At 42.0% G+C, this 72,089-nt stretch overlaps 1 protein-coding gene and 2 long non-coding RNA genes across 3 annotated transcripts; all 3 read right to left on the reverse strand.

Annotated features, from left to right (window-relative positions):
• Nucleotides 1-9,840: 9,840 nt before the first annotated feature.
• LOC306941485 lies at nucleotides 9,841-10,933 on the reverse strand. The gene is made up of 4 exons (XR_013792164.1): nucleotides 10,900-10,933; nucleotides 10,725-10,816; nucleotides 10,548-10,616; nucleotides 9,841-10,391 (listed from the first exon to the last, which is right to left on the reverse strand). It is a non-coding gene; the product is annotated as an uncharacterized lncRNA (long non-coding RNA).
• Nucleotides 10,934-10,949: 16 nt separating this feature from the next.
• On the reverse strand, nucleotides 10,950-11,315 carry LOC306941493. Its single transcript, XR_013792165.1, has 3 exons — nucleotides 11,245-11,315; nucleotides 11,078-11,152; nucleotides 10,950-10,993 (listed from the first exon to the last, which is right to left on the reverse strand). It is a non-coding gene; the product is annotated as an uncharacterized lncRNA (long non-coding RNA).
• A 15,188-nt stretch (nucleotides 11,316-26,503) lies between these two features.
• LOC306934285 (E3 ubiquitin-protein ligase TRIM21-like) lies at nucleotides 26,504-30,067 on the reverse strand (the record flags this gene model as incomplete). Its single annotated transcript, XM_079516856.1, has 2 exons — nucleotides 26,504-27,479; nucleotides 30,018-30,067. 2 exons carry the CDS (start codon nucleotides 30,065-30,067, stop codon nucleotides 26,504-26,506), a joined length of 1,026 nt encoding a protein of 341 aa, XP_079372982.1.
• Nucleotides 30,068-72,089: the final 42,022 nt, after the last annotated feature.

Consider the following 72,089-nt stretch of genomic DNA (forward strand, 5'->3'; position numbering starts at 1 on the left):
CATATCTATATAATGACACTATACATATAAACTATAACTAGAACATATCTATATAATGACACTATACATATAAACTATACATATATGCTATGCTATGCTGTACATATATACTATGAAGTGCTATGACTACATACAATGCACTTATTGTGCTGTCTACATGACATGCTATAAGTCTGTTTCAAATGCTATATAAGTCTAAGAAGTGCTGTCTAAGGGGGGTAGGGTAAGTGCTATGGGCCATGATGGAGTCTGAAAAGGTGGGTTTTCAGACTACGGCGGAAGATCGGGAGTGATGCTGCAGTTCTGATTGCAACGGGAAGTGCATTCCACAGTTTTGGGGCCAGAAGGGAGAAGAGTTTGGGACGTGTGGAGCGTTGTCCCGGCGTTTTTAGTGAGGGTACTTCCAGCTTCCCTGCGTTGGCTGATCTGAGTGCGCGGGAGGGTTTGTAGGGTTCAATCATGCTGGCAAGATATGGGGGAGCCATACCTTTGGTTGCTTTAAATGCCAACATCAGAGTTTTGTATTCTGTGCGGGCAGCGACCGGGAGCCAGTGCAGGGAGCGGAGCAGGGGGGAGACATGTGAGAATTTTGGCTGGTTGAAGACCAAGCGAGCTGCGGCATTTTGGATCAGTTGGAGAGGCTTCAGTGCACATGCCGGTAGGCCAGTAAGGAGAGAGTTACAATAGTCAAGTTTTGACAGGACTGTTGTCTGGATTAGGAGCTGGGATGATTCCTGGGTGAGGAACGGTCTAATTCGTCGTATGTTATAGAGTGTGAACCTACAGGATCGAGTGACAGCTGTGATGCGAGTTTTGAACGAGAGCTGACTGTCCAGGACAACACCAAGGTTCCTGGCTGTTGGGACAGACGTTACCAGGGCGTTGTCTACGGAAATAGTTAGCTCCCGCATCGGGCAGGACTTAGCTGGGAAGAAGAGAAGCTCAGTCTTGTCTGGGTTCAGCTTGAGGTGGTTGGAGGACATCCACTGTGAGATGTCAGCCAGGCAAGCAGTGATGCGCTCTTCCACCTGGGTGGCAGAGGGGGGGAAGGATAGAAACAGTTGTGTGTCATCGGCATAACAGTGATAGGATATATTGTGAGCAGAGATGATAGTGCCAAGGGATTTAGTGTACAGTGAGAAAAGGAGGGGACCAAGTACAGATCCCTGTGGGACCCCAGTTTGGAGGGTTCGGGGGGATGATAACAGACCTTTCCAGGAGACCTGGTAGGTCCGGTCGGTGAGGTAAGAGGAGAACCACTTTAGTGCCGTCCCGCCGATGCCTAGATCCTCTAGGGTGTCTAGGAGCAGCTGGTGGTTCACTGTGTCAAATGCTGCTGATAGGTCTAGGAGAATCAGGACTGCAGAGTGGGAAGCAGCCTGGGCAGCATGTAGTGCTTCTGTGACTGCCAGCAGGGCAGTTTCTGTGGAGTTGGCCTTTTTGAATCCGGACTGGTTGGGATCCAGCAGGTTGTTATGTGAGAGATGGAGAGAGAGCTGGTTGGAGACAACACGTTCAATGCTTTTTGATAGAAATGAAAGGAGTGATACCGGTCTGTAGTTCTTGACATCTGAGGGGTCAAGGGTTGGTTTCTTGAGGAGTGGTGTTACTCTGGCTGACTTGAGGGGAGATGGGACGCAGCCTGAGGTTACCGAGGTGTTGATGATGGAGGTGATGAAGGGGAGCAGATCAGGTGCGATGGTCTGGATGATTGGAGACGGGACAGGGTCGAGAGGACAGGTGGTAGGTCTAGTGGAAGTCACTAGTTGTAGGACCTTGTCTGGGGAAAGAGGAGAGAAGGAGGACATGCATGGTATGTTGGGGTTAGTGTTGGTTGAGTCAGATGCCACTTTATGGGGGAGGGGGGGAAGGAGCTGCTGATATCGTCAACCTTCTTCTCGAAGTAGTTGACAAAAACATCAGCAGTGAGGGATGAAGGTTGAGTGGGGGGAGGGGGCTTAAGGAGGGAGGAGAAAGTGGAGAAGAGCTTCCTTGGGTTAGAAGTACAGGATTGGATTTTGGTGTGGTAGAAAGAGGTTTTAGCAGTGGTTAGTGAGAGGGAGAAGGCAGAGAGGAGTGAGTGAAAGTGGGATAGGTCATCAGGTAGCTTTGTCTTGCGCCACTTCCTTTCGGCTGCCCTTAGAGGTGTTCGTTCAGATCTGAGAGTTTCAGATAACCAGAGAGCCGGTGGACATGAGCGAGCTCACACAAAGACAAAGCCCAATAGGAGGAGCTAGCGCCCCTCAACAGAAATTCAATATCATCAACAAAATATATCATTACAGGAAATAATGAAACACTAAATGTACAGAGTGGGAGAAAGTTAGGAGGGGGCGTGGTCACCTGTTTAAAGGAGAAGTGATCATTTCCTCTCCATTGGGCCTGCTGAAAGGTGGACTTTCAGGCCTGTTTTAAAAGATGTAAGTGATCTGCATTTTAGAAGGAGAATTTTGCCATATTTGTTTTGAAATATAGGAGCAGTATAATAATCCATAATATTGTCATTGTCTATCGACCTCCCTACGAACATACAGCTGTTTAATTTGATCCTTACAGTGAGCTCATTTTTCATTCATTCAAGTTTTGTTTATTCTCGAAATTACACTGAGTAATCAAACTCATTGTCAGTGTCGTCGAGTAATACAATATCATATAGAAAAAACAATACATCAGAAGATCAGGAAAACAAAAACAAAATATATACATGTGAATTACATAGGTTTACAAATAAAAAGATAAGACAAATTTCAAATCGATCTAAAAACAGTTACATATTGTGGGGGTCTGTATGCTCACCAACACTTACTAATTCACACCAGCATTTTCCCATTGAACTCTTATTTTGAAAAGCCACATTTCCAAACTACCGGTACTGAACATAAACTAGTAAGTCAAACGGGTGGGTGATTATGGCCACGATGATTTTAATCCTGTGTTATTGAGAGCACCAGCAGCAACCAGATGCTAACGTAAGTAGCATTATGGCTTGATCGATCGAAAGCTCTATAACAGCGCAATTGCCATTGATCTACGGCAACGGCGTTGAGGGTTTTATTAAATAATGAGCTTTAATTAACGTAGATCTCGGCCAATGGCGTTCTAAGTGTTATGGGTACCAATGTCAGTTTCAATGTCGTTTTGTCATTCCATGTATTAGGGCCACAGAAGCCAAAAGCAAGTTCAGAGCTAACTTTTGGTACCTTGAATTTGGGGAAACTACTTGACCGGGTGCGGGTGTACTTCAGAAAAGATGAGATGTATTTAGGACAATCTCCAGGCATAGCTTTATACAAGAACAGGTGCCAATGCAGTTCTCGTCTCTCTGTTAGGGAGGACCATCCAACCTTGTTATATAAGATACATTGGTGAGTACTAGGCATGTCCCGATACCGATACTTGTATCGGAATGCCCTCCGATATGCTCTTATTTGGTCATATCGGAATCGGCAAGTACGCACTGCACCAATCCGATACCACATTTTATTTAATCACGTGAGCCATCTCCAGCCGTAGGTGTGAACGGCTTTGCCGACGTGCAAATGGGGGACAATTTAAAACAAAGGCGCCTTGCTGTAGTTTGCGACTAACAGAAATGTGCATGCACAAGGGCTGCCAAGTAGGCTATATTTTGTTGTTTTTCTTTCTCCCCCTCTCTTCGAAGTTAGACTGGACAAATAAGCTCTAAACTGTCTGACTGGGACACAGTGGACTGACGCGCATAGTAACTTGCTCCGTGGGTGGAACGGGTGGAATAGTTTGGTTTTTTTTAAAAGACAAGAGGGGAGCTAAATGCAATAATGTAGCACGGTTGTTAACTTAATTAGCCTAGCATGTAATAATAACCTAGCTCCTTCTAAAGCTATATGGACCAGATCAATAATCATAACCATTATAAAGACCAAAGGAACTGTGGTTGTAACTTGTTGTGAACATTTAGGCTTGTATGAATTGAATGAATAACATCCCATCGTTTTTCAACCAGCTGTCCTCTCCTCCTTGCCTGTATAATTCCATTCCAAAGTAACGTAACATGCTAATGCTATGCTGCTCCGTAGAAAGGTCTTGCGCAACGAAAATAGCAGATCTACAAGCTCACAAGGCGTCCATCAGTGAGGCAGTGTAGACTTGTAACTTTGACAACAGCTGTTGTGAATTTTGGCCAATCAGAACGGCAACAAAACAAATCACACCTGTGTGAAGTGAGGGGCGCTAATATATTAAAGTCTAACTCATGTTGATTAGGTGATGGAATGGTGATTATGATGTAACATGTCTATTTGCTCAGACACTATGACATAAAATTGTCAATGAGAATTAAATATTTTTGTAGGACGGAAATCTACACTAATAGCTGAATATAGGAGGGCATATATAGGGGTGCATTTCATTTTGAAAAAAATGCCTTATGTGCCAAAACATTTTATTTAAATGTATTCAATGTATTATATTGTTAACTTGAATTAAAAATAACTTATTTTGAAGTTTAGAAGTTTTTAAAATGTATTTTTTATTATTTTAATTGATTACTAAACATCGGTCCAAAACATCGCCATCGTATCGGCATCGGTGGTGTAGGTCTCCATTGTCTGGAATTTGAATGTATGCAATGAATTAATTCAAAAGTGCTGAATAAATGTTTTATGGACCCATAAGTGTTTATTATTTAAGTTAGGTTTTGCCATAATCAGGTAGCTTTACAACAAAGATGTAAAATGTAGTGCACTGGCTGTTTTGGTTGGTTAAAAAGAAAAATATGCATATTGAGAGTGTGTGTGTGTGTGTGTGTGTGTGTGTGTGTGTGTGTGTGTGTGTGTGTGTGTGTGTGTGCTTGCAAAGTGGAACATCACCAGGGCTAAACTTCACGTTATTCTACGTGATAACGCAACCAACATGAGTACATGTACATGTACACCTTTTTAAAAAAAGCACTGGTATCGGTATTCGGTATCGGCTAACACAGAAATTGTTGGATCGGAATCGGATCGGAAACGAAAAAAGTGTATCGGGACATCCCTAGTGAGTACCATAGCTATCACCCGTAATACATCTAATCGGAGTGATAAACAGAGTCTAGGGATTTAAGATGCTGCTGCATGTATATAGATTGTCTAACCCATGGTGTGAATGCAATGGTGTCTTAGCAATTAAGTGACCCAAGTTATTTAAACTTAGGTCGCACAGTTTAAAGGACATATTTTGTATTGTCCTATAAGAACTGAGGACAAGAAGGTGGTAACGAAGATTACTTGAATCCTTGAAACTCTTGTCACAATGTTTACATTGGAAAGATTTTTCTTCAGTGTGGACACAAAGGTGTGTTTTCAGGGAAGATGATGCAGTAAAATTCTTGTCACAATGTTTATATTGGAAAGGTTTTTCTCCAGTGTGGACACGAAGGTGTGTCTTCAGGAGAGATGAGGTTCTGAAACTCTTGTCACAATGTTTACATTGGAAAGGTTTTTCTCCAGTATGGACACGAAGGTGTGTCTTTAGGGCACTTGAATGACTGAAACTCTTGTCACAATGTTTACATTGGAAAGGCTTCTCTCCAGTGTGGACACGAAGGTGTTGCTTTAGGTTACCTGACAGACTGAAACTCTTGTCACAATGTTCACAGTTAAAAGGTGTTTCTCCAGTGTGGACATGAAGGTGGTAACGAAGATTACTTGAATCCTTAAAACTCTTGTCACAATGTTTACATTGGAAAGGTTTTTCTCCAGTGTGGACACGAAGGTGTGTCTTCAGGAGAGATGAGATTCTGAAACTCTTGTCACAATGTTTACAATGGAAAGTTTTTTCTCCAGTGTGGACACGAATGTGTGACTTCAGATTACCTAACTCATACTCGTGTCTGTTCAAGTCACCTGACACACTGAAACTCTTGTCACAATGTTTACATTGGAAAGGCTTCTCTCCAGTGTGGACACAAAGGTGTTGCTTTAGGTTACCTGACTGGCTGAAACTCTTGTCACAATGTTCACAGTTAAAAGGTTTTTCTCCAGTGTGGACACGCTGGTGTTTCTTCAGGGAACCTGAGTCACTGAAAGTCTTGTCACACCGTTCATCATCATCGTCTTCACTGGTCTCTTCCCAATCATCACTGTCTTCAGTGACTTCAGTGTCAGATTCAAGTTCAACTTCAATCTCAGAGCAGTGGGAAGATATGTGTTCTTCTTCTTCATCATCATAATTTTGTTCTTCACCTTTCACTGCTAGTAATGTCAACGTTGACCCAACAGGTTCCTCTGGTCTTTGAAGTAGTTCCTCCTGTTCCGTTTTAAGCTCCTCCTGTTGATCTTTAATGTGTGGAGGCTCTGGTTCCTCCTGGAGCAGACTGGGGCTCCTCTCCTGTTCAGGAGCAACCTCCTCTTTACACACAACCATGTGCAGGATTTCTAGGAGCAGAAAGATAACATGATGGTCAACACTGGATTCCTAATTTCTTCTTCCATGTTCCATGTACAAAATGAGCTATTACCTATCAAGATAGGATTGACTAAACCGTTACTAACTACAGGTTATTACTGTTCTGAAAGATTTTAGCAAAATACATTGTTTCTTCAGGAACAATATTTTCTTTCACATGAAACTTACTGAGGTGTGGCTGGTCTTCAGCGTCCTGTTTAATAGAAACGTCTTCAGCTTCCTGTTTAATAGAAACGTCTTCAGCTTCCTGTTTAATAGAAACGTCTTCAGCTCCCTGTTTAATAGACACATCCCTGGCTGAGTTTGGAGAGTTCATCTTAACCTGGGAGTGATGCATCATGGGTATTGTAGTTCTTATGAGTCTGGAGAGTTCGTCTTCACCTGCAGTCTGGACTCCGGTCTGAAATCAAGTGAATAAGGAAGGACTTTAATAACTGGAGCACTATAGTCCGGCAGCCAGGGGTGGGGAGTGGGAAATGTTTTATTGGCCTAAAATATTGCCTATATACTTAAATTAATGAGTCCACTTGCTGACCGGCTGTCGGTATTGATCAATGTATTTTATAAGGTCTTATATGTGACCATACCATTACCTATATACGGCAAGATGTCAACATTTCATTATGCTTTAACGATTAGGCCTCCAGCATTTATTGATAACTTGTGATATAATTCATGCCAGCATTTTTCCCTGTTTAACTCTTATCTTGAAGAGCAAAAAACCCAGACCGGAAGTTATGATCTTATGTTAGGGTGTGTGACGATGCATCATCATTCTATGTTTACCGCGGGTGCTGCTAAAACATAATGGAGGCGCATCACAGTGCCGGCTCTGGGCCGTGGAATTAACCTTATTTGGACCAAAAATGCCATCTGGGACAAGGAATAGGAGATACAGGCGATTTAAAGAAACAGATAGAATGGATGTTTATGGGCACGACGATCAAGATGACGCGATTCAGTGTTATTAACAACACCAACTAGCAACCCGATGCTAACGTGAGTAGCATTATGGCGGACTAAGTGTTAATAGTTTAAGGGCCCCAGACGGAGATCAGTTGCCCGAGACGGAGATTGATAAATGGGACGGAGATTAATGATATCAAAACCGGTCGCATCGCTCCACAGCCTAGGAGCGCTTGTTGCCCAATCATGTGTTGCACAACAGTGACACGTCATCGAAAATGTTCCCTGCCTGTTTAGTGGACGAAAACGAGAATCTTAAAACGTTCATAACTCGCAATCTAAATCATCCTGTCTAATCATGAAAAAAGATCCTGTGTTAGACGGTGCTCCGCGGTCCAGCCGCTAGTCGCGAGAGATGTATTCTTACCTCCCGTTGTGGTCGATCGAATAGAGTGGTGTGGCTATTGTTAGCTGCTACACAGACATTCACAACAACTTCCGGTCCGCCGGTAAAAGTAGTCCGGCCGCTATAAATTATGGGCACATTTTATTAATGGATTAAATAGGCCCGAGCCCTCAAGGTGTTAAGTAGCATGGGATGTGTCAAACTAGGGGGTTGTCATAATTCTGAATCCATTCCAAGCATTAGTTGGCTTTCATATACTTTTAATATATATACGCTATATTTGTTTTTTGTTTTGAATATTTTCTAGGTGTTAATTTAAACCAATTCATACATTAATCAAGAACACTTTAACAAGATACAATACAATGTAGATCGGGTGATTTTTTTTTAGAGATTGGTAATATGTTAAATCGGTTTATTGAAAATAGCTGATCTGCAATCTCACTAATAGGTTGTAGATGGATTACAATTATACGAATAGTGGTATATAAATATATAAATAGAATCATGACATGACCAGCTAGACACTAAGGCTGTACCCTAGCCCTTTTTAGGACTCAAACTTCGGCAGGAATTTTCGAGCGAACATCCGGACCATTTGTTTCTATTTAATTTAAAAAATAACCTTTGAGATATCCGTCTCGATCAGAGCGCAGCGCGTCTCCCCTGCTCTTTATCAATCTCTCTCGTCTCTCCTAACACACACACACGCTCCGCGAAAACAGCTGATCTGCGAGCTTGCTGGCAGACGACAGCGTAGCTTGCTCGTTCATTTGTTCCACCTGTGTAGAAGCGCATTGAAGTGGGCACAGGGCAAAAGCAGAACCTGTCACCGTGACCGTTTTGCTTAACAATGATCAGAGTTCACTTATTTTTAGCAATAGGCTATGTGATGCTAGAGAGCATATGCTAATATATTATGGCTGCTATGAACGGTTCCCTCTATCAGCGATCATGCTGGGGTGTGTGTGTGTGAGTGAAGGCTCATACATATGTAACCAGGTGGACTTTAATGCAGTTTCTCTCATTTCCCCTATGGTGTGTTTGTCACTGACACTAATGATTGTGTCATTGAGTGCAGGTGCAAGTGGCTCCAGACCAGCCAATCATGATGCAGTACTCTTTTCAAAAGCAGGAAATCCTAGTGCAATGGCAGATCTGACTGATTCTCCACAGGCGAGCAGAGTGGTTCTCAGTGCTACCATGGTATGGTATTTTAATGTCTTTTAAATAATGAAGTTTATCCAATTGGTGACAATGCAAGTTGGGCCAGTAGCTGTGAGGCAGCTTTCTGCCAGAGGTGCGCTTCCACTCTGCTTGCCCTGTGTTAAGGTATATTATGTGCACATAATGTTATCGTTTCCTTTGTGATGTATGTATTTTATTTTGTAGTTCTCAACCCACTGTAAGGCTTGACCTCCTCTTCACTGTTTGCATGTTTAGACATTAAGAGTAGTTAAACTAATTGTGTGTTTTTGTTGCAGTGAAACTAACCTACTTGAGTTGATACTCCTTTTGATGTGATGTGCCTTAACTGCTCATGATGTATGGAGAAGAAATGTGTTCTACAGTGTTGAGAACTGCCATTTTGTATTAAGCCATGGTGCTATTTATAACTAAGTTAATGTGAAATAAATGTCAACCTTTTGTAAACTCTGGTGTCTTCACTCAGCTCCTCCTCATCCCAGTTTCTTAAGCTCTGTTTTACGAACCTGTTTAAGCCTTAATTGGTTGTTGGTGCAATTCCAACTGGCGTAGTCTGTAGTGTTAAATGCATTTTAGTACCTCCTATTTCGGCCATCTGGTTACATTTGGCTACAATCATGCAGTTCACGTTTAGACAGGTGCGAGAAATGTTCATGAAAGCAGCTGTGTGATACCTATGGCATTAAGAAAACCAGGACTACCCCATACCATCCTGAAGGTAACGGCCAATGTGAGCGGTTCAATCGGACGCCAATTGTAACCAGATGGAGTCGCTACGTACTCCTAATGTCACAGTGATACTACGCCACTCCCAATTACAGGGTGGGAGACCCGGAATACATATGAAGGTAAGTGTTCAGGTTGAGTGAACAATAATTGTCGGTTGCTTCATAGGAATATAACTTTATTCGGAGAAAGTACAGAGTATTGACATTTCCTTTAAAACGTATATTCACTATTCACAGTATTGACATTTCCTTTAAAACGTATATTCACTATTCACAGCGTTACCAATAAAAGGTTATCAAGTCTTCCACTACACAGATAAAAGGGATTTGAATCAATTGCACTAGGATGCACTCATTTCCTATGTCCATAGACACACCGTTAAGCACTGCAAAGAAACGCAATAGCACTCTGAGCCAAATATGGTTGGCATTAAACACTGCAAAATAACACTAAAAGGCTAAAAGCCAAAAAGAACACCACACTGTAAAAAGGGACAGTAGTCCTTGAGTGCAACTCTGCAATATAATCCTTAAACCAATATATCCGTCTTTGGCGGTTAACTAGTTAACTCCTTGGTTAGAGCAGTAAAAGTGAGGACACTTATAAAAACACCACTTGGGTGTGATCTAGTACAAAAACATAAAAACTATAGCAGCATAGACTTGAATTCAAAACAAAAAAGATAAAAAGAACAGCGGTTCACAGTATGAGGTCCAATCTGTAATGGAACACAAACCTCAATTAGCCTCATGATTTACCATATAGTTAAAGCGCTTTCATGGTTGTACTCAGATTCTGAGTACAACGCTGAGGTAGCCAAACAATCATACATAACATGCATTAAATGTACTTTGTACTGCTAATGAGCACATACCCTGTTAAGGTGATCAGGGCATCCAGGTTGTTGGTAAAACAGTCAGTGTTTGCTCGGTCGGGACACCGTCTGTGTAATATAAACATGTCATGAGGACTAATATAAACATATCATGAGGACCTGCATTTTACTCATAACAAAGACTGCTATGCTGTCGCAGTATGGACGTAAGCCTACCTCTAAACTCTGGTGTGTAGGCTTACACACACGCACAACGGACACCACGCTAGCCAGGCTCTTGTCAGTGTATTACTGGGTAGAAACACCGTCTGTGTAACAAACGTATCATGAGGACTCACGTCATTCATCAAACACAAACTTTTATGCTGTCAAAATACGGACGGAAGCCTACCTCAAGACTCTGGTGTGTACACACACACACACACACACACACACACACACACACACACACGCACACACATTAGCCGGCTCGTTCGCCGCTGCGTCTAACAACGAGACAAGCATTTGCATAATTAACTGGGAGACAATTTAATGTAACGGTGTGCTGTTGCGGTATGAGGCAAGCCTACCTTGGTTTCTCTGAACTGTGTACACACACACACACACGCTGACAGGGCTGTCACTAGATCAGAGCTCCACAGTCTCTGACGAAGAAAAAGAATAAATAAACTGGAGGTTGTTGACATAAATCAACCTAGAGACAGGTAACCCTATATTAGTAAAACCAAGAGCTTACCTCGATGCTACGAGCACAAACAAAACACCACCCAACAGCCTGACTGGAACAGGAAACAACCTGGGTAAAACACCGCCTATTCCCTATGCCTGGCCAGCTACCCTATATGCTGAGCTGAGGGGGTGGTGCTATGAAACGTATTGGTTCCCAGTCCCACTGGGACTGTCCCACTGATTACATTCGCCCCTCCTAAATTGAATCGGCGTCCCGACGATGTATCAACCTGGTACTGGGACGAGCAGGCCCCCATTCTCCCCCCCTGTGCTGGTGACACAGTTTGTCTGTATGGTAGCCGGTGAGGGTTGGGGTGGAAACCAGCATTACGTCGGCTGCTGCGGCGCAGGCCAGGAGAAGGTGGTGATAAATGTTCTTCCGAGCCGTCAGTTGATCTTGGGCTACCTCCCTGGTCTGGTACCGGATGCGGTGGGCTCCCATGAGCCTCCGGTTCTGGTGTTCGTACACCTGGGTCTCCTCTCTCATTATGCTCTACTACCAGAACGATAGACTCCTCAGAGTCACTTGTGGCATCAACTGGAGGTGTATGGTCTAGAGTGACCTGTACTGGAGTCACCGGTTGGGCATCGGGCCCCCCTCCCTCTGGTGCAGTCCGCAGCTCGGTCCGGTGTATTCGCAGAGCAGGGCCATCCTGGTGGACAGGGGCGATGGTATACACCATTCCCTGATCAAGGGGTCTATTCACGACTCGATAGAGGCAGGGGTGCCAGAGGTCTTGGATCTTGTTCCTGCCTCTAACCTGGTGGTTCCTCCTGTAGACAAGCTGACCCTCTTCTAGACCAGGATTGGTCACCTGCTGGTTGTGCTTTCGGTTCCGTTGTTCTGCTTTGGCCTGCAGTTGCTGTCGGACATGGTCATACACTGTCTTTAGGGATTCTTGATGTTTCTTGACCCATTCCTCTGGGGCCTCCTCACCAGAGCCTTCGTCAGCACCAAGGAGAAAGTCGACCGGTAGCTGGGGTTCACGGCCAAACATGATGTAATGTGGAGCCAAACCGGTGGTCTGATGAGCAGTGGTATTGTACGAGTAGGTTACCTGGGACAGATACTGGGGCCAACGCCTCTTCTTCTCTGGTGGCAGAGTGCGAAGGAGGTCGTGGAGCGTCCGATTGAACCGCTCACATTGGCCGTTACCTTCAGGATGGTATGGGGTAGTCCTGGTTTTCTTAATGCCATAGGTATCACACAGCTGCTTTATGATCTTGCTCTCGAAGTTTCTACCTTGGTCTGAATGAATGCGGCTGGGGACTCCGAACAGGTGGAACCAGTGTTTGACCAAGACATCTGCCACTGTGCTCGCCCGCTGGTCTCTTGTTGGTATAGCTTGTGTAAACTTGGAAAACACGTCCGTGAGGACTAAGACATTTTCCCGTCCATCACTGGCTGGCTCTAGTAAGGTGAAGTCCATAGCCAGTAGCTCGTTGGGTCGACATGCCTGGAGGCTTCCTCTGTATGCCTTGATTCGAGGGCCTTCTTTTGCTAGCATGCACCTCCCACAGCTACAGCACCAATGTTCAATGTCTTTAGCCATACCTGGCCAGTATCCACGATCCCGTGTCAACTGTAAGGTGCGGTCAACGCCCTGGTGTCCGTGGCCATCATGCACGCTCTGGAACACTTTTTCTCTAAGACACTGGGGTAATAGTATTTGGAATAGTTCTTTACCACCTCCGGGGGGGTAGATCTTCCGATACAGCACTCCATCCCTCTCCACCAGGCGTCCCCACTGGCGAAGTAGCTCCCTACTCTCCTGGCTCAGATGTTCACGTTCCTCTCGTCCGGGGGTCTGTCCTTCCTTCCAGTACTTCAACACCGGGCTAATGACAGGGTCTTGCTTCTGTAAAGATGCCAATTCAAGTTGTGAAAACCCTGGCATAGCAGCCATCTCACGAATGTGAGTTTCCTGGAAGACAGAGGAATCCGACAGTGGGTGGCGTGGGGCTGGGGGAACTTCCATCCCAGTGGTGAACCGGTCCAGGTACTGTCTGGATAAAGCGTCAGCATTTCCATTACTACGACCTGGACGGTATTCTAAGGTGTAGTCGAAAGAGGCCAATTGAGAAGCCCATCGCTGCTCCAGTGCACCAAGCTTGGCCGTTTGGAGGTGCCGGAGAGGGTTGTTATCTGTGTAGACAGTGACTTTGTTGCCTAGGTGGTATTCTTTAAATTTTTCAGTAACAGCCCATTTAAGAGCCAGGAACTCGAGCTTCATGGAGCTATAATTATCCATGTTTCGCTCAGTTGGCTTAAGTCCTCTGCTCGCAAAGGCTATCGGCCGGCGCTTCCCATCATGGTCTTGTGAGAGTACTGCGCCCAATCCACCATGGCTGGCGTCGGTCTCAAGAATGAAAGGCTTTTGGAAGTCTGCATAAGCCAGGACTGGGGCTGTAGTCAGACCTTCCCTCAGCGCAAGGAATGCATGCTCGCATCGCTCATCCCAGAAGTCTGATAGGGGGGTTTTAGGGGTCTTACCCTTCTTGTTGGGCCCACTCAACCTTGCCACCAGGTGATGGAGGGGAGCTGCTAGCTTGGCAAACCCCTCCACAAACCTTCTATAATAAGAGGCGAAACCAAGGAAAGAGCGTAACTCGGCCAAGTGCGAAGGCCGCTTCCACTCCCGCACCGCAGCCAACTTTTCTGGGTCGGTAGCTACCCCCTGTTCGGAGACAACATGGCCCAGGTACTTCACTTCCTTTTGGAAAAAGTGGCATTTGGACAGTTTTACCTTCAACCCTTGTTGGTCAAGTCGCGAGAACACTTTTTCCAAGCGTTCCAGGTGTTGGTGAACTGTAGATGAGAAAACAATGATGTCATCAAGATATAACAGGACCGACTGGAAACGTTGGTCCCCAAACATGCGCTCCATTAAGCGCTGGAAGGTCCCGGGCGCATTGCATAAACCAAAGGGCATTCGGTTAAATTCAAATAGCCCAAAAGGAGTGCAAAAGGCTGTTTTGGCCCGATCAGCTTCAGCCATTGGCACCTGGTTATATCCACTTGCCAAGTCTAGTGTGGAAAACCACTTTGCTCCAGTTAAGGCGTCCAAGGACTCTTCAATTCTTGGAAGTGGATAGGCGTCCTTCCGTGTCTTCGCGTTCAGTTGCCGATAATCAACGCACATACGTAGCCCTCCTCCCTTCTTCATCACCAGCACAATGGGGGAAGAATAGGGGCTGCAACTCTCTCTGATTACTTGGCTATCCAGCAATTGCTTAATGTGTGCCCTGACTGCCTCATACTGTGAAGGGGGAATACGCCGGTAGGGTTGTCTTACTGGTGCCTCTTCTAACAGTGGGATTTCATGGGTAATAAGGTTAGTACAGCCTAAGTCACCCTCATTTTTAGAAAATACATGCTGGTATTTAGTTAGTAACCGCCTAGCCTCAACCGTGTCACTGGGATCGAGGCCAGGAAAGTTAAACTGTTGTACATCGCTCACAACATTATGGTCAATGTGCACAGACTGCACTGAAACGAAAGCTGTACATTCTCTTGTGGACTCATCTAAAGAGAGTTCAACATGTGGTGCATCACCAGTTACAACGTCCCTTTCCTCTACAACTTGAACCGTTCCTATCACTCTACGTGGCACTAGCCACACATCAGACTGTCCTACATTAGTGATAGGGGCATGGAGGGTACCTCTCTCAGCATGGACTAATGCAGGGGAGACGAGCAACCCCTCCGGGAGGCCAACGTCCAAGGGACCAAGGGGTTCCAGCAAAAACTCCATAGGTGGGACCTGGGGACAAGTAACAGGGATCATGGAAAGGGTTCCAGCAGCAATACATATGGGGCTTTTACCCTGAACCCTAACGTTAAATGCATTTTAGTAACTCCTACTTTGGCCATATGGTTACATTTGGTGTAGTCGGCAGGACAGAGCACTGGGTGAGAGCTGGGTGATCATGGTGAGACCAAGTGTGGAATTTGCTCTTTTTCCAGACCAGCAATGATTTTAATTGATTATCAAATGTGTTAATTGTCTGCCCCACTGCCTGTGTGTGTGAGATGTGTTGTGTAATCTGGGGGGAGAGAGATTGACGGTTGGCCTCTGCAGCTCCCAAAGGCGGGTCCAGGCTTTCCCATCAAGGGACTGGGTGTTAGGAGGCTTGATCGGGTTGGTTACATGTCCTTAAAGGAAGTTTGGAGGTGGTCCAAAGGGACCACTTCCCTGGAGCCACTCCTTTCTGCAATGCCTCTGTGACTGAGCTGTGAGGAGGGGCTGGAGGTTCAGGTGCTAAGGGGCAATGGCCATGCCTGCGGAGGCACCCGGTGGACCTGTCCCTGCCCAAGTGATGTCAAAGCGCCCATGAAGAGAAGCTACTCCATAAAGGGAGAGGGACCACGCATGGTAGGAGTGCAGATGGCGTCGAGCTTCCCCACGGAGCGTGAGTGTGTGATGTGACTGCCACTGACCAGAAGCCATGAAGGCCTCGGGACCGTTCTGTATCCCGGCTATAGTCTACGTGAGCCATGAGGACATGGCTGTGTTAAAGCTGGGGTGGATGTAACCAGGTGGACTTTAATGCAGTTTCTCTCATTTCCCCTATGGTGTGTTTGTCACTGACACTAATGATTGTGTCATTGAGTGCAGGTGCAAGTGGCTCCAGACCAGCCAATCATGATGCAGTACTCTTTTCAAAAGCAGGAAATCCTAGTGCAATGGCAGATCTGACTGATTCTCCACAGGCGAGCAGAGTGGTTCTCAGTGCTACCATGGTATGGTATTTTAATGTCTTTTAAATAATGAAGTTTATCCAATTGGTGACAATGCAAGTTGGGCCAGTAGCTGTGAGGCAGCTTTCTGCCAGAGGTGCGCTTCCACTCTGCTTGCCCTGTGTTAAGGTATATTATGTGCACATAATGTTATCGTTTCCTTTGTGATGTATGTATTTTATTTTGTAGTTCTCAACCCACTGTAAGGCTTGACCTCCTCTTCACTGTTTGCATGTTTAGACATTAAGAGTAGTTAAACTAATTGTGTGTTTTTGTTGCAGTGAAACTAACCTACTTGAGTTGATACTCCTTTTGATGTGATGTGCCTTAACTGCTCATGATGTATGGAGAAGAAATGTGTTCTACAGTGTTGAGAACTGCCATTTTGTATTAAGCCATGGTGCTATTTATAACTAAGTTAATGTGAAATAAATGTCAACCTTTTGTAAACTCTGGTGTCTTCACTCAGCTCCTCCTCATCCCAGTTTCTTAAGCTCTGTTTTACGAACCTGTTTAAGCCTTAATTGGTTGTTGGTGCAATTCCAACTGGCGTAGTCTGTAGTGTTAAATGCATTTTAGTACCTCCTATTTCGGCCATCTGGTTACACATAGTCTGGATTTTCGGTGGTTAGGTGACCACCGGACTACAACATGACGTCATGAGCCGCGGTGAAGAGCAAACCACCGCCACCGCCACCGCTCCAGCCCTTCTCTCTGTTTTTACTCACCACCGCTCAACGTTATTTCAGCCTTGGTGGTCAGCTCACCACCGAAAATCCAGACTATGAATAGGCCTTTAGTGAGACGCGTCAGACATTCCATTCAATGGAACTCTTTTGTTCTCACAGAACAAGGTTCTGTGAGAGGTGCACCTCAGCTGCAGGCCAATCACCAAATTAATGTGCAGTTGTGCACGGGAGACTTTGGAGAGGGACAGAAGAACAAGGAGATATTTCTTTAAAAAATCATAACTTCTGACAGGAATGCACTAGAAACTAGAAATAAAAAAGGAAAAAAATAATATTTTTGTTTTAATAAAAATAAAAAAACCGAAAAACGAATGGTTCAAGCCCATTAATTAAGATTCGAGTGCCAACCCTAACGAGCGAACATTCGAACCTTGAATGTTTGGGGACAGCCTTACTAGAAACCCAATTAAAATAGAAACCTCATAGATTATATAAATGTGTATGTGGCTTCATTAAATGACGAGTGCTTGGCTGTTATGCATCCACGGTTCTGTGTGCCATCACGCCCGTCAGTGCACATTTGCTTGATACTTGATTGTTTTGATAGAAAGTTCAGACAATAAAATCCTTCCTTCTAAAGTCCCTCTGTTATGGGTTATGGCACAAGTATGAACTGAGCAAATCTGCACCATTCTAAGTGAATAAAGTAGTATGTAATTCCATGGAAAAGTCACTGTTTACAAGCTCATCATGTCACACAACAGGGCTCCCAAATGACAAATGTTAACGCCCTCCCCCCACATTCTGCTGGACCCTCTTGTAAACAAGTGTAAGGCTTTATGGTGTCGTCCACAGTTAACAGTTTATGCATTGTTATTGTGCTTGAAATGTACCTATTCTGCATACAGTTAATAAACACTTCAATCAAAAGCATCTCGGTAGCTTAATGCTAGCTGACCACACGTCCAGTCCCTTGTTAACGTAGCATTTCCAAACCACTCCATATTAGGTCAGAATGTTAATCTGAACACAAACAAGACAACAATGTGTTCAACCATTCGGGGGCATAAATACTCATTTTGTAAGCTACCTGAAAAGTGTAGATTTCAATGAAGCTTCTGGAACACCATCTCTTAGTCTAAGATCATTTAGAATTCAGCTCTAAGAGTCTTAGAGCTGAATTCTAAAGCCACTCGGTCAGTCCAGTATGACGGTGACGTCACGGTGACATTGGTGACCCGCCGAAATGTGTGACCATCGTCTCTAGACGTCACGTGACGTCAGTGTCCGAACGTAAATCACTGCGGTTTGTTTATTAGCAGAGTTCAACCTAGCGGTATTTAGGCAGGCTCGTATTTAAAGATCACCATGTGAGTTATTTATTATGTCAAGTCCACAAGACGGTCACATATTTCGTCAGGTCACCAAGTTCACCGTACCACCTCTCTCTGCGGGAGGGTCCAATCTCCAGTGTCGAGTCAGCTAGGATAAGACTTCCGGTGGCCGAGTTCTTCAGAATAAAAGTACCCGCTAAAGTAAACAAAAACGATTAATTTGATTGGTTTCACATAATTTTATAGGACTTATATATGCATTTCATTTACAACATTGATGGATTGTAAACTGTATTCACATGATGTAGAATAGGTACATATACTACATACTGCTACGAGGATAAAACCATAAAAAGCACTAAGACTTGTTTGCATCATGGTCGTCCATTTTAAATTAATCAGAAAACAATGTAGCCTATGTCGTGTATTTTCACACAACTAACCTCAGTAAACTCACTAAACTGGAGAGAAATGAACTAGACTAAAGCAAACCGTAGTCAAAACCTTACATCAGATGAAGAACGCAGGCTGAGAGAGTTTTCCTCGAAGTGTTGAATCGACCATTTATTTCAGACCAAAGACACAGAGCTTCGCCGTGGGCCAGGCCGGCCCACGAGAGCACACGGCCAGCCCAAGACTACTAACTTTAACATTGACAACATGAGACAAAATATACCTTCACATTGAATTCTGGGTGTGGTTAAGATTTACATACAGCATTTGTAGCAGATAGCTGTCTCTCACAAACATCCTGGAGGTTCCTTGAGACAAATATAGGCTAAATTTCTCCAACACCTGGCACGGCTTCAAACAGTAAAGAACAATGCCTGGCCACAGGGTACTTGGCTGAGGACCTCTTAGTAAAGGAAGACCCACAGACCAAGCTCTTCTGACTAGACACTGGCCACAGTTACATGCACAAAATGTATTCAGAATGAATGACTTCATTCCGAACAGAGATTCATACTCAACTGTTTACATGGAACTTGAATAAAGGTATTCCTCATTCCTCATGTGTTTACATGCATGCTCATTCCGAATAACTTTGGACATGCGCAGTAAGTGGTTTGGGGTGTAACCTGCTCAAGACAAGTTTGACATTTGAGTTGACAGGGAAGTGAAGTGAAGATGATGTAGATGGACGCACGACAGCGTATCCTGGCTACTGCCATTTGTATTGACATTTTGTTTTTAGTTAAGCAGCAATTTGAACAGCTATTTTTTTTACTTCAGGCTAAAAAAAAGAGTCGGGTGAAACGTCACCAGTTATTGCGTTTAGCCGCGACAAACATTCCCCGGCAAGTTGCGCCTCTGCCCCCACCGCCAAGAAAGAGCAGGAGAGAATGGATGAAAGTCCGAAGCCAAGACTGGTGGGAGCGTATAGTTCTTTTAGAATATACAGACGCCGAATGGAAAAATGACTTTCGGATGAAACGTGCGTCTTTTGTCAGACTCTGCACACTAATGGAGAGATATATGGCCCCTGAAGAGGTTACGGTCAGAGCGCCCATTCCTCTAATGATGCGAGTGGCCATAGTGCTTTATAAATTAGGGAGCTGTGGGGAATACAGGCTAGTAGCAAATCAATTCGGCATACACAAAAGCACAGTCCATAAATTCACATACATGTTTTGCAAGGGGATGGTGGGTGGGCCGATTCGACAACTTGTCCGTGTCCCAAATGAGGAGGAGGCCATGGCAATAGCGGAGCGGTTCCAGGCAGCACACCGCATTCCCCAAATTATGGGGATTATAGATGGGACACACATCCCTATCCTCCCTCCCTCAGATGGGTACAGCGATTTTGTTAATCGGAAAGGATGGCCCTCCTACGTGCTGCAAGCTGTGGTTGATGACAGGTGCTGGTAGGTAACCTCTCATAATCATTTAATAGGCTATAGGCCTATACGCACCAGTTTAAAATAATTTGGAATGAAACTAACTATATACTGTATGTACCATGACGTTACACACAATAGCCTATAGGCTCTAAATATAACCAATGATATAATAGCCTATACATTTCGATCCCAACAACACATTCCCATATAGCCTAACATTTACAGCAGCAGTCAGTTGTCACAGCGGCCTGGCCGTCAGAACACTAAAATACATTAGCAGCATTTGGAAAATAAAATATAACTGCGGTGACCGCAGTCCATCTCAGAACATACAGATAGCTGTCACCCTCGTAATCTTCCTCCTCAACAACCTCGTCAACGCTATAGTAGCCTAGGCTAGGCCTACTACTAAATGATGTAGGCTAGCCTATTCTTTTTATTTTATTTGATTTGGGCCCACCAAAGAAATGAGATATTCGTTTCTGCTATAAACAACCTGCAGTTGACAGAATCGAATGGGCATTGCTCCCCGTGCGTAATTTGCGCTCCGCAGCACCCTTATTTACCGCAAACACGCATATAAATTAGCCTAAAATGTTCCAACGAGAACTTTTGGATTAATTACATTACAGATCTGTATAACCTCGAGGTGACTTCTGCAAGTTAAATGTAGCCTATGACAACACTAAAGTGTCCCATTATGCAATCAAATAGAATAACATAACACACACGCAATGACACGTTAATGTTTTCCCAAGTTTCTGGAACATCAGCTGTAAAATGCCAGGTAGAGCCCATGACGCAAATGCGCTTAACCACTCCAACCTCTTCCAAAGATCTGACCGGCTGCCAAAGGTAAGGACAGTTTAATTGACATTATGCTGGAACACTACAATACCTGTTACTGCACCTTCAAACAACATATATGTAATAAAACATACAAAAACACTGCAGAAAGCCTGGGGCACCTTCATTCTTAACTAATGTATTAACTAACGTCCATAGTATCACACACTGCATGCTTCATACCTTTACCTTACCTCACTATTGTGTATCTAATATGTAAAGATAATTTGTTTGTTTTCCCATTTTGACTTCTGATAATAAAGCTGATTCTGTTTCTTCCTGTTTTATAGTGTGCGAGGAACATCGAAGGAGAGGAGATCAACCTCATGATTGTGGGAGACCCAGCATACCCCCTGCTGGATTGGAAGCTGAAGGGTTACATCAAGTCCCCTCGCCTGACTCCAGAGCAGGAGTCCTTCAACGTTTACCTTAGCTCGCTCAGGGTTGGGGTAGAACAGGCATTTGGGATGCTCAAGGCGAGGTGGCGGGTACTCCTAAAAAGGAGTGACTTTGACTTCACCTTTGCACCGACAATGATTGCCACCTGCTGTGCACTGCACAATTTCTGTGAGAGGGAGAGAGATTTCGCCTGTAACAGTTGGTTAGAGGAGGCTGGTGACGATAGCCACACTCTCACATACAGGCAGCCTAACCAGCCAGTGAATTTACAGAGCAGTGACAGAGGAGGCCGTGCAAGGGCAGCTCTGACTACATATATGGCCACTCACTTCCCACTCCGCACAGGGCTGAGACACAGATGAAACTGTGGGACGCCCACAATACACATGTGGTCGAGATCCATGTGGGCCACGAGACCATTTTATGGGTCAAACAAATATCGTTTTCTTTTTTTTCTTACAATGCAATTATTTCAAAACATTATCAAAGAGTCGTGAAAATAAATAGTTGTATTTTCATTATTTTGGGTCCCAGGGAGACCAAATTTCTCTTTTGGGTCTCGAGAGGTTTGGGAACCCCAGTGGTTTTCAACCCTTTTCATATCAAGGCCCATTATTTATTCTGCATTTTTTGATGACATTTAGCCTTGCAGACCTACAACTTAGAAGATTTTTTGTTATTGTTGGATAAGATTGTCCACAATTCCATGCTGTATTGATTATGGTACCATTAAGAGATAACAGGCAAACGTTGATCAAAATAACATTCTCTAATTATGTTGACGGTTTGTAAATTAGGTAATGCATGTTTAACAATATAGTTTAACTCTTGAGTGTCACATTTGGTTCAAGTAACTCTCCATTTAGCTGGGGACCCATGCACCTGGAACCCCCTCAAGGACCACTGGTTGAAAACCACTGCTATAGTGTATATAGTTTCAATGTGCAGTTTGTTAAATTACTGTTTAGACTGATAGGTTATTGGTTATTGATTTTTATATGCATTTTATGACATGAATTATTAATTTATCTTGTGTTTTTCCTTGCTTACAGTAAATAGTTCTAAACTGTTCTTTTTCATACAGCTTTAGACTTGTTTGACAATCATCAGCTTTACATGTATTCATGTTGATTTTGAAACATTTACATAAATTCAATACCGTATAGTAAACTTAACCTTTGGCTCTGAACTTGGTCTTCTGTTTTCTCCTTCTAAACCAAACCTCTTTGCAGAAATAGCTGATCAACAAGCTTGAATCTGCTCTTTTTGGCTTAAGTTCCCAAAATAGGGATGCTAGGGTTCAACTGGTTAATGTAACAAAAAACCACAAATATTTGGCAGCCCCCCCCACCCCTCATTGAAGACCCCTGACATAAAACCTCTGAGACATATAGGCAGTATCAAAATAATTTATTTTCAAAGAGTGCAAAGAGAACAATGCTTCAATAGCAAAATAAGAGAGTGCAAACAATGCCATAGAAAAGTACTACTTAAACATAAAACATTTAACTGTAATAGTTCTGTAAAGCCAAACTATTCACACCTCGATAAGCCTAGGTTCCGAGTCCTGACTGTGAGAATATTATTTTCCAAATTCAGGTGTGAATAGTTTGACTTTAACAGAACTGTTACAGGTGCACTATTCACAGTATTTCTTTCCCTGCGAAAATATTCAACTGTTAACTGTTGATTGTCTCAATTCAATAGCTTAGGTCCTGGCAATTATACTAAACATAAAATACTCTCTTTGGCTGACTAAACATTCAGTTTTAACCGTTTTCTTACCGTTAACAAAAACAACTCACAAGAGATTTCTTCAATTCAACAGTAATGTTAAAAACAAACAGCCACAAACAGCATTTGGATACTGAAAATGCTGACTTATTTTGTATTTGGATATTAAAGGGTAGAGCTTTCACTGCAGTTTGGGTTGTTCTCGGAATGGTGGGCAGGCTGGGAAGTTTGGGAACGGTGGGAAGGTTGTGAATGCGGCTGAGAATGGTGGGTAGACTGGGCCGGCACGGAATGGTAGGCAGGCTGCGAATGGTGGGCAGGCTGAGAGTGGTGGGCAGGCTGGATCAGCTGGGAATGGTGTGTAGGCTGGGCAGACTGCACTGGCTGGGAGTGGTGGGTAGGACCGCTGTAGCCTGGGTAGGGATGCTGGGGCATCTGAGGAGGGTATGAGAATGCTGGAGCTCTGGCCTGAGGATATAGAGGGGCTTGAAAGACAGACTTAAGGCCATCAAATAGTTGAGACACAAGACGCTCATTTGAGCGGGAGCTTTCTTCCATGAACCTTGAGAGGATCCTCTCTTCCCTTTGATGATTATTTTCCTGTTGTTCTTCAATCCATCTGTGTTGAGCCTCTTGCATCTTCTCCTGGAAGGATTGTTGTTCAGTTGACCAAGTGTGCATAGCTTTTGCATAAGCACCTGATGGTGGTCTTTGTCCTAAAGGGGCATTGTGGAATATAAATGAGTCTGCATGATATGACCATGATCATTTTCCACATTTATTAAAACACACACACACACACACACACACACACACACACACACACACACACACACACACACACACACACACACACACACACACACACACACACACACACACACACTAAAAACAACTGAAATTGATTCCTGAGAGAGAGAGAGAGAGAGAGATAGAGAGAGAGAGATTTTAATTTTACAGCACCCATTTATTTAACTAACACACAAACATACTTTGTTTGGTGGCCCGTGGCTGTGCAGAGGTATGAGGAGTGGGACCACTGCCTTCTGTCGTGGTATGCAGAGTAAAGCTGCCAGCTGTCTCTTCAAACTGTTCAGAGCTGGAATCCTGATCTGAGAAATGGAGGGGGGGACGGTTATAACTACCTAACTAACCAGTAGTTGTAATCGCCGTCTCTCGTATCTAGACTATGCAGCTAAAATATTGTCCACTAGAACAGTTCTGTAATGTCTGAAAACACACACTGCACACACACATACACTACACACACACGTGACACTTTAAAGTAAAACACTACGCCATTATGAGCAACAATAACGTATTGTGTTTGAACTTACCAGCAATGCTGTCAATTTCTGGAGGAGATTCCACCGTGTTATCATCGCCGAAACCTATATCCACACCATGGATACCCACGTTGGCCATTGGGCGATGCCCTAATAGTTCGTCCATTCCATCGAAAAATTGAAAAGTAGCTGGGTCGGAACCACTTATACCATTTTTACTCTTAGCCTTGAAATAGGCTGACTTCAACACCTTCCACCGGTTTTTTATTTGTTCAACTGTTCGACAGAAACCAGCCTCGACGAACATATTGAAGACTTGTTGGAACAACTCGGTGTGTCTGACTTTACGACCATCAAGGTGTTCGTTTATCCCCAACTCTTTTAAGATATCCAACAAAAAAAAAGTTTCACCCTCGGCCCAGTTTTGTTTGGACGATTGTTTTGGCACCGCGCCGGTCCCGGCCATTCTTCGTCCTCTCTGTTCGATCCTCCAGTGCTCCAGTCCAGTGTCAGCTTGTATTATTGTGCCCATGTGCTGCTGTTTCTCTTCCTGTTTATGTGTAACGTCACCGCATGGACATGCAAAATAATTAATGTATTCCAAACGGGGAAGCGTTCGGAATAAGGTGTTTATATGGTAGATCTATACCGATGCAAACGGTATATACCACCCCTTCAGACCCGAATGAAAATTCATTCGGAATGGGATATTCTATTCCAATTGAGGTGTTTACATGAGCATTTTTATTCTCATGACTGGAATGAATCCATTCATTCCGAATGAATGTCTGCATGTAAATGTGGCCAATGTGTCTCACATAACCTGCATCTCAAATTAGCAGTGACCAAAATGTATAGTCTAATTATTGACATCAATAACGTGAACACATGTTTCAGGGTTGAGCTGCTTAACGACGACACTGTTTTCAAACCAAACGTTTTACTTTTCTTTTGTACATTAATTAAAGTGTCAACAAACAGTGAAATGAAATGAAATGAAATGAAATCTATATTTACCCAGGGTATCTGGGCTAAGCTCAAGAACTTGTTTCCAGCCAGGCCCTGCTCATAGAACACATTTCATCGTAGTGGTTGATGCCTTGTTCAAGGGCATTTCAGCGGTGGTAATTTTAACGTGTCGGACGGCTGGTTCGAACTGGGAACCTTCCGGTATCTAGACCGCGCCGCTATCCGTTCGGCCACCGCTGCCACATATGCCAGTGCACATGCGCAGTACAGCGCTGCTGCTGGAATACAGTACCACTCACTTCAGACGGGTCTGATTTCTAGCCCAAACACTCTAAAAGGCGATCGAAAACAACGGAGGTATGATTAAATCTACCGCTACTAGCAACTGGACCACAGCGTGCTGTATAACACATAATCTTTGCTTAGAATTGGACAGAATGATTTAGATCGCGAGTTATTAACGTTTTAAGATTTTCTGTCTCGTCGGCTAAACAGGGGGGGAACATTTTCGATGACGTCCCACTGTTGCGCAACATCGAAGCCTGTGGAGCGATGCGATCGGTTTTGATATCAATAATCTCCGTCCTGTTAAAGGAGAATTCCATACTAAAAGGCTTTCTTACCTTTCTTTGTAGTTGTTACAGTACGTCCCCACCAAAGAGGTCCAGGTGTTATTTTGTGCAAAAGCTCCTTATTGGCTATTTCCCCTACCATAAGCCCTAAATGAATTGCATTGAATGGGAATTGGGCTATGGGGTGTTGTGCTAATTCGCTTATTTCCATCGCTCAAAATTATAATTTTTTTGTATATATCCTCTCTTCATAATGTAAATAATATCCCAAGGGGCACACTTTACTTTATTTCGATGGAAATAAGCAAATTAGCACAACACCCCATAGCCCCATTCAATTCAATGCAATTCATTGAGGGCTTATGGTAGGGGAAATAGCCAATAAGGAGTTTTTGCACAAAAAAACACCTGGACCTCTTTGGTGGGGACGTAACGACTACAAAGAAAGGTAAGAAAGGTAAGAAAGCCTTCTAGCATGGAATTCTCCTTTAATCAATCTCCGCCTAGGCCCTAGACGGAGATTGATCTCTGTCCTGTTAATTAGTACAGTCTGATGCCCTAGACTCTAGGGCATCAGACTGTACTAATTAACAGGACAGATATCTCCGTCTGGGGCCCTTAATTAATTATGGTATGTGTGATGAGCTTACCATAATCACAGTAATCCTTCAAAATACTTTTTCATTATTTTACAATCATGTAGTATAGTGTATATAGTATAGTGGATAATATAGCTTAATATTTAAGATTTAATTGAAATAGTTTATTGATGTTTTTTTCTTTTTTTTCCTTTTTTTGCATCAATAGACATGTGGAGCTTATATGAAATATAAACAGGATTTTTGTCTAAATCATTTACTGGTTACGTCTTGCTTTTCTTCTTTTTGAAGATGGAGGGAACATGTTCCCACTGTCCTCCCCGAGCCCAGCGTCCATTTTGACAGGAGAGATGATCAGAGGAGCAGAGTTTCTACCATTATAGTTGTGGCATGGACAGAAGAATGGATATAGTCTCTCAGTGAAGGTGCAGCCAGTGAAAGAGTAGAGACTTACTCTGGTCTCCACATCATAAAAGGAGACCAGACCCTCCTCATAATCCACAAACACTCCCACTTTCTGGAGCTCCTCTCTTACAGGGAGGAGGACATCAGGGTAAACATTAGCCTCGTACTCATTTCCATTCATCAACCTTATAGTCCAGTAACCGTTGTTGGGTCTCAGACAGATTGATCCCTTCCTGTTGATGGACTCTCTGGCCACTCCTATGTCCCAGTCAGTCTTCCCTCCAACCTGAACCTCATAGTAAAACCTTCCTGAGGAAAAGCTTTGTTTTCCTAAGACAGAGGGCCATGCAGAGAATCTCTCTGTGTTGTCAGGGACATTATTTCTTAGGTTTCCACGACTCACTTGTTTTCTATCGTCAGACAGGATGAGGTAGGGAAGTGCTGTATCAGGGTCCAGAGTTACATCCACCTCATATTGCTGGATGCTCCTCAGCTCAACATAACACAGCTGCTTCTTCATCTCTTGACTGATTGTCTTCTCCAGCTGAGACACAGCTGTCCTCACAGTCTCCACATATGAAGACAGATAGACAATTACCTTTGTCCAGTCCTTGGTGGGTCTCCACCCTGTGTTGTTGGATGTGAAGCTCTGGAGGAGGTGGAGGTGGTCATCAGTGTGTGAAATCTGTTTCAGCTCAGAGCTTCTCTTCTCTAACTGAGTGACTTCTTGTTGCAGATCTTCAATTAAGCCTTCAGCCTGTTTCTCTGCTGTTTTCTGCTTCTCTTCAATCACACCAATGAGCTCAGCCTGGCTTCTCTCAACACAGCTGAACAGAGTGGTGAAGATCTGCACACAGTCTGCTATCACTGTGTCTGCATCTTTCCTGCTGAGCTCTACTGAGTGTTTGACCTCCTGAATCTTCACTTGTCTCTCCTGGATCATCTGCTGGATTTCAGCCTCTGTCTTTGCTTCATATTCTTCTTTCAACTTGTGACTCCTGAACTGTTGAACCATCTCAGAAACAAAAGTATTGACAGATACGTCTGGTCTCTTATTGAAGATCTTTGCACACAGTGGACACTTGCACACATCACTAGTGTCCCAGTAACGTGTGATACAGGCTTTGCAGTAGTTGTGTCCACACGGAGTGGCGACTGGATCAGTGAACACATCCATACAGATGGAACACAGGAAGTGCTCTTCAGACAAGAGACCGCTGGTGGACGCCATTTCTACACCGCTGAGAATAAAAGTGAAAGTGGAGGAAGCTGAAGGTTGAAGTGGCGAGAACTAAGTGCTGTCTTGGAGATAATCACTGCTTCTCTCTAAACTCAGGGAGTGACGGCCGTCCTTTATATAGAGCTCTGATAGATGCTACGTCACATCTCGCTGATGTCACCATGAGTCACGTGTCTATATATCCATATATGGAGTTTTTTTACATTAGCATGATGTCATCAGCACTAGACGTCTCTGCGTACGAAGCTCCAGATCAACCCAACGCCCAAATATGGAGTTTGTGATGTCAGACTTGGATAGGTCAGTTGGATACGTCGGACAGCTCCATATATGGAGTGCCGATACTCAGTAACCGTGGCAACATATCAAATGCTTATATATGGGCATATCGAGTTTGTTTATGGATATGTCTGAGTAAAGTGACGTGACCATTAAAGACTAGTATTTTAACAAGGACTACTGGCCTACTTGGAACGATGCATGTTGGAAATGCATTCCCCACCCAGTTATTATGTCTGTGTCCTTTTTATGCCCATATATGGAGTTATTTGTCAGGCATGCCCAAATATGGAGTCTATAAAAAAAGCTCACCACAAACCAGGTGTAGTCGCCCATGGCCGCGTGCACGAAACGGGACCACTCGCAAGAACTTCACAGGACCGCGCCCACAGAGATACGCTTGCGCTTTTTTGGTCATGGCTGCCAGTTCCCACCTAATGTCGCTTCGGAGTCCAGACTGCTTCAGACCGTACTAAATAACTGCTAGCTTACATAATATCTTGAGGCTACATACAGGTCTCCCATCATGCAACAGCATGATGGAAGCTAGCGCCCCTCAAAAAAGATATATAGGCCTAGCCTGGCTAATAAGCCAGACTCAAATCACACTGTCGTGTGGTATTTGAGTCTGGAGATGCTGTGTATGGATCTTGTTTCCCGGGGGGGCGGGTTCAAACATTTTCTCTTTGACGCAATTGGTCAGAGCTACTGTCAGTCAAAGGTCTCAAGCATTGAACGTCAATGTACCAAAGCCCGCCCAGCCCATATTGCATACCGTGTCCCAATTGGCCACACCAGTTCTCTAGTGTAGGAAATGGGCGTTCAATTGAGCCTCTCCAGACCGTAATCCGCCGGCAGGCAATTTTTTTTTGCCAATGGCTGATTCGGTCTGGCTTATTAGCCAGGCTAATATAGGCCTACAGGTTGGGGGAAAAAGGAAGTGGTTTATAAAGAGGTGGTGCGTAGTCACTTGACTAAGGGAGGAGTGTTCTTTTCCTCTCCCTTTGGCCTGCTGAAAGGTGGATTTTCAGGCCTGTTTTAAAGGATGCCAGTGATTAGCATTTTTTTAGGGAAGAGATCAGGACATTCCACACTTGGGTGGCAGTGCTGTAGAAGCAGAATCTGCCCATGTTTGTTTTAAAAGTGGGTGTTACCAGACCGTTGTTCTCACTATATTTAGTATGTTTGGTGACAGCAGTGTGGGCAGAAACCCAGCGCTCGAGTGCTGTTCATGCAGCCTGAAAAGGGACAAATTGGACTGAAGCCCCATGAAGTGAACGGACTTGTCAGAACTCTGTCTATGGCTCTGATCACGACTAGGTGGCGAACTGTCGTCTACATTTAATGGGTAGATGCCATCTACATTTAATGGGTAGTTGTTAGTCAGGTTTTCACCTGACAAAAAAAAGCTCACCACAATCCAGGTGTAGTCGCCCGTGGCCGCGTGCACGAAACGGGACCGCGTGCAACAACTTCACAGGACCACGGCCATGGAAATACGCTTGCGTAATCTCGCTCCATCAACTTATCTACACGTCCAAAATAAACTCACGACTCTCATTGAAAACTAATTACTAGGCGCGTCAGTCACTGCCCGTCTGAAAAGGCCTTATGACTGACATCATTAATGTGACATCATCAATATGACATCAACAACTGAGATCCACAGGGAATCGAGCCTGTATTGTTGTCTATTCGTTGCTGAGGTGTTATTTTTTATGCTTTTTTGGTCATGGCTGCCAGTTCCCAACTGCTGTCGTTTCGGAGTCCAGACTGATCCAGGCCGTACTGAATAACTGCTAGCTTACATAATGTCTTGAGGCTAGGACTGAAGTCTAAGACATACAGGTCATCAGAGGTGTTGTCTACTCCAAAGAAGATAGCACGATCTCCCATCATGCAACAGCACATCCTATACATCGTAGGAGGTGGGCCAATCCTCTTGAGCTCAACCTTCTTCCAGGAGAAGGTCTCTGGACTGAATGTCCACACATCATTGAAGGTCTGGTTATTGTTGCGGCCACCAAATATGTACAGCTGTCCATTGTAGGAAAAGTCTAAAAGACCGTAGCGTTTTTCTGGAAGAGGCTGTGCAGAAGGTGTGTCCAGCCAGAGGTTGGTCTCTGTGTCAAAGACTCTGATGGTGTTGATGCTGGAGTTGGCTCCACCCCCAAATACAAACATCTTTGTCCCGATGATGGTGGCAGAGTGACGGTCTCCAGCAAGAGGTGGAGTTCCTCTGGTGTTAATTCCAGACCAGACCATTGTGCTGGTGTCCAACTTGTAGATGTCATTAGTCCATCCAGTCATCTTGGTGTATCCTCCATGGATGAACATGTCCTTCCCCAACACACAGACTGAGTGGGAGCTCCTCTCCTCTGGAACAGACCCAGAAACCCTGGGTGTGAACCATGTGTGGGGGGCGACATCAAATCCATAAAGTATGTTGCAGTGAGGATATCCTCCCCAGATGTAGACTGTTCTATCAGCACAGCTGTGTGGCCGTAGCACATGGAGGGGACCTCAAGGTGACCGTCTCCTCTTCCATGTTCCACTGGAGGTAACTTCTTCCAGCATAAAGACACTGTGTTGAAGACATGCACATCCATCTGTTCCATGTTGTTGTATCTCCCTCCACCACAGTCGCCTCCACCACAGTCGCCTCCAAAGGAATACAGTTTGTTCCTCACTGCTACAGCAGCATGGCGGACTCGCTTTGGTCCTCCTGCTTTGGAAACGGTCCAACACAACATTGTCTGTTGTTTGTGCAGCTGTTCTCATCTCCACTGACTCTGGCGCTATGTATTACTTCAAATGACTACCTTTCAGTGGAGCATCCGTCCGTGAAATAAACTGAACCCACTAAATGTAATGCCTCAACGCCTCAACTCCTCAACGTGTGTGTGTGTGTGTGTGTGTGTGTGTGTGTGTGTGTGTGTGTGTGTGTGTGTGTGTGTGTGTGTGTGTGTGTGTGTGTGCGCGTGGCACAAGGAGAGACAGTGTGGTCCATTTGCTGACCAGCTGACTGCTCGCCATCGGTCCATTTGGTCAGCTGACTCCACATCATTGGTCCATTTGGTCAGCTGACCTGCAGGTCATTAGCTAAAACAGGTTGCACCTTTTTAGCTTTTTGTTCAGCTGCTCTTTATTATAGCACTGCTTTGTTGTCAGAATAGAACTGATATTGGAGAGGAAAAAATACCAGTAAGACGCCCTGAGGGCGCTGAAACAACAGAACTAAAGAAAACATTGCATGGATGCACCTGGGAGTCTGGGACGTATCCTCACTGATGTATCCCAAGGTCATCGGGGGTTTCAGGTCTCTCAAACATCATCATCATCATCATTTTTTGACTGCGGTCGAGATCATGGATTCCACAATGCTACGCCAGACTTCCCAGTCCTTCATTGCCACCCCCAGTTCCTGCCTACTGAAGCATGGGTCCCTAGACATGACATCAGGGAAAGACAGCTTTCTACCTCTGGTCCGCCCTGAGGCAGGACTCCAGAGAAGAAGGGACGATATAACCTCATTGTCAGCTCTGTAGCAATGGCCGGCAAACTGCGCTCTTCTGGATCGGACCAGCGAAGAAACACGGGGAAGGTTGCCTGCGTATATTAGATTAGTCGATGTTGGGCTCTTCCAAGACAGATTTTGCGCTCTCATTAGAACGTGGGTGTAAGTGCCATCCAACCGATTCTCTTGTTTCTTTGAAAGTGTCCATGTCTCTGAGCCATAGAGTAGAATCGGCTCAACGGTCGTCCTAAATATTTTTACTTTTAACATCTTACTAACCTGGGATGACCAGATCTTATGCACGTCATTGCAGGCTGACCAGGCCATACCCTTCCTAGTTTGAAAGTCCTTTTGGGAACAAACATCATACCCCTCACTCAGGCAACCCAGCCGGGGTGATCAAGTCCCGACTTACGTCCCAGTAGCTACAATCGATTAGTCCCATTAGGGCAAGACCAAGGCCACACAATCTGTTGCTCCGGAACTACTCTTCCATAAAAAAAAAGCTAATTTTTTTCCCTCCAAAATCTGTTTATCTCATAAACAGATTTTTGAGAAACATGCATCCCTAGACATTGTACTGCTATTACTATGTGAACATAATGTATATCCAAATACAGCGTAGAATGTCCACTTCCAGCCAAAACAATATATATGCTTCTACAATGAGCCATTTCTACGGAGCCCTGATTGGCCAGGGTTCAAAATATATTTTATCTCGACCCGTCAAGATAATATCTCGCCCGGTTGAGATATTATCTCGTCCGGACCAGATAACTATCTCGCCCGGTCGAGATAATATTTATCTCGCCCAGGCGAGATAATTATTATTTATTGAATTGCTTACGGAACGGTCGGGGCAGCGCTTCGGAGCAGTGCAAAAGTGCACTCCCGCCCGCTGTTTGCCCGAAGTATCGATTTCGTTTGCGTATTCTGACTGGAATAAGAGGACCACTGCCATCAAAAGTTAAAGGACCACTTCACCACTTTTCGACATCTCTTCATATAATTGGTCCTCACTAATGTTCATGATAAAACACCACAATTTTTTCCTACTCAGTCTGTGTCTCATAGGAGGGCTTTGGGCAGTTCAGACACCCGTCCACCAGTGACATCATCATTAGGCAGATTTTTTTTAAACAAGATTTGTTTTAAAATATATTTAGATTTGTATTATCGTGAGAACGATGGCTTCAACTTTTATAGATAGATAGAATACTTTATTGGCAGTTTAAGAAAATTACAGAAAATGACATCGTTTTAAAAAACGCCAAATGGACTTAGACACAAAAAAGCCTTCCTTGTTTCCATTGTGGTCCACTTTGTAACATGAAACTATATACAAACATACTGTACAAACAAAACAACCATGGAACATGACTGCCGGTGTGCCAAAGACAAATTTCCATTTTATGTAAATTTAATGGACAATAAAGTTTTCTTTATCTTTATCTTATAATAAATAATCCTTATATATAAGGCTGGGAGCTATATACATAGGACAAGAGGTACCCTGAGAGAATAGTCCAGAGCATGGGAGATGGGCTATCCAGGGTCGGAAGCTAACTATGACCAGTTAGTGTGTAGATGGAGCCATGATTTCAGGTCTTTCCTAAATCTTGCAATAGAATTTAGGGATTTCAGGGCTGGAGGGAGTGCATTCCACTGAGTAGTGGCTGCGTAGTAAAATGCATTTTTTTCCCTTGAGTGTCTTGAAACTGGGGGGAACTAGATCATATGGACTTCCTCTGGTTGAGTACCTGTGAGCATCCCTCACTCTGGGCAGGTAGCCCAGCAGGTACTTAGGAACAGAGGCATCTAGGATCTTGAAGACCAGACACAATGAGAGCTGAGATACTCTCTCCTCCACTCTTAGCCATCCCAGGCTACTAAAGTGGGCAGAGGTAAGATGAGACCTGGGGTTCAATTTTAGTAGTAACCTCACAAGCTTGTTTTGGGAGGTCTGCAGCTTTGTTTTCAATAGCTTGGAGATACCTCTGTACCATGAAGTACAAGCATAGTCAAAGTGGCACTGGATGAGGGCACCGGCCAAGGTCCTCATAGCACTGCTGTTGACATAAGGGGATATCCTGCCCAAGAAACAAGTTCTCTGGTTGACCTTTGAGATCACTTTCATTGCCATTTTTTCACCCGTGAGTTTGTTATCTAGTATACAACCCAAGTAAGTGACCTCTTCCCTATTTGTGACCACACTGTCACACACTCTAACTGTGAAGCCCGGGGACTTGTTGAGGTTATGACTTGAACCAAACAGAATAGACTCAGTTTTCCCAAGGTGCAGTGACAATTTGTTGTCGGAGAGCCAAAGACAGATGCTACCGAGCTCTGTGCTGAGTACTCTCTCGACCTGCGACTTATCTTTGTCCGAGACCAGGAGAGCTGAGTCGTCTGCGAACAAGAACAGATTGCATTTACATGCCGAGTTCATGTCGTTTACATAAATTAGAAACAGTAGAGTCCCTAGGATGCTCCCTTGGGGGACCCCACACTCTACTGGGAGGGAAGTAGACAGGGTACCATTCACATCGACCACCTGTTTCCTTCCCTCAAGGTAAGATCTCACCCAGTTTAACGATGGGCCATCAAAACCGATTGCCTTCAGCTTGTTTAGCCGTATGGAGTGGTTCACAGTGTCAAACGCCTTTTGAAGGTCCAGCATGACCATGCCGCAGTACTTGCCTGAGTCCACCTCACGTCTGATGTTATCAGTCAAGTATAACAGACATGTATCAGTGGAGTGAGATTTTCTGAAGCCTGACTGGAATTCAAAAAGAAGCTTGTTATTAAGCAGATATGAATTTATCTGTTCATATACTAGTCTCTCTATGACCTTTGAGATGGAACAAAGGATGGACACAGGGCGGTAGTTCCCAGGGTCCAACTTGCTACCCTTTTTATAGAGAGGAACTACTCTTGCAAGTTTGAATTCCTGTGGGACATTGCAACTTTTCAGGAAAAGAAAGCCTGCCGTTTCTATTAGCTTGGATTCACCATCGATGATGTCACTGGTGGACGGGTTTCTGAACTTCCCACAGCCTTCCTATGAGACACAGACTGAGTAGGAAAAAATGGTGGTATTTTATCATGAACATTAGTTAGGACCAATTATAGGAAGAGAAGTTGAAAAGTGGTGTAGTGGTCCTTTAACAACTTTGACATTATCTTTCTTCTCCCTCTGGCCTTTAATTCCCTCTCCTTTCTCTCCTGCTCTCTCAACCTCATACTCTCTTCTTCTCTCTCTCTCGCCACTCTCTCATGCACACAGTCTCTCTCGCACGCGCACGCACGCACGCACGCACGCACGCACGCACGCACGCACGCACGCACGCACGCACACACACAAACACACACACACAGAGAGAGAGCGAGAGCTCAGCGCAGCTATGTAGTTAACAGCATGTATGCACGCAGGGCCGGATTTACCCTCCCAATTGCTAGACAAAATTTCAGGGCCCCCCGGGGCTGCGCGGTGCGCAAGAGAGAGGCAGGCAGGCAGACAGACAGACTAGTCTCTTGCTGAGTCGCTGAATGAATGCAGCCACTAGTAGCCAGTAGTGCACAAATGCAGTTTTACAGCAAAATATTTCACAATGTGCTCTATAAAAACACAGTAAGAGAGATGAGCAAAATATTTCACAATGTGCTCTATAAAAACACAGTAAGACAGACAGACTGCTGTGCATGCATGGCAGGATTTAGCGCTTTCCACAGTTTTCACAACCACACTCATAATGTGATCCATTTGCAGTGTTTTGCAACATAATGCTTCCTGGTGCAAAATACAGTGGAATGCCCAAAAATCTTGTCCTCCATTTGCGGTCTGTACTTTTTCACGGAATTTTGTGACAGCGCCTGCCTTTCTTCCGACCATTGATGGTGCGCCGTCGGTAGCCATGCTGATGGCACGGGACCAGTCCACTCCCACCTTGTCCAGTGCTTCAACGAGAGAGCTGAATATGTCATTTGCTGTTGTGGTGTTCATAGGCACCAATCCAACCAACTCCTCGTGATGGCCAAAGTCTCATCAACACCCCTAATAAATATGGCCAGTTGAGCAATATCTGTAACATCGGTGCTCTCGTCAATTGCAACCGAAAATGCGACAAATTACTTGATTTTGTCTTTCATTTGGCTGCTCAAGTCTCCTGAAGGTTCTGTCACCCTATCTAGTGTTCCTCGATAGACTAATGTTGGCAAAGGCCTGTCGCTTTTCAGGGCACACGACTTCTGCAGCCTTCAGCATGCATGTTTTCACGAATTCACCATCAGAAAATGGCTTGGATGCCTGCACCAACTCATTGGCAATAAGGTAGCTGGCTCTCACTGCTCCATCAGCGATATCGCGGCTGCGAGAAAAAGTAGACTGCTGTTTCTTCAGACCAGCAAACAATTTGTTTATCTCGTCTTTTCTTAGTTGTCCTTTCAAATGGCCATATTTTTCTAAATGAAGAGTCTCATAGTGGCGCCGAATGTTATATTCTTTGAGCACTGAAACTGGCTGATTACATACCAAGCACACTGGTTTTGTATTCACCTCTGTGAATAAATAATCGTCAGTCCATTTTTCCTGGAAAGCTCTGTGCTCCGTGTCCACTTTTCTCTTCTTTTTTGACAAAGCCATTTTGGGAATTGGGGTGTCACCCACAACAACTTCTTAGTAGTGGTGATTTTTTTTTACCTGAACACGTTGTGTTGTTTATTTCCTGTCTCATGTCAGTGCCGTCTGCTGGACGTGAGGATTTCTTTTGACATTTGCTGCCCTCTAGCGGCTGGAGGAGCATTTTGGGTATTTCTTTTAAAAAAGCATAACTTTTGATAGAAATGAGCTAGAGACTCGCTTTTTTTGACATATTCAGAAATTTATGCCGGGCCGGATGAAATCATCATGCGGGCCGGATCCGGCCCGCGGGCCGTATCTTTGACATGCCTGGATTAGAGGTTTTTTAATAGGGAGATCAATACAGGTGAGAGTAGGAAAGAGCTTGTCAGGGAAATTTAAGATAGAGACTGAAACCCCGGAGGGGAGCATATAGCGTGTGAAAACGTGTATGTCACCAAGAGGGGGGCGGCGTCTGAAAAGCTAGGGACGGCCCTCTCGTGGGCATTAAATTCTAGCCCACATCACTCAGAATAGAGGGACGGTGGTATGTTTTTGTAAATATTGAGCTTGTTCTTGGCGATAACATAGTGAACAAACACCAGGATGGATAGAAAGAACGTCGGGCCCAAATACATTACAAGGACAAGGAAAGTGTTGTGAACAAACACGGCTGTGCTTAGATACTTTGTTGAACATTATGTCTCTGCGCCCGTGCGCCGTACAGCCGAGATCCAAGCCATAGGCCTACTAGGTATTTTTGTAAACTCGTCAATCTGGGTTCCTTGATGCTGTCTCCATGCTGGAAAGCTGAACATCTAATTCCGTTTTCTGGCTCATTTCCTCGACGCGACCTGCTGTGGCACTTATTTACTGAGCAAGTCTGCAACTCTGCACCATTGTGAGGTCAGTTTAAAAAAAGAACGTATACAAGCACACGGATAGTCGCTCAATGTAAACAAACCAGACAAGCCAGCAAGTATGGCGGCCGCTACCACGTGACACATATGTTGATGCCCTCTCCAGGAGATTTTGGTACACCCTATAGTCCGCTATTATTTTCTATCATGATAAATGATGTCTTTAAAGGAGTAGAGAGTGGTAGGCTATGGGGTTTTCTTTGTTTGCAGATGATGGGGCAATTTGGAGGAGGGGGAAAAATGTACAATTCATTGTAAAGAAATTACAGGAGGCAAGAATGGAAGAATGGTCTTATAAACAGGGTTTAAAATTGTCGGTAGGAAAGACAAAAACAATGTTCTTTACCAGGAAAAGAGTGGGAGAGGAGAGTAAGGTAAAACATTTATAAACAAGATATAGAAAGAGTGAAACATTTTAAGCTATTAGGACTATGGTTTGATGAAAGATTAACATGGAATATACTATATACATATTCAGAAAGTTGTGGACAAGTGTAAAAAGGTTATAAATATAATGAGATGTCTAGTTGGAAGTGAGTGGGGGGCGGATAGAGTGGCATTAAAGGCTACATATAATGGACTAATTAGAGCAATAATAGATTATGGGAGTGTGGTGTATGGGGCTAGAAGTTATGCAGTATCAGGCATTGCATTTATGTACAGGAGGTTTTAAAACAACGCCTACAGCAGCTCTACAGGTAGAAATGGGGCCATTTTTTGGGGGGACTGTACAAGAGTATATTGACACATTTTATGGACATGTAAAGATATACACAGACGGGTCTAAAAGCATAGATAGTAAGGTAGGAGTGGCATTTTGGGTCCTAGAGTTTAAGGTGAGGGTGGGTAAAAGGATTAATGATGAGGCGTCTGTGTATACAGCAGAAATGATAGCAATATTACTGGCAGTACATTGGGTGGAGGAAATTAGGCCATTAAGAGTAATTCTATGTTCAGATTCAAGTTCAGTGTTAAAGGCCTACAGTGCAGCAATTCAGAAAGCAGGCCGGACATATAATAGAAATAAAACAAATCTTATAGGCTATAGGATAGAGATGATGGGTTTAACAGTGGTGTTTATGTGGATACCAGCACATATTGGATCGAGTGAGAGGAAATGAGGAGGTGGCAAAGGAGATGGCATTGAAAATTAGCAAGATGGAGGGTAATGAGCATTATTAAAAGAAAGATGAAGGAGAGATGGCAAAGGAGGTGGGAGGAGGAGAGGAAGGGAAGATGCTTTTATGGAATTCAGAGGAAAGTAGGAGAGGTGAGGGGAGCAGGAAGGAGCAGAAGGGAAGAGACGGTAATATCACGTCTAAGATTTGGGCATACAGGCCTAAACGCAGCATTATTTATTATAGGAAAACACAACACAGGGAGGTGCGATCAGTGGAGGAAGAAACAGTTGAGCATGTGGTGATGAATTGTAGGGCAGATGAAGTAGAAAGAAGACAGAATCTAGCAGAAATGAAAGAAAGGTACGATTTAGGAGACAGGTGCTATAGGCACATTTTTGAGTATCTGAGAGTAACCAATTTGATTGGAAAAATATAGGTTTTGTGTGGCCAAGAAATTAATGTAACTCAGAAATTCAATAAATAGGGATGGATAAAGACACCAGTAGGTGGCGGTAATGCACAATTTTGTTTGCCAACTGCCAATAAACATAACAGAAGAAGAACTCAAAGAAGCTTTCAACTTTGACAAGACCACGACAGAGACAAGGTGAGTTCTAAATTAATAATTACGTTTAACAGGAAATATTTTATAGTTTAATCGTGTGTTGGGAGTTGTATTGGAGTTCTTCCGAAAATGTTCCTTTGACTTCCAACCACAAGGAACTCTAGCGCCATGAGCAGTTATTATCAGCAGAGCCTGTGCTAAGATTCTCCGGGGCCCGTTAAGAATTGCAGCCGTCCGTAGGTGCCCTAAGCTTTGAGGGCGGTTTAGATCTGAACAGTTGTGCAGCTTAACGTTGCATCCGGAGAAAAGCGATCTATGTTTACATTGTCAAAGCGGGGTGCATACTTAGTTTAGACTAGTCATTGGTTAGACATGGGTTAAGGTTAGGTTTAGGTGTGCTGCCCCGTGTGAGGTTAGGTTTAGGGTGAGGGTTTGAGATAGGTTGTAGTGCCAAAGCAAGTGTCACAAGAAAGAATATGCCCTCAACGAATGAATGCCTTTGAATCGCGGTTAGAATGTCTGTCACTTAAGTTGTTTCCTCACTGTTCTCAAAGGGAGACGGAATGGAAGATTTGTTCGGAGAATTTTGGTACAGTCTTCACAGTGGCTTCTCACTCTGACCCGGTCTCTCTCTGGGCGTGCGACACTCTGAGTATACATATACATATACTCTCAGAGTTACAGCGCTGTAAATGTCCATTTGGTTACATGTATATACTCTCAGAGTTACAGAGCTGTAAGGGTCCATTTGGTTACAAGTGTCAAACTCTCATTGTTACAGACCTGTAAGGGTCCATTTGGTTACAAGTGTCAAACTCTCATTGTTACAGACCTGTAAGGATCCATTTGGTTACAAGTGTCAGACTCTCACAGTGACAGACCTGTAAGGGTCCATCTGGTTACATGTGTTACACTCTCACAGTGACAGAACTGTAAGGGTCCATTTGGTTACCCACAGGAATGCGCCCAAGGGGACGGCCCGGTTCCGGCGAGCCGCCCCACGTCCGAAACGGTTGAGAAATGACAGAGTTACGTGTTTCCCCGTTTCTCTCCATTGACTTTCAATGTGTGTGTGTGCGTGCACGTGTGTGCATGTGCGTGCATGTGCATATTTTTGTTAACAAACTTTTGGGATTTGTTTACAAACTTTTGGGATTTGTTTACAAACATTTTAGATTTGTTCACAAACATTTCGAGGTTTGTTTACAAACATTTGGGATTTGTTTACAAACATTTCACGGTTTGTTTACAAACATTTGGGATTTGTTTACAAACATTTCGCGGTTTGTTTACAAACATTTTGGATTTGTTTACACACATTTGGGGTTTGTTTACAAACATTTGGGGTTTGTTTACAAACATTTTGAGGTTTGTTTACAGACATTTCGAGGTTTGTTTACAAACATTTTGGATTTGTTTACAAACATTTGGGATTTGTTTACAAACATTTCGAGGTTTGTTTACAACCATTTTTATGTTTGTTTACAAACATTTCGAGGTTTGTTTATAAACAAACCCCAAATGTTTGTAAACAAATCCCAAATGTTTGTAAACAAACATCAAAATGTTTGTAAACAAACATCAAATGTATGTAAACAAATCCCAAATGTTTGTAAACAAACCTCGAAATGTTTGTAAACAAATCTCAAATGTTTGTAAACAAATCCCAAAATGTTTGTAAACAAACCCCAAAATGTTTGTAAACAAATCCCAAATGTTTGTAAACAAATCCCAAATGTTTGTAAACAAATCCCAAATGTTTGTAAAACGGTGAGGATGCGCAGCCCACAACCATTGCGCTATATTGAAAATGCAAACTTTGACCAGGCATAGCTCATGAACCGTTTGACCGTCGGCAATGAAACCTCGACACACATATGCGTCTCCTCATGCCGAACAAGTTCCGTACTGTTACTTTTGACCTCTGACCTCTAGATCACCCGCCATTTTGAATTATATGAAAATAAATTAAAATGCATCTCCTCCCACGATCTTTGGTCAAAATGCACGAAAACTTCTACACGTGAACTTTGGACCGATACGGACATGGGAAAGTGTAGTATGTTTTTTTTAAGTGAAAAAATGAAGGTTTTATGAGCCAATGAAAATTGCCGGAATTGTAATTTATTTTCTTCCGCCAAAAATAGCAGTTCTGGCTGAACCGTGCAGTCGGTTTTCGCAAAATTTGGAGATATGGTAGAGGGCCATGCCAAACGGTGAGGATGCGAAGCCCACAACCATTGGCCAAAGGGTGGCGCTATATTGAAAATGCAAACTTTGACCATGCATAGCTCATGAACCGTTTGACAGTCGGCAATGAAACCTCGACACACATATGCGTCTCCTCATGCCGAACAAGTTATGCGCTGTTACTTTTGACCTCTGACCTCTAGATCACCCGCCATTTTGAATTATATGAAAATCAATTAAAATGCATCTCCTCCCAGGATCTTTGATCAAAATGCACGAAAACTTCTACACGTGAACTTTGGACATGGGAAAGTATAGTACGTTTTTTTTAAGTGAAAAAATTAAGGTTTTATGAGCCAATGAAAATTGCCGTTTTGTGATATTTTGTCTTTACTTTGTTCTGTTGTAGTGCCTGTGGCTTTGCTGACCTCTGCTGGTCTAAAGTGCCCCACCTGTCAATCACCTGAGATTTCTGGCTGCCACATCCTTAGTCAGCTGTTCTTGATTAGTTGCAGGCTATATAAGTGGACCTGTGGCCAGCAGCTCATTGTCTCCCAAACACCCAAACTGATCAGTTGTGTTCCCTTTTTGTTGCTGTTATTAGTTAAGTTTCAGATGGGCTGGTCGTAAGTATTCTTGTCAATCAGTCCCTGTTTTGCAATGCAGGATTTTAAATAAATGTGTAATATCTTTGTAAACTTTTGATCTGACTGTGTCCTTTTATGTTAGCCCTTGGTTGAGCCAAGTTTAAAGGGCCGTAACAATGCTAGAAACTGATTTGTTTGGTGAGAAACATGTATAAAGAACTTGATCCTGATCAAATCAGGTTCTTTACTCATGAATTGATAGATTATTTGATGTTGTACAACAGTGATTTTGAAACAAAGACTGATTTGGACACCTGGCCTTTCAGTTCAGGTTTTTTGTGTCCTGAAAGGATTCCCTTGCATGGATGGTTCTGGTACCGGATGGTACCCAGACCTGGCGAGCCGACCCGGAACTCTGAACCCCCCTTCACCCACAAATGTGGTAATCTGGTTCTCCAAATTGGAGAAAGAGACTGCTTTCCCTGAACTGAATAGGAACTGAACTGGAACTTTTCAAGTCAACAACTTAAAGTGGGCCCCATTTGTTTGTTTTTCATGAATGTTCAAAGCTGTTTATTTTCTCTGAAGTTTAATAATATTTTTTCAGTTAACCTTTAATCCCTGTTTCAGACAAATTTCATTGGTTTTCACTCATTGAGCTCCTCATCCGAATCTGGTATATTTTCTGGTTTATACGCAGTCAATTCATACATCTTTATACCCACCTTATCATTAGTTATCCTTGTGCAACTTGCTACAAAAACACTGAATGATTTTGCTTGTTAGCTCGGTAGGTAGAGCTCTTGCCTTTGCAACACAAGGTCATGGGTTCAAATCTGGGCACCGCCAACTCTGTGTATGAGTCTTCAAGAACCTGTACAGGTACAGGTTCTTGAAGACTCCACTATAAAAAAAAACCACTATAAAAAACCGACCCTGTCACAATTCCATGGTCTTTTTCTCAAGTTTAGTCTTCCATGTTTCTTGTGCATATTATTCTTATTGCCTTCCTGCTTGGTCCGGCCTTATCACTGCTTGCAGCGATCCTTTTCTAGTTCTGGGTGCATGCCATGCAATGGCAGAAACACAGGTTGAAATCCGAAACGCATACTTAACTAGAAACAGATTTCAAGAAATTTGACTGGGTGCCTGCAGCTCGCCAAGTCTGTGCAGCATTTGAGCCACGGACCACCATTTGATGACATTTAGCCTCTCAGACCCATTTGAGCCACGGACCACCATTTGATGACATTGGACCCTGTAACGGTTTGGTTACATATACTCTCAGAGTTACAGCGCTGTAAAGGTCCATTTGGTTACATGTATATACTCTCAGAGTTACAGAGCTGTAAGGGTCCATTTGGTTACAAGTGTCAAACTCTCATTGTTAGAGACCTGTAAGGGTCCATTTGGTTACAAGTGTCAAACTCTCATTGTTACAGACCTGTAAGGGTCCATTTGGTTACAAGTGTCAAACTCTCATTGTTACAGACCTGTAAGGGTCCATTTGGTTACAAGTGTCAAACTCTCATTGTTAGACCTGTAAGGGTCCATTTGGTTACAAGTGTCAAACTCTCACAGTGACAGACCTGTAAGGGTCCATTTGGTTACATGTGTTACACTCTCACAGTGACAGACCTGTAAGGGTCCATTTGGTTACATGTGTTACACTCTCACAGTGACAGACCTGTAAGGGTCCATTTGGTTACCCACAGAAAAATGACAGAATTACGCGTTTCCCTGTTTCTCTCCATTGACTTTCAATGTAAAGCACTCATGGAAGAACAAGAGAGAAGAGATGCGACCCGGCCCGGAGGAAGCCCGGGCCCCCCCTCTGGAGCCAGGCCCGGAGGGAGGGCTCGTCAGCGAGCGCCTGGTGGCCGGGCTTACCACGGAGCCCGGCCGGGCTCAGCCCAAAGAAGCAACGTGGGCACATCTTCTCCGCCACGTGGGCCCACCACCCCCGTCAGGAAGCAGTGGGGTCGAGTGCGCTGCCAGACGGGTAGCAGTGACACTGGAGTGTTTGGACGGACCAGACCCGGGCAGCAGAGGCTGACTTTGGGGACGTGGAACGTCACTACACTGGTGGGGAAAGAACCGGACCTGGTGCGGGAGGCTGAGCGCTACAGGTTAGACCTGGTGGGGCTCACCTCCACACACAGTAAGGATTCTGGAACCAAACCCTTGGACAAGGGGTACACCTTGTTCTTTTCTGGAGTTGCCCAGGGTGTGAGGGCTCAGGCGGGTGTGGGGATACTCACAAGCCCCCGGTTGAGTGCCAGTACGTTGGAGTTTACCCCGGTGGACAAGAGGGTCGCTTCCCTCCGCCTTAGGGTTGGAGGGGGGAATACTCTGACTGTTGTTTGTGCGTACGCACCGAACAGGAGTTCAGAGTATCCGGCCTTCATGGATACCCTACATGGGGTCCTAAATGGGGCACCTGTGGCTTCTCACTCTAACCCGGTCTCTCTCTGGGCGTGCGACACTCTGAGTCGAGATTATTGCTCAGACCACACACACTTTGAACTGCGATAGCGGGCAAACCGTGCAACGTATTCGAATTCCGTCTGAACCACGACAAAGTCGATGGCCTCGTGTGCTGTTTGACATTTAAATCGTGTTTCCACGTACCAGTATGCCAGAGCAATGTGGCTCCAAAGTTTTTTGTTTTTACTCGCGTCTCCCCATTGACTTTGAATGGGCATTTTTCGCGTCGTTTATTGCGAATTACGTCGGCACGGTAACACTAATCGGAAAGAAAAGCACAAGCACACCATTCCCGGCCGATCCGCACGTTTTGATGTATATATTGCGGGGCTTTGGCAAACGGCCATAGACGTCAAAGTTTCGCGTATTGAGGATTATTATTATTATTACGATGTGTTTCGGATTTCAACCTGTGTTTCTGCCATTGCATGGCAGGCACCCAGAATTATATGCTATAACCTTAATCATAACACATTATAATCTTTATTCATCTTAGGGCCCCAAATCATACCCTAGAAAGCACTAGTGTCTATTTCGTGTCTTGATTTAGAAATTATAATACTTGAAGTCAGTATAATAAGCTGTATAATGTGTTATGATAAAGGTTATGCTTATAAGCCGTGCCAAATTAGTTTGGTAGAGCGGCGCACGGCGCGCGCCTCAATGGAGATGTCTGCAGGCACAGAGTAGGCTGCCTCATCTCTCCTTATTGTCTTATCTCTTTGTAATTTTCCTATAATCAGCAGAAGTCGAGTGCCTGCCACTTCCTTGTGTCCATTGTGTTTATATAATTGTATAGTCAAAGAAGTTATTTGTGCGCAATTCCATTTCCATTTGCTCTTTCAGTTCATGATCACCCCATAGCAGCAAATGGGGTTTTTGGGGGGGTGCAGCGGCAGCGGCTGCGGCTATGAAGCAATATAGCACTAACGGGCGACAGTTAAGGGATCTCTTAAAGCCAAGACTGGTGATTAGTTATATCTGGTTTAATTATTGCAACGCCCGAACCACACCTATGCATAATATAACGGGTAACAGAGGTGTTTAAGGGATTTAGACAGGTAACCAAAATACCAACTTTAGTGGGGGAACACCCTTTCCCCACTCCTAAAACCCCAAATAGTGGCTTGCTTTATCTGTAGTCCCTGAGCAGGCTCTTAAAATGGTAGTAAAACTAAACATACAATGACACATATAGTACAATACAATGCAATACAATACAGATAACAGAAGGACAGAGTGTATAGTGTGCCAGCACTTTAGAAAGATGAGACAAAAATGGAGCCCTAAATGCGTTAATGTTTTTAACGCGATCATTTTTCTGTAGTTAATTAATCATAATAAACACGGCCGTAGTAGTAACATATTGACAAATCGTTTAATTTATTCTCACAAATGTATCCCACACAAATTGATTGATTGGGGGTGCATATCTTGGTTATGGTTACACAACATCATTAGTGACGGTGAGCTTCATTTGTATTGGCTTTTATAGATGTGGGCCTCGACACGTCATCACGCAGCACGTTTTCAGGAAGTAATTAAAACGTTTTTATTATGGACTTTTGATATGAAAACACAAATGAGAATTTGCCCATTTTTTTGGCATCCATTGTTGAGTATGCCCATATGATGTCCACAGATATGGTCTAAAAGTTCTAAAAAATTGGCCTTTTTAATGTCGATTTGGCTCGTTTTAACGTTGATATTTAACCTTAACACTGATGTCTTCACCTCCATGCCAGCTGCCTCCTCGTGCTTAAAGGAGCATTCAGTGATTTTGGTGATTTGGAAAAAAAACCTGGTCCGCCCCGGTAACAAGATGTGCACATGCACACGCACTACAGTCGGGAAGTACAACAGACCAACAGCACGTGCACCAAGGCCCGCCCCACTCGATCATGATTGGTGGAAGGCCCCTCTCATCCTGATTGGATGAAGGCTTTGCCACCCAAAGCCCAAACCGAAACTAGGGTTCTTTAAAGCAATACTGGGTATACTGGTCACTGCCGGTAATGCAGTTATTTGTTCGAGCCCTACATTTCCCAGCATCCCATTCGCATTTCACCAGAAGTAAACAAAACAGCGTGTGCCGTTTTTTCTACTCCACTCCAGATCCATAATAACTCTGCTCCACTCCACTGGATTTTACTTTGTTATTTCGCTCAGAAGTGAAATATGTCTTCAGACGATTCAGACACTTCACAATTGGTAAGTTTTTACTTGTCAAACGCCTATAGGCTATATATGAAGTTCAACATACTTTATTATGATATGTGTAATTCTATCGTGGACACATTTCGAAAACAAGCGTAAGGAAAATACAAGTCTGAAAATAATGAATGGGGAAAGTTTGCTAACACTGTAATGATTATAGTTCAAGGTTTAGAAATGTTTTGTGCGTGCACGTTATTTGTGTCGTTGTGTTGTTTACAGTATGTAGCCTAGCTTTGGTAGTCAACGTGGATTCAGTCAGCCTCCTCCCCGCTGGAAGTGATTCTATGTTATAAGTATGCACAAAGCCAGGCTACTGTCTATGTGCACAAACTGTGTCCAAGGGACAAACTATAATATGCTATAATGCAGGGAATTTCTACACGATTTGTGGTGACGTTGTTATAATCGTGTTGGTGAATTCGCATCCTTTGTTTGGCTAGTAGCGACCCTCCGTTCCCCCTTCCCCCTTCGGTCTGCAATGTAATGTAAAAATCAACAGACCAATACATACAGGCACAAATCTACCTTTCTGTAATGTTTTGCAAGCCTAGAGATATAAGGTCATATCTATCTCTGTGTGTGTAACTTATATAGGCCTACAGGTAGTTCTTCTTCTTATTATGAACTTTGTTTCTCCCTTATGTATTCATAGTTTCAGACTTGACGAGTAGTGCAGTGAATATAATGTATAGGAGGCGATATGTACTGTAGGAACAGCAAATTATACAATAACATATGATTCCACTGAAGTCTAAAATCAATATTATAACTGTAGTCTGTAGGCTCTCCTGTACAACTCTCTTACACACATGACAATAATTAGAACCCTTGTAGATCATAGAGAGACCTAGTGTAAAACATAAATACATTATATTGTAGATTAGGGTCCTATTTGAATAACTGTTGGAGTTTTGGTCCTGAGACCCACTACATTGAAAATGACAACATCACTATAATTAGATAATAAAGAACCATAAAGACAAGTAACAAAAAAAAATGTCTTGCTTATTTCAAAGTGTTTTCTAAATGGTTCAATGTAGCCTATGCATTGTGCATTTTTTCATACTGTAAACATATAACCATTAGTATGGCTCATAGTCATAAACTATATCACTGTGAAATCAATAGATCCATGAATTAATCTATAATTAATTGCACTTTTTCAGGGTGCAGTTATGGAGGATACACAGTCAGACGATGACTGGACACAGACTAATCTGACTCTGAGCGAGTCTGATGTGGAACAACCACGACCATCAGCTCCAGCAAAAAAGAAAAGAAAAACAATGGAAGGAGCAAGAGGTGGGCGTAGTGGCGGGGCTGAGTCTGATGAGGAACCAGGACCATCAGCAGCAGCTCCAAAAGAAAAAACAAAAGGTCGTGGACGAGGAGGACGAGGCAGCCGAGGAGGCAGAGGCAGCCGAGGAGGCCGTGGCAGCCGAGGAGGCAGAGGTCGTGGTGGAGCCACAGGGAGAGGTAGAGGGGGACGCCAGCGTGGGAGTGGTAGAATGTTGATTGCTTTAGAAGACGAAGAAAGGATCAAACAACATGCAGCACTTCGACTGGCAGAAATAAGGGTACGATGGATAATACATGATCTTTTAATTTTATAATTATGATTTAGATATTGAAATGACCATGTTATAATACAGTTTAATTTTTCTCTTACAGGCTGCAAGATCTGCCTTGACTCCGGAGGAAAGGGACGAACTCCTTGACGATGTCCTTGTAAGACTGCCGGGAGTCATGTTTGATGTTTGGGCACGCAGAGGGGCACGACCACCAACTCCACCATCTCCACCATCCCCTCCACAAGCTGGTCCGGTGTGGTGGTGTACTTGTTTAAACTGCAGGCAAATGCCATTAGACATTGAGAAGAAGTGCTGTGGCAATGTTCCTGAGAGGTGCATCAGTCGCACTGTTCACTTTGAGACACTGTGTTTGGAGGAGGCTCACCTGCGATTGAATCGGGAGCTGAGAAATGAATACATTGCACAGATTGATCCACAAGACCCAGGGAAAGATAACAGAGAATATCGCCATGCAGCCTACAGACAGTATATATTGTGGCAGCATGGGCGCTTGGGCGCAGGCAATCGGCGTGTCATTCCCTCCTGCATTGTTTGGCGTATTCGAACGAAATTTCCTGACCCAAATAATAGATACACCGGTTTCAAACTAAATGCTCTGTGATCCACCTGTTTTTTTGAGTAGGAAATGGGAAGAGTGAGATGGAGTGACAAAGCACGTCCTGATTGGGACTCGAACCATATGTGCCCGGATGTGTACGCCAGTCATCCGGACCTTTATTTGTGTTTTATGTGTTTATTTTTATTGTTTTGAAGTGTAGAGTTTTGTTTAGTCATATTTGACACTTCATTCTAGTCACAATAGAATAGTTGTATTGTACTGAAAGTGTTTTAGTTTAGTATTTTGTTATTTTTTCGTTTTCTTTGCACTGACATTTTTATTCATGTTACACTTTTACTCAAGTATTGTTTCTCAAATTGCACCTTTCTAAACTGTTTTGGATGTATATTTATGTAACATAGCCTACTGTGAAGTTGGCTTCACACAAAGTTCACCTAACTTTGCTACTACAGGGAAAACATGCACATGTACATATCGTTGTTTTTTACTGCTTTTTTTGCACTCTATTTTCTATCCCTTTGTTTGCTGTGTTTATTATGTCTATGCTGCTGCAGTCTGAAGGAAGCCAAACAAAAATAAGTTGTACTCTTATGTACCTGCACACAAGATGGAACAATAAAGTACAACCTTGAACCTTCCTGAGAGTCCCCAGCACAACTTGTTACTATAGCATCAAAAACCATTTGAGCTTGATGGGTTTATTATATTGAAAATCTGTTACATTTCACATCTTTAGCACATTTCTATGGATCCCGTTCCAACATTTTTCTACTTGTACTCTTCTACATTATTCATAATTAGTAGCTATAGTATTTTTTCAAGATAAATCCATATTTGCACTAGTTACTGTATTAAAAAAATAAATCAGGAGGAAAACAGGGGGTTTGTCTGTACCATCTGGCTGAATAAGGCTCATAGTGATTTTTGTGAAGGTATACATGTCTAGAGTTAGAAAACATGTGATAGCATTGCACCAGTGGTAGCTTTATGAGTGCTATCATGCATTTTATTTTATAACACTAGGCGGAAATTGCATGGATCAATATGAAAAAAACATAGTAATACACCCCCCCAAAAAATATAGAAAAGGTTTTTCCAATTGGTTCTTTGACCTCTAGGCATGTTTAAGAATATACTGAAAATCTAGGAAAATGTTCCGGAAAGGCGTCATTTTCAAGATGGCGTCCAATATGGCTGTCAGGAGCTTAAAATGGCTATAACTAATACTAATTCATCATTATTTGGGGTTTTAGGGCTAAAGGAATGTGGCTGAATCAGTGAAAGTGATCAGTTAATTATAGGGATGTGCCGATGAGACATTTTGGCCGATATCGATATCCGATATAATTAATTGCTGTTAATCTCATGTGCTAAAGGTCAGGTCAATGTCTATCTCATAAGCAGGTGTGTCCAAGCATGCAGCAGATACAGTATGGTCACTGGTTGACATGCACAGTATTCACCTTACCATTGATATGCATCTGTTTGTTGTTGTAACCTACAGCAGGGGTATTCAACTAGATTGAACTGTAGAATGATGGTGTGTGGGGGGCCGCACAGCGTGCACGCTTTACTGAAAATGTGGGGGTTCTCAAAATACATGTTGTGCTCAAACACAAAGATGTATACATTTGTGCACAGTAATGAGCAGGATAATATGTCTATACAGCTATATGCTAGCTAAGATATATGTAGACCTATTTGACAGTGCATACTACATATAATTGCCTTGACATTAACAACCTTCAATGAGCAACACACACAAACACACACACACACACACACACACACACACACACACACACACACACACACACACACACACACACCCTCTGCCCCACCCACACCCTCTGCAGTACTCTAGTCTAAAGTGACTGTCTCATTTGAGTAATTTCTCTCCAAACCCTTGAATATGATGGAATATGATTAAGGATTACTGTCATTATGGTAATCTCACACTTCATATTGCACACACCATACCTGTAACGTTCATTAGCAGTGTTCAGTGTTGATGATGGATACTGCATTTGGTCATGATGAGGCAGGCAGGCATCATGTATGTCCCTGACGCATGCTCCGTGAATAAACTGATGTGCTTGCCTTGTTGGTGTATTGAGGTGTATCGGGTGGACCTACAGTATACAGTACATCGCATTAGAATGGGACAGTCCTGTGCAACCTCATATCCATGTGCAAAGGCAAGATCAGAGCACAAAATACTGGCAGGGAACTCCCCAGACTACCCTGATGTGCTGGGTGAGTTGGGTGTCACAATGTAACAATCTGTTGCTCCTGTTGTACCACGACAGTTGTACTCATATACAAGTGGAATGTGGCAGACCACCAAGCTCAATTTGAAAGTTCGGATGGGAGATCCACATTTTGCTAAGGGTGACCTGACACCTGATGAGATGTTCAAGCTACAAATGAGAAGTGATGTTGATAATAAAGAGGATATACTTTTGACGATGAGGTAGACCATGATTTGGGTAAGATATTGCTGCCAATCAGGAGGGCTAGGGGGATGTGGTGGGTTGATTTTATTATCCTGATTATGAGTTGAAGCTTACAGATATTGAATGTAGTTGCAAAAGATAAATATTATCATATTTTCTTATGCTATTATTACAAATACCAGTTCTTGTGATGTTATTGACAGTTATTTTTTTATAATTTAAGTTGTTATAGAAATAGTTGTATGGAATAATTGGAATTTGTTTCAGTAGGGTTTTGCTTGTGTTTTAATTCAATGTATTTTTATAAAAACATCTGAATTCTTTCATCTGGACCTGAGGTTGAAATGCAGGCTAAATGAGGATGGCTGATACTTCATCATTACAGACAGAGATTAAACATGCTAATGGTCACTGGTTGTCTTAATGCTCACATGAACTGAGACCCTCACCCTCTTTGAGCCTGGTGAGTTTCATCTAAACTGGCATAATCACATTGGAATGATTATGACCCTCTGTGGAATGTTGAAGATTCTGTAAGGGATAGTAATCATCATATTGTTTGTTCAGTAACCGAGTGTCTCCAGCCTTTTAGGCCAGGATACTTATTTCATCCAATCAGGATGGAGGATGACTTATACATGAAACTGGGAAAGGTGGACTCTCTCTCTCTCTCTCTCTCTCTCTCTCTCTCTCTCTCTCTCTCTCTCTCTCTCTCTCTCTCTCTCTCTCTCTCTCTCTCTCTCTTATTTCTCAGTATCCTCCACACTGTTCTTGACAAACTTGATGCATCTGCCCAATACGGTACTGTAGCCAATTCATATAGGCCTACACATTGTATTGTCTTTGCTTGAACGTTGAATTACTTTGAAACTCCTGTGAATCCAGGAGGTATCTGCTGCTGAAATGATGAAATAGTTATAACATTATAACTATTAGGCTTACACCAATTATGTCACAACTTGTCAATCACGTTGAAAGTATTACAATGAAAGCTTTAGAAAGCAATAGCCTGCAATGATTATGATTGGAGTCCTTCATGTCCAACTGACAGGGGAAACTTCTACTGAACAAACACAAACTAAAATCATGGTGACTCTCACCATTGCTTTTCAATAAAAGTGAATTGATTATGTTGTAGGCCTGATCAAATTGTTATATTTAACCCCCCAAATTCAAATAACGTATCTGCTATTTTTAAGCCAATAAAAATGTGATTTGGTTATTAGTGTACTTGTTATTTGTATTATAATTTCTCAAGGGTGAAATGAACCATTGTGTAAATATCATCAGTTCATTCCTAGAACGTATGTGGACGTCTTGGGCACAAATTGTGTTAAAATGTAAAAATAAAATGAACTAAATATAGTCTTATGTATGACATAAATAGATTCAATGTATTCATGGTACGTGCACCAATATTTTACTTTGTTTTACATTTAAAATTGTATATGATTGATATGGCAATCCAGCCACTATACTTGAGATGACCCCAATTTAATCCTGTCACGGTCCAAGGCTATTGTGCAAGATGTATCTTTGCAGTGAGACATATGTAGCCGGAATTGTTGACTTATTGATGGCTCAAAGTGACATTGATGAAAATGAAAAATAAAACTGACTTTACGCATTGTGAGCTTGTAGATCGGCTATTTCAAATGGCCGAAATGTATATATGGCTGAAGTGGTTAATGTGCTTTGTATCAAAACATACAAAGTAACTAGTAACTAAAGCATGCTGCTTTGTTGTTGGTAAGTTCTTTAAACCCCCCAAACACAACAATGATGGCTGTTGTGTTTGACTCTGAGCTCTGTATTGAGACCCAGGTAAAAGCGGTCGTACAGTCCAGACACGTTTCCTTTGAGAATCATTTCTAGAATGTAATGCCCTCTGCCTCAAAGCTTGACATCATTGACGTCCTGTGTTCAGGGTTTGATGAACAATAGAACAAGTTGTTGCAAATGAGCCACCATCATTGGTGCAGATTGCTAATTCCACACAAAACAGTGGAAGCACACCTTTAATGATGATAATGTGGTCGTTCACAGGTGATCTAGCTAGTCAATACCTAATAGGTGGCCATTAGCACGTTTGGTCACAGCAGTTTCATACGCAAATACATTGAAATGACTAGCATGAATGGAACAACCACAAACTGCTGAATCTTTACATGCAGTTATGTGCATCAAATAAGCAGTAAGCCAATAAGCCTGCTTTTGAGTCTCTTAATGAGCCTATAATCTTTACCGCTTCAGATTCGGTAATCTCATCCAACCTGAAAATGGGCCTGTCGTCCTTAATATGATCAAAAGTCCAAGTTCTAGTAGAGAAGCTTTGAGCCAGCTCCTCAACAGAATGTATAAAGAAACTATTACAATGATTTGCAATCACATCATGATCTAAAGTTAAAATTCCAGAGTTCCTTTGTTTTGTGATCCTTATTTCTCCCAGTTAGTTTATTAAGGTTTTCCCAAATCAATTTCCCATTTCCCCTTGCATCTTCTATTACTTTGATGAAATAAATCCGCTTTTGCGGTAGTAAGTTCCTTACTACCTTGTTTCGAAGGCTTGTGAAAATCTGCCTGTCACTGCTGTGACCTGATTTAAGTGATCTCTTCAAGGCAAAATCCTGCTTCTTCATCTTCTGCCAGAGGGCGCTATTGAGCCATGGCAGTGTTATTTTTGACTAGGTCTAGACTTTATATTTATATCCTGGAGGCTAGCGATGGATGCTAAAAACAGCTAACAATTGGAAAATAAAATACTATTGTTTCTGGATAAAATGACATTATTATAACCAGAGACTTAAGTTCTCGGTTTGGCACACAAGGTTAATTGCAAGCACAAATCCAGATAATTCCGGGTTCGGCAAATATTGTGTTAATAAGAACATACACAATATGTATTTCAATGTATGTATTTCATACACACGTTTTATTTCATCCATGCTTACAACATATGCCACTAGAAAAATAGTACCGGTATGTACAAAAAATATATTTTGAGTGTATAATATAAAATGTCAAACAATATGTTGAAAAACATTGGATAACAAGTTTAAAATAAATCTATCTACACATAAGCTGTATGGTCAAAATATAAAAAATTTTTTTTTAAAATGAGGCAGAAATGGTTCTTGCGAAAGTATAGAGAAACATTTGCAGCAGCTATGAATAGCAGCAGATATAAATTCAGTCTCTTGTGGAAGTGAGAGAAAACACTTCAGATATCATACTGTTTTCGACAGTACCAGTGCAACAGCAGTGGAGTGTAATCTCTCCATTGATTTGGTCGGGCGTTCAAATTGTTCCTCAAAACAAAAACCTCCACCTCAAGATCACAGTCTATTGTGTGGACTTGCTACAACGCAGTGGTTTGGTGGGACATGACTTGGTGGTGATGAAGGGATGGTCCAACACCTGGTCAGGTGTTATCCTCTCCTCTGGAAACGGGTGAAGCATTCGTTTCAACAGGTCCACAAAGACGACTCCAGTTCCGTCGGCGTCACCACACAACGAGTCGAACACTTCTTCCAGTGAGCGGTTTTCTGTTATTTCTGATATTTTCAGTCCGGCGTCCAGGAGTGCTTGAACCGGCATACCAAGAGTTAAGATGATGGATAGAAGCTACAGGGGGGGGGGGAAACACAGGATATTTCACATTATTATTCACAATATTCCATGTAACAGTCTTAGGTAAACATAGGTGAACATTTAACTTCTGTGTAAAGTGAATCCGTGGAATACTCACCACTTCAGAGTCAGTGTCCCCACAGAATAAATCACGAGTCAGCATCCCATTGGCCATCACACAGCCCAGTGACCACATGTCAAGGGCCTCTGTGAGTGGGAGGCCCAGGAATACTTCTGGTGCTCTGTGGGTGGAAAAACAAAAAGGATGTTAGCAATATAATAACTGTCTGCTTTCAGTAAAGTACAGTATGTATAAAGGCCAGTACGATTTAACACAAAATCTAGCTCAAAATAACTCACCTATATGCACGAATGGGCATGATCCTCCGTTGCTTGGTCTCAGAGACATGAACAGCCAGACCAAAGTCAATGAGTTTGACTTTGAGGGGTTGTTCTCGTCGGTTCACCAGCATGATGTTATCTAGTTTTATGTCTGTGTGGATCAGACCGATACCCTTCAGGGCCTGTAGTGAAATGGCAAGCTGCAAGTCAAGAATAAAGAGCACGATTAATAATGTGAAACAAGGTGGTGTGAAATTTAACTGAATATGTGTCTGTATGGGTTGCCATCACATTTCAAACTCATACCTGCTGTATGACAGGTCTCATCTCCATCATGGACATAGGACCTCTGTCATTAAGGAATTCCAGGAGATCGATATCCAGAGACTCAAACACCATGCATTGAAATCCTTTATGGACGAAGCCGTCGTAAAATCTCACTATTCCACACGTGTCAGGGTCCAGGACTTTCAGCGTTTGCAACACAGCCATCTCACGTGCTGCCACTTCATCATAATCACTGCAACTCTTCAAGATCTTGATGGCCACTGTATCACCGGTGAGTGTGCTGATGGCTTTGGCCACCGTCCCAAAGCTGCCCTCCCCCAGGATGCTCTGGACTTGGTACTGGCCTCTGTCCAGCAGGTCCATCTCAGATACCATGCAACTCTCTGGACCATCAGAGTGTTGGGAGGAGCTGGCGGTCACAATGACCAGTGGTGTTGGGGAAGCAGAGTTGAGCACATTGTCCAAATCAAATCTGTCCCACTCTGGATCCGAGCAAGACATAATGCCGGGTCCGGGGGCGGTCAGGGTTAGGGTGTCAACGTTAACCGCTGGGACGTCATCATAGTTGATTATGTCCTGTTCAGCTGTGTCCAACTCTGAGCAATCAGAGCTAGTGGGGCTGGTGACCTCAACGGATTTTTTAAATCTTTTTTTAAATGGCAGCTGCTTCTTAGCACCTAGAGAGAAGAGATATAATTTAGAGTGACTCATGGAATATATCATACACAAAATAATACTTCACAAACTATGAAAGTTGTGATTGATACGCTCGGCTCAACAAATAGCCTACATGAGCTGAGCTACACATTAATTATATCCCCAACATACAATTGGTATGTTATGGTGTTGGGGATATAATTCATCACATTATTATAATTATGTACATGTTTGAATAGCAGGGATTTTTTCAGAAATCAAAATATAGAATATTTTGTATTAGATATAAAACTGCTGATAAATTCAGATATTTATAATTTAGCCCAATTCTAGATATATCTGTTTTCACTAGACAATGTGTAGTGTTCATTGACCCTTACCTGTATATGTCCTTGAAAAGCGCTGGTATGGTTCAAAGCGATGCTTTTTCAGGCCTCCTACTTTTACTTTGAAAGTTTTGCTATCCTGTTGTCTCCTGGTCATTAATGTAGTCATGGTGAGTCCTCTTTCTTCAGCAGAATTGTTCCTAGAGTTGAGAGATTCCATCTTCACCTGGAGTCCACAGTCAGATCTGATCAGAAATGAGTGATATCCTGGAGGAGTTGTGGAGAACTGACAACTACAAACTCTTCTTATACTAGAGAGCCTGAGGTGGAACCACTAACTGCTTGGGGTTGGTTGGCCAGAGAACAATAGAACTATCTCTCCACCAACCACAACCTAACGGGTTGAACCACTAACTGATTGGTCAAAGAGGGGAGGGGCACCAATTCAATGCTCTAAATTCTCAGTATTTATCATACTAAAAGGATCACATGCAAATTGGTTGGTCGATCCATTCAGCAATAGGGTTACACGCCCTAACCTGTCCGTTAACAATGGGACAGACTACCCCCAAAACATTCCACAACATTCACAATTCACAATAATAGGATAGTTCATGAATCATTCAATAATAAGTTAGATGTGTCCAAACGAAGATAACATGTACCTTAGTGAGTGATTAAAAAGATGATTTAATATGTCCTGGTGAAATATATTTCTGCACATGGCTGGAAATTAGGGAGGAAATTAGGTGTGGACAGAAAATCTATTCAACCCTGTCATGAGTTTGTATGAGTCCTCATGTGTCTTTTTAGATGAGCCGTGTGGCTACAGCCCTTTCCACAAACTGTGCAAGCAAATGGCTTTTCCCCTGAATTAATCATTGTGTGTGTCTTCACACAACATTGATAATATTGGCCTATATCTGACTAAAGTCTGACAATAAGTGTTCGAATTCAGACTTGTCATTCTAAAAAGACTCATACATACAGTTTGAGTTAAATGTTATAGTGTGACTCTTTTAATGTTCTAGTATTATGGCACTCAAATGTGGAACATGGCAATGCCCTACCACCAGCTATCAGAAAGTGCCACTGCTTTTATGTAAAATACTTGTATTGCTTTTATAGTATATGTCATGCATTTTATGTATTGATGATTTGGTACTTTACCTCTGTACTTTTTGCAAACTGTTAATAAAGTGTTTATATCAACCAATGTACTGCATGTGTTTGTTGTGTTCATACTTGTATTCAATTTAATTTTAACTTGTATGTTTTTTTATTTTGTGTTTTATTCTCTATGGTGGTACTCATGTCTAGTGAACAGAACAGTATCAACAAACACAAAGACAGTAATGTGTTTAATAAAAGGTTGTGGGTATTTGTTGTGCTGTTCTCAGTTGTATGGAATAATTGGAATTTGTTTCAGTAGGGTTTTGCTTGTGTTTTAATTGACCTCAATTAATGGCTTTTCCCCTGAATTAATCATTGTGTGTGTCTTCACACAACATTGATAATATTGGCCTATATCTGACTAAAGTCTGACAATAAGTGTTCGAATTCAGACTTGTCATTCTAAAAAGACTCATACATACAGTTTGAGTTAAATGTTATAGTGTGACTCTTTTAATGTTCTAGTATTATGGCACTCAAATGTGGAACATGGCAATGCCCTACCACCAGCTATCAGAAAGTGCCACTGCTTTTATGTAAAATACTTGTATTGCTTTTATAGTATATGTCATGCATTTTATGTATTGATGATTTGGTACTTTACCTCTGTACTTTTTGCAAACTGTTAATAAAGTGTTTATATCAACCAATGTACTGCATGTGTTTGTTGTGTTCATACTTGTATTCAATTTAATTTTAACTTGTATGTTTTTTTATTTTGTGTTTTATTCTCTATGGTGGTACTCATGTCTAGTGAACAGAACAGTATCAACAAACACAAAGACAGTAATGTGTTTAATAAAAGGTTGTGGGTATTTGTTGTGCTGTTCTCAGTTGTATGGAATAATTGGAATTTGTTTCAGTAGGGTTTTGCTTGTGTTTTAATTCAATGTATTTTTATAAAAACATCTGAATTCTTTCATCTGGACCTGAGGTTGAAATGCAGGCTAAATGAGGATGGCTGATACTTCATCATTACAGACAGAGATTAAACATGCTAATGGTCACTGGTTGTCTTAATGCTCACATATAGAATATAGAATATTTTGTATTAGATATAAAACTGCTGATAAATTCAGATATTTATAATTTAGCCCAATTCTAGATATATCTGTTTTCACTAGACAATGTGTAGTGTTCATTGACCCTTACCTGTATATGTCCTTGAAAAGCGCTGGTATGGTTCAAAGCGATGCTTTTTCAGGCCTCCTACTTTTACTTTGAAAGTTTTGCTATCCTGTTGTCTCCTGGTCATTAATGTAGTCATGGTGAGTCCTCTTTCTTCAGCAGAATTGTTCCTAGAGTTGAGAGATTCCATCTTCACCTGGAGTCCACAGTCAGATCTGATCAGAAATGAGTGATATCCTGGAGGAGTTGTGGAGAACTGACAACTACAAACTCTTCTTATACTAGAGAGCCTGAGGTGGAACCACTAACTGCTTGGGGTTGGTTGGCCAGAGAACAATAGAACTATCTCTCCACCAACCACAACCTAACGGGTTGAACCACTAACTGATTGGTCAAAGAGGGGAGGGGCACCAATTCAATGCTCTAAATTCTCAGTATTTATCATACTAAAAGGATCACATGCAAATTGGTTGGTCGATCCATTCAGCAATAGGGTTACACGCCCTAACCTGTCCGTTAACAATGGGACAGACTACCCCCAAAACATTCCACAACATTCACAATTCACAATAATAGGATAGTTCATGAATCATTCAATAATAAGTTAGATGTGTCCAAACGAAGATAACATGTACCTTAGTGAGTGATTAAAAAGATGATTTAATATGTCCTGGTGAAATATATTTCTGCACATGGCTGGAAATTAGGGAGGAAATTAGGTGTGGACAGAAAATCTATTCAACCCTGTCATGAGTTTGTATGAGTCCTCATGTGTCTTTTTAGATGAGCCGTGTGGCTACAGCCCTTTCCACAAACTGTGCAAGCAAATGGCTTTTCCCCTGAATTAATCATTGTGTGTGTCTTCACACAACATTGATAATATTGGCCTATATCTGACTAAAGTCTGACAATAAGTGTTCGAATTCAGACTTGTCATTCTAAAAAGACTCATACATACAGTTTGAGTTAAATGTTATAGTGTGACTCTTTTAATGTTCTAGTATTATGGCACTCAAATGTGGAACATGGCAATGCCCTACCACCAGCTATCAGAAAGTGCCACTGCTTTTATGTAAAATACTTGTATTGCTTTTATAGTATATGTCATGCATTTTATGTATTGATGATTTGGTACTTTACCTCTGTACTTTTTGCAAACTGTTAATAAAGTGTTTATATCAACCAATGTACTGCATGTGTTTGTTGTGTTCATACTTGTATTCAATTTAATTTTAACTTGTATGTTTTTTTATTTTGTGTTTTATTCTCTATGGTGGTACTCATGTCTAGTGAACAGAACAGTATCAACAAACACAAAGACAGTAATGTGTTTAATAAAAGGTTGTGGGTATTTGTTGTGCTGTTCTCAGTTGTATGGAATAATTGGAATTTGTTTCAGTAGGGTTTTGCTTGTGTTTTAATTCAATGTATTTTTATAAAAACATCTGAATTCTTTCATCTGGACCTGAGGTTGAAATGCAGGCTAAATGAGGATGGCTGATACTTCATCATTACAGACAGAGATTAAACATGCTAATGGTCACTGGTTGTCTTAATGCTCACATGAACTGAGACCCTCACCCTCTTTGAGCCTGGTGAGTTTCATCTAAACTGGCATAATCACATTGGAATGATTATGACCCTCTGTGGAATGTTGAAGATTCTGTAAGGGATAGTAATCATCATATTGTTTGTTCAGTAACCGAGTGTCTCCAGCCTTTTAGGCCAGGATACTTATTTCATCCAATCAGGATGGAGGATGACTTATACATGAAACTGGGAAAGGTGGACTCTCTCTCTCTCTCTCTCTCTCTCTCTCTCTCTCTCTCTCTCTCTCTCTCTCTCTCTCTCTCTTATTTCTCAGTATCCTCCACACTGTTCTTGACAAACTTGATGCATCTGCCCAATACGGTACTGTAGCCAATTCATATAGGCCTACACATTGTATTGTCTTTGCTTTAGAAAGCAATAGCCTGCAATGATTATGATTGGAGTCCTTCATGTCCAACTGACAGGGGAAACTTCTACTGAACAAACACAAACTAAAATCATGGTGACTCTCACCATTGCTTTTCAATAAAAGTGAATTGATTATGTTGTAGGCCTGATCAAATTGTTATATTTAACCCCCCAAATTCAAATAACGTATCTGCTATTTTTAAGCCAATAAAAATGTGATTTGGTTATTAGTGTACTTGTTATTTGTATTATAATTTCTCAAGGGTGAAATGAACCATTGTGTAAATATCATCAGTTCATTCCTAGAACGTATGTGGACGTCTTGGGCACAAATTGTGTTAAAATGTAAAAATAAAATGAACTAAATATAGTCTTATGTATGACATAAATAGATTCAATGTATTCATGGTACGTGCACCAATATTTTACTTTGTTTTACATTTAAATTTGTATATGATTGATATGGCAATCCAGCCACTATACTTGAGATGACCCCAATTTAATCCTGTCACGGTCCAAGGCTATTGTGCAAGATGTATCTTTGCAGTGAGACATATGTAGCCGGAATTGTTGACTTATTGATGGCTCAAAGTGACATTGATGAAAATGAAAAATAAAACTGACTTTACGCATTGTGAGCTTGTAGATCGGCTATTTCAAATGGCCGAAATGTATATATGGCTGAAGTGGTTAATGTGCTTTGTATCAAAACATACAAAGTAACTAGTAACTAAAGCATGCTGCTTTGTTGTTGGTAAGTTCTTTAAACCCCCCAAACACAACAATGATGGCTGTTGTGTTTGACTCTGAGCTCTGTATTGAGACCCAGGTAAAAGCGGTCGTACAGTCCAGACACGTTTCCTTTGAGAATCATTTCTAGAATGTAATTGTTTCGAAGGCTTGTGAAAATCTGCCTGTCACTGCTGTGACCTGATTTAAGTGATCTCTTCAAGGCAAAATCCTGCTTCTTCATCTTCTGCCAGAGGGCGCTATTGAGCCATGGCAGTGTTATTTTTGACTAGGTCTAGACTTTATATTTATATCCTGGAGGCTAGCGATGGATGCTAAAAACAGCTAACAATTGGAAAATAAAATACTATTGTTTCTGGATAAAATTACATTATTATAACCAGAGACTTAAGTTCTCGGTTTGGCACACAAGGTTAATTGCAAGCACAAATCCAGATAATTCCGGGTTCGGCAAATATTGTGTTAATAAGAACATACACAATATGTATTTCAATGTATGTATTTCATACACACGTTTTATTTCATCCATGCTTACAACATATGCCACTAGAAAAATAGTACCGGTATGTACAAAAAAAATATTTTGAGTGTATAATATAAAATGTCAAACAATATGTTGAAAAACATTGGATAACAAGTTTAAAATAAATCTATCTACACATAAGCTGTATGGTCAAAATATTATTATTATTATTTTTAAAATGAGGCAGAAATGGTTCTTGCGAAAGTATAGAGAAACATTTGCAGCAGCTATGAATAGCAGCAGATATAAATTCAGTCTCTTGTGGAAGTGAGAGAAAACACTTCAGATATCATACTGTTTGTGACAGTACCAGTGCAACAGCAGTGGAGTGTAATCTCTCCATTGATTTGGTCGGGCGTTCAAATTGTTCCTCAAAACAAAAACCTCCACCTCAAGATCACAGTCTATTGTGTGGACTTGCTACAACGCAGTGGTTTGGTGGGACATGACTTGGTGGTGATGAAGGGATGGTCCAACACCTGGTCAGGTGTTATCCTCTCCTCTGGAAACGGGTGAAGCATTCGTTTCAACAGGTCCACAAAGACGACTCCAGTTCCGTCGGCGTCACCACACAACGAGTCGAACACTTCTTCCAGTGAGCGGTTTTCTGTTATTTCTGATATTTTCAGTCCGGCGTCCAGGAGTGCTTGAACCGGCATACCAAGAGTTAAGATGATGGATAGAAGCTACAGGGGGGGGGGGGGAAACACAGGATATTTCACATTATTATTCACAATATTCCATGTAACAGTCTTAGGTAAACATAGGTGAACATTTAACTTCTGTGTAAAGTGAATCCGTGGAATACTCACCACTTCAGAGTCAGTGTCCCCACAGAATAAATCACGAGTCAGCATCCCATTGGCCATCACACAGCCCAGTGACCACATGTCAAGGGCCTCTGTGAGTGGGAGGCCCAGGAATACTTCTGGTGCTCTGTGGGTGGAAAAACAAAAAGGATGTTAGCAATATAATAACTGTCTGCTTTCAGTAAAGTACAGTATGTATAAAGGCCAGTACGATTTAACACAAAATCTAGCTCAAAATAACTCACCTATATGCACGAATGGGCATGATCCTCCGTTGCTTGGTCTCAGAGACATGAACAGCCAGACCAAAGTCAATGAGTTTGACTTTGAGGGGTTGTTCTCGTCGGTTCACCAGCATGATGTTATCTAGTTTTATGTCTGTGTGGATCAGACCGATACCCTTCAGGGCCTGTAGTGCAATGGCAAGCTGCAAGTCAAGAATAAAGAGCACGATTAATAATGTGAAACAAGGTGGTGTGAAATTTAACTGAATATGTGTCTGTATGGGTTGCCATCACATTTCAAACTCATACCTGCTGTATGACAGGTCTCATCTCCATCATGGACATAGGACCTCTGTCATTAAGGAATTCCAGGAGATCGATATCCAGAGACTCAAACACCATGCATTGAAATCCTTTATGGACGAAGCCGTCGTAAAATCTCACTATTCCACACGTGTCAGGGTCCAGGACTTTCAGCGTTTGCAACACAGCCATCTCACGTGCTGCCACTTCATCATAATCACTGCAACTCTTCAAGATCTTGATGGCCACTGTATCACCGGTGAGTGTGCTGATGGCTTTGGCCACCGTCCCAAAGCTGCCCTCCCCCAGGATGCTCTGGACTTGGTACTGGCCTCTGTCCAGCAGGTCCATCTCAGATACCATGCAACTCTCTGGACCATCAGAGTGTTGGGAGGAGCTGGCGGTCACAATGACCAGTGGTGTTGGGGAAGCAGAGTTGAGCACATTGTCCAAATCAAATCTGTCCCACTCTGGATCCGAGCAAGACATAATGCCGGGTCCGGGGGCGGTCAGGGTTAGGGTGTCAACGTTAACCGCTGGGACGTCATCATAGTTGATTATGTCCTGTTCAGCTGTGTCCAACTCTGAGCAATCAGAGCTAGTGGGGCTGGTGACCTCAACGGATTTTTTAAATCTTTTTTTAAATGGCAGCTGCTTCTTAGCACCTAGAGAGAAGAGATATAATTTAGAGTGACTCATGGAATATATCATACACAAAATAATACTTCACAAACTATGAAAGTTGTGATTGATACGCTCGGCTCAACAAATAGCCTACATGAGCTGAGCTACACATTAATTATATCCCCAACATACAATTGGTATGTTATGGTGTTGGGGATATAATTCATCACATTATTATAATTATGTACATGTTTGAATAGCAGGGATTTTTTCAGAAATCAAAATATAGAATATAGAATATTTTGTATTAGATATAAAACTGCTGATAAATTCAGATATTTATAATTTAGCCCAATTCTAGATATATCTGTTTTCACTAGACAATGTGTAGTGTTCATTGACCCTTACCTGTATATGTCCTTGAAAAGCGCTGGTATGGTTCAAAGCGATGCTTTTTCAGGCCTCCTACTTTTACTTTGAAAGTTTTGCTATCCTGTTGTCTCCTGGTCATTAATGTAGTCATGGTGAGTCCTCTTTCTTCAGCAGAATTGTTCCTAGAGTTGAGAGATTCCATCTTCACCTGGAGTCCACAGTCAGATCTGATCAGAAATGAGTGATATCCTGGAGGAGTTGTGGAGAACTGACAACTACAAACTCTTCTTATACTAGAGAGCCTGAGGTGGAACCACTAACTGCTTGGGGTTGGTTGGCCAGAGAACAATAGAACTATCTCTCCACCAACCACAACCTAACGGGTTGAACCACTAACTGATTGGTCAAAGAGGGGAGGGGCACCAATTCAATGCTCTAAATTCTCAGTATTTATCATACTAAAAGGATCACATGCAAATTGGTTGGTCGATCCATTCAGCAATAGGGTTACACGCCCTAACCTGTCCGTTAACAATGGGACAGACTACCCCCAAAACATTCCACAACATTCACATTTCACAATAATAGGATAGTTCATGAATCATTCAATAATAAGTTAGATGTGTCCAAACGAAGATAACATGTACCTTAGTGAGTGATTAAAAAGATGATTTAATATGTCCTGGTGAAATATATTTCTGCACATGGCTGGAAATTAGGGAGGAAATTAGGTGTGGACAGAAAATCTATTCAACCCTGTCATGAGTTTGTATGAGTCCTCATGTGTCTTTTTAGATGAGCCGTGTGGCTACAGCCCTTTCCACAAACTGTGCAAGCAAATGGCTTTTCCCCTGAATTAATCATTGTGTGTGTCTTCACACAACATTGATAATATTGGCCTATATCTGACTAAAGTCTGACAATAAGTGTTCGAATTCAGACTTGTCATTCTAAAAAGACTCATACATACAGTTTGAGTTAAATGTTATAGTGTGACTCTTTTAATGTTCTAGTATTATGGCACTCAAATGTGGAACATGGCAATGCCCTACCACCAGCTATCAGAAAGTGCCACTGCTTTTATGTAAAATACTTGTATTGCTTTTATAGTATATGTCATGCATTTTATGTATTGATGATTTGGTACTTTACCTCTGTACTTTTTGCAAACTGTTAATAAAGTGTTTATATCAACCAATGTACTGCATGTGTTTGTTGTGTTCATACTTGTATTCAATTTAATTTTAACTTGTATGTTTTTTTATTTTGTGTTTTATTCTCTATGGTGGTACTCATGTCTAGTGAACAGAACAGTATCAACAAACACAAAGACAGTAATGTGTTTAATAAAAGGTTGTGGGTATTTGTTGTGCTGTTCTCAGTTGTATGGAATAATTGGAATTTGTTTCAGTAGGGTTTTGCTTGTGTTTTAATTCAATGTATTTTTATAAAAACATCTGAATTCTTTCATCTGGACCTGAGGTTGAAATGCAGGCTAAATGAGGATGGCTGATACTTCATCATTACAGACAGAGATTAAACATGCTAATGGTCACTGGTTGTCTTAATGCTCACATGAACTGAGACCCTCACCCTCTTTGAGCCTGGTGAGTTTCATCTAAACTGGCATAATCACATTGGAATGATTATGACCCTCTGTGGAATGTTGAAGATTCTGTAAGGGATAGTAATCATCATATTGTTTGTTCAGTAACCGAGTGTCTCCAGCCTTTTAGGCCAGGATACTTATTTCACCCAATCAGGATGGAGGATGACTTATACATGAAACTGGGAAAGGTGGACTCTCTCTCTCTCTCTCTCTCTCTCTCTCTCTCTCTCTCTCTTATTTCTCAGTATCCTCCACACTGTTCTTGACAAACTTGATGCATCTGCCCAATACGGTACTGTAGCCAATTCATATAGGCCTACACATTGTATTGTCTTTGCTTGAACGTTGAATTACTTTGAAACTCCTGTGAATCCAGGAGGTATCTGCTGCTGAAATGATGAAATAGTTATAACATTATAACTATTAGGCTTACACCAATTATGTCACAACTTGTCAATCACGTTGAAAGTATTACAATGAAAGCTTTAGAAAGCAATAGCCTGCAATGATTATGATTGGAGTCCTTCATGTCCAACTGACAGGGGAAACTTCTACTGAACAAACACAAACTAAAATCATGGTGACTCTCACCATTGCTTTTCAATAAAAGTGAATTGATTATGTTGTAGGCCTGATCAAATTGTTATATTTAACCCCCCAAATTCAAATAACGTATCTGCTATTTTTAAGCCAATAAAAATGTGATTTGGTTATTAGTGTACTTGTTATTTGTATTATAATTTCTCAAGGGTGAAATGAACCATTGTGTAAATATCATCAGTTCATTCCTAGAACGTATGTGGACGTCTTGGGCACAAATTGTGTTAAAATGTAAAAATAAAATGAACTAAATATAGTCTTATGTATGACATAAATAGATTCAATGTATTCATGGTACGTGCACCAATATTTTACTTTGTTTTACATTTAAATTTGTATATGATTGATATGGCAATCCAGCCACTATACTTGAGATGACCCCAATTTAATCCTGTCACGGTCCAAGGCTATTGTGCAAGATGTATCTTTGCAGTGAGACATATGTAGCCGGAATTGTTGACTTATTGATGGCTCAAAGTGACATTGATGAAAATGAAAAATAAAACTGACTTTACGCATTGTGAGCTTGTAGATCGGCTATTTCAAATGGCCGAAATGTATATATGGCTGAAGTGGTTAATGTGCTTTGTATCAAAACATACAAAGTAACTAGTAACTAAAGCATGCTGCTTTGTTGTTGGTAAGTTCTTTAAACCCCCCAAACACAACAATGATGGCTGTTGTGTTTGACTCTGAGCTCTGTATTGAGACCCAGGTAAAAGCGGTCGTACAGTCCAGACACGTTTCCTTTGAGAATCATTTCTAGAATGTAATGCCCTCTGCCTCAAAGCTTGACATCATTGACGTCCTGTGTTCAGGGTTTGATGAACAATAGAACAAGTTGTTGCAAATGAGCCACCATCATTGGTGCAGATTGCTAATTCCACACAAAACAGTGGAAGCACACCTTTAATGATGATAATGTGGTCGTTCACAGGTGATCTAGCTAGTCAATACCTAATAGGTGGCCATTAGCACGTTTGGTCACAGCAGTTTCATACGCAAATACATTGAAATGACTAGCATGAATGGAACAACCACAAACTGCTGAATCTTTACATGCAGTTATGTGCATCAAATAAGCAGTAAGCCAATAAGCCTGCTTTTGAGTCTCTTAATGAGCCTATAATCTTATACTATAATCTAGTTTTGCTATCCTGTTGTCTCCTGGTCATTAATGTAGTCATGGTGAGTCCTCTTTCTTCAGCAGAATTGTTCCTAGAGTTGAGAGATTCCATCTTCACCTGGAGTCCACAGTCAGATCTGATCAGAAATGAGTGATATCCTGGAGGAGTTGTGGAGAACTGACAACTACAAACTCTTCTTATACTAGAGAGCCTGAGGTGGAACCACTAACTGCTTGGGGTTGGTTGGCCAGAGAACAATAGAACTATCTCTCCACCAACCACAACCTAACGGGTTGAACCACTAACTGATTGGTCAAAGAGGGGAGGGGCACCAATTCAATGCTCTAAATTCTCAGTATTTATCATACTAAAAGGATCACATGCAAATTGGTTGGTCGATCCATTCAGCAATAGGGTTACACGCCCTAACCTGTCCGTTAACAATGGGACAGACTACCCCCAAAACATTCCACAACATTCACATTTCACAATAATAGGATAGTTCATGAATCATTCAATAATAAGTTAGATGTGTCCAAACGAAGATAACATGTACCTTAGTGAGTGATTAAAAAGATGATTTAATATGTCCTGGTGAAATATATTTCTGCACATGGCTGGAAATTAGGGAGGAAATTAGGTGTGGACAGAAAATCTATTCAACCCTGTCATGAGTTTGTATGAGTCCTCATGTGTCTTTTTAGATGAGCCGTGTGGCTACAGCCCTTTCCACAAACTGTGCAAGCAAATGGCTTTTCCCCTGAATTAATCATTGTGTGTGTCTTCACACAACATTGATAATATTGGCCTATATCTGACTAAAGTCTGACAATAAGTGTTCGAATTCAGACTTGTCATTCTAAAAAGACTCATACATACAGTTTGAGTTAAATGTTATAGTGTGACTCTTTTAATGTTCTAGTATTATGGCACTCAAATGTGGAACATGGCAATGCCCTACCACCAGCTATCAGAAAGTGCCACTGCTTTTATGTAAAATACTTGTATTGCTTTTATAGTATATGTCATGCATTTTATGTATTGATGATTTGGTACTTTACCTCTGTACTTTTTGCAAACTGTTAATAAAGTGTTTATATCAACCAATGTACTGCATGTGTTTGTTGTGTTCATACTTGTATTCAATTTAATTTTAACTTGTATGTTTTTTTATTTTGTGTTTTATTCTCTATGGTGGTACTCATGTCTAGTGAACAGAACAGTATCAACAAACACAAAGACAGTAATGTGTTTAATAAAAGGTTGTGGGTATTTGTTGTGCTGTTCTCAGTTGTATGGAATAATTGGAATTTGTTTCAGTAGGGTTTTGCTTGTGTTTTAATTCAATGTATTTTTATAAAAACATCTGAATTCTTTCATCTGGACCTGAGGTTGAAATGCAGGCTAAATGAGGATGGCTGATACTTCATCATTACAGACAGAGATTAAACATGCTAATGGTCACTGGTTGTCTTAATGCTCACATGAACTGAGACCCTCACCCTCTTTGAGCCTGGTGAGTTTCATCTAAACTGGCATAATCACATTGGAATGATTATGACCCTCTGTGGAATGTTGAAGATTCTGTAAGGGATAGTAATCATCATATTGTTTGTTCAGTAACCGAGTGTCTCCAGCCTTTTAGGCCAGGATACTTATTTCATCCAATCAGGATGGAGGATGACTTATACATGAAACTGGGAAAGGTGGACTCTCTCTCTCTCTCTCTCTCTCTCTCTCTCTCTCTCTCTCTCTCTCTCTCTCTCTCTTATTTCTCAGTATCCTCCACACTGTTCTTGACAAACTTGATGCATCTGCCCAATATGGTACTGTAGCCAATTCATATAGGCCTACACATTGTATTGTCTTTGCTTGAACGTTGAATTACTTTGAAACTCCTGTGAATCCAGGAGGTATCTGCTGCTGAAATGATGAAATAGTTATAACATTATAACTATTAGGCTTACACCAATTATGTCACAACTTGTCAATCACGTTGAAAGTATTACAATGAAAGCTTTAGAAAGCAATAGCCTGCAATGATTATGATTGGAGTCCTTCATGTCCAACTGACAGGGGAAACTTCTACTGAACAAACACAAACTAAAATCATGGTGACTCTCACCATTGCTTTTCAATAAAAGTGAATTGATTATGTTGTAGGCCTGATCAAATTGTTATATTTAACCCCCCAAATTCAAATAACGTATCTGCTATTTTTAAGCCAATAAAAATGTGATTTGGTTATTAGTGTACTTGTTATTTGTATTATAATTTCTCAAGGGTGAAATGAACCATTGTGTAAATATCATCAGTTCATTCCTAGAACGTATGTGGACGTCTTGGGCACAAATTGTGTTAAAATGTAAAAATAAAATGAACTAAATATAGTCTTATGTATGACATAAATAGATTCAATGTATTCATGGTACGTGCACCAATATTTTACTTTGTTTTACATTTAAATTTGTATATGATTGATATGGCAATCCAGCCACTATACTTGAGATGACCCCAATTTAATCCTGTCACGGTCCAAGGCTATTGTGCAAGATGTATCTTTGCAGTGAGACATATGTAGCCGGAATTGTTGACTTATTGATGGCTCAAAGTGACATTGATGAAAATGAAAAATAAAACTGACTTTACGCATTGTGAGCTTGTAGATCGGCTATTTCAAATGGCCGAAATGTATATATGGCTGAAGTGGTTAATGTGCTTTGTATCAAAACATACAAAGTAACTAGTAACTAAAGCATGCTGCTTTGTTGTTGGTAAGTTCTTTAAACCCCCCAAACACAACAATGATGGCTGTTGTGTTTGACTCTGAGCTCTGTATTGAGACCCAGGTAAAAGCGGTCGTACAGTCCAGACACGTTTCCTTTGAGAATCATTTCTAGAATGTAATGCCCTCTGCCTCAAAGCTTGACATCATTGACGTCCTGTGTTCAGGGTTTGATGAACAATAGAACAAGTTGTTGCAAATGAGCCACCATCATTGGTGCAGATTGCTAATTCCACACAAAACAGTGGAAGCACACCTTTAATGATGATAATGTGGTCGTTCACAGGTGATCTAGCTAGTCAATACCTAATAGGTGGCCATTAGCACGTTTGGTCACAGCAGTTTCATACGCAAATACATTGAAATGACTAGCATAAATGGAACAACCACAAACTGCTGAATCTTTACATGCAGTTATGTGCATCAAATAAGCAGTAAGCCAATAAGCCTGCTTTTGAGTCTCTTAATGAGCCTATAATCTTTACCGCTTCAGATTCGGTAATCTCATCCAACCTGAAAATGGACCTGTCGTCCTTAATATGATCAAAAGTCCAAGTTCTAGTAGAGAAGCTTTGAGCCAGCTCCTCAACAGAATGTATAAAGAAACTATTACAATGATTTGCAATCACATCATGATCTAAAGTTAAAATTCCATTCACTTTAAGTTAGAGTTCCTTTGTTTTGTGATCCTTATTTCTCCCAGTTAGTTTATTAAGGTTTTCCCAAATCAATTTCCCATTTCCCCTTGCATCTTCTATTACTTTGATGAAATAAATCCGCTTTTGCTTTCCTTAAGTTCCTTACTACCTTGTTTCGAAGGCTTGTGAAAATCTGCCTGTCACTGCTGTGACCTGATTTAAGTGATCTCTTCAAGGCAAAATCCTGCTTCTTCATCTTCTGCCAGAGGGCGCTATTGAGCCATGGCAGTGTTATTTTTGACTAGGTCTAGACTTTATATTTATATCCTGGAGGCTAGCGATGGATGCTAAAAACAGCTAACAATTGGAAAATAAAATACTATTGTTTCTGGATAAAATTACATTATTATAACCAGAGACTTAAGTTCTCGGTTTGGCACACAAGGTTAATTGCAAGCACAAATCCAGATAATTCCGGGTTCGGCAAATATTGTGTTAATAAGAACATACACAATATGTATTTCAATGTATGTATTTCATACACACGTTTTATTTCATCCATGCTTACAACATATGCCACTAGAAAAATAGTACCGGTATGTACAAAAAATATATTTTGAGTGTATAATATAAAATGTCAAACAATATGTTGAAAAACATTGGATAACAAGTTTAAAATAAATCTATCTACACATAAGCTGTATGGTCAAAATATTATTATTTTTTTTTTAAAATGAGGCAGAAATGGTTCTTGCGAAAGTATAGAGAAACATTTGCAGCAGCTATGAATAGCAGCAGATATAAATGCAGTCTCTTGTGGAAGTGAGAGAAAACACTTCAGATATCATACTGTTTGTGACAGTACCAGTGCAACAGCAGTGGAGTGTAATCTCTCCATTGATTTGGTCGGGCGTTCAAATTGTTCCTCAAAACAAAAACCTCCACCTCAAGATCACAGTCTATTGTGTGGACTTGCTACAACGCAGTGGTTTGGTGGGACATGACTTGGTGGTGATGAAGGGATGGTCCAACACCTGGTCAGGTGTTATCCTCTCCTCTGGAAACGGGTGAAGCATTCGTTTCAACAGGTCCACAAAGACGACTCCAGTTCCGTCGGCGTCACCACACAACGAGTCGAACACTTCTTCCAGTGAGCGGTTTTCTGTTATTTCTGATATTTTCAGTCCGGCGTCCAGGAGTGCTTGAACCGGCATACCAAGAG

Source organism: Electrona antarctica, assembly GCF_951216825.1.
Source record: "Electrona antarctica genome assembly, chromosome: 2".
NCBI classification, from domain to species: Eukaryota; Metazoa; Chordata; class Actinopteri; order Myctophiformes; family Myctophidae; genus Electrona; species Electrona antarctica.